Genomic DNA, 69,984 nt, shown 5'->3' with positions numbered 1-69,984 from the left:
TAATGGCTAGCAAGTAATGTTTATCAATCATGGTTAGTGACTACGGACTATGAGTAGCGACTATGGTTAATAACTATCAGATAACAATAAGATGTGATTAATCTAATTTAATTTTCTGAACTATTCTAAATAGTTATAATTAAATTAGAAAATATCATGTCAACACATTATCCATGATAACTTTTATCAACTACTTAGGGGATGCAAATGAAATGTTTAATAATAAGCTTCAATGTAATAAAATTCATACTCTTTTATCTTATAAATGTAATACTCCAAAATTCATTAACATTGTCCAAATCCTTTATAGGAACAACACTACACTTGAATTAAACACTCTATTCATTAGAATCTTTAACAATTTAATCCAATTTAATTATCTCATAAAAGCCATCAATACATATATGCCTTCATAGAACACCAATAACCGAAATAGAAGCATATTAAAAACTCACAAATCCAAGCTCTAAACTATTCCATATTTCAGAAGCATATTAACACTTAGAGATAGTACTAAAAATAATTTTCAAAATAGAAGCATCCAACCAACTAACAAGCATCTTATCAACTATTTTACAATGTAAATATTCAGGATTAGGTTTTTTAGTCTTACCTGAATTAGAGCCTTATTCATCTAATTGAAAGTTGCATCAAGGAGCTGGAAATGAGGACAAACCAATTAGGTGATCTTCAAGGTCACGAGCTCCCACCATGAACAAAATTTGCGACTTTTAGAAGCAATAATTGGTGTGTGTGAGCTTAGGTGATATAGCTTGTAATGCTAGAGGTCAAAACAGTAGAGGATTGGTTTTGATTTGCAATTCGCAAAATTTTCATCTAGGGCTTCTACGCTGACCGGAGAAAGGGAAGGATTAGTTGAAAGTTTAGCCATAAATACACGTGGTTAGTCTTCTAAGGCTTTGATACCATATACATGATCTATTAAAAACATAAATTGAGAGAAAAAATTGTTTTCCTTTATTCATTAACAAAAAATTTACACACCAGTATTTATACAAAACCACAATACAGGTTGACAACCTGTGTCAAAATTAATTACAGCCTTTAATTAATAACAAAAGAAACACAAATTTAATCACTACCAAACATTTGATGTGACTAGTTGTCTGGAAGATAGAGAGAACAAGGAAGTGAGAGCAAGTTGGGAAGATGGCAGCAAATGGTTGAAATGAGACTTTGTTGATTCCTCAATTGTTTTCTTTTCGTACACTTAAAAAAAAAAAAAAAACAGTGCGTCATGAGAAGACCAAAACTTACCATTTTATATCCTTTGCCTTAGTATAACTATATAAAAAGTTTCGCCAAGTTATAATCATGTGCATTATTTGAAAGCCGATTAATTTAATGTAATGTATCGGACATGATGATAGTAGGTTTATGAGTTCCTTGTTGAGTGAAATTAAAAAAAGAATAAAATCACATATTATAAACGCTAATCTAATTGATTTGCCAAAATTTGTTGGGAGTAAAAACTTTCTGTAATGATATATGAGGTGAATTTAATGCAATATATTATATATTAGAAAACATTAAATTAGGTGAGTGGCTTAGTCTAATCTCTCCCTCAATCTAGCTGGGGACTATAAAAGCAGGAAGAGGAGTAGAATGTCAAACGAGATAACCAAAAAGCAACTAAAATAAGGTGAAAATTGAAACGTCCGTGAAACAAGTATAATAAAATATGAAAAAGATAGAGAAAGCAATCAAAAAAGAAAAATCTACAATCTAATAGTTTTCCTTATCTCTTGCTCTTCTTTGCCTTTATTAGTTTTCAAATATTTCTTTTTCTTTCAAAGGAAAAAAAATTAAGTCTTGTCAACCACTCGACACGCAGCCGTTGCCGGTTCCGGCTAAGTTACATCTTCTTCCCCAGTCCCCACAAACAAGTGAGAGCACCTCTTACTCTATTCCTCTTATATTCTTCTTCTTATTTGTTCTTATATTTCCTCCATCTCTATAGCATGTTCAAATCCTGGTGCAACTTCACTTCATGGCCTCCTTGATAAGCAGCCGTGAATAATTTTCATTCCCAATTTCCCAAATTTATGACTTCTCTAAATGTTAGGTTGGGTATGGCAGTGAAAACATAGTTTTTTCGCCGTATTAGACAAGTTGTCAAGCTATAGTCTCTAGGGTTTCTATTTCTTTCTACCTAGTCCTTGCTCTAGGGTTTTCAGTTTCATTATTTTGTTTCGTTTTTTAGATTTTTACTAGCTTTTGTCATCTGGGTTTGTTGATAAATGGAGGATTATAATCAGCTAAATGAAAACACAACTACAAGGGGAAACTTCTTGTATACTTCTCAAGTTCTTGGACCCAATTCGTCAGCATATGGTCGGGCAAATAGTAGTTCTAACGTGAGTAATCAGCAGACCCAGATGCCTATTAGCAGCAGTATTCATCTTCAATCAGGTAATTGTTTTCAATCTGAAGCACACCCGATCGTCAAAACTGAAGCCAGCAGTTCGCAGCTCGGTCCAAAATTTCACTACCCTCCTATGAGGGGCCATCAATCACAAGAAGGAAGTGAGAGCTTCAACGAAGCTGAAGCTATTAAAGCCAAAATAATAGCCCATCCTCAGTACTCCAACCTTTTGGAAGCTTTCATGGATTGCCAAAAGGTACTAATTAACCTCACACTCCTGAAACACACACAAAGGAAGAATTAAAAAAAAAAAGTGCTCCGATATACAAAAGAAGATGAAAGCTATAAGGGCTTTCATTTTTGAAGATTGACTCTCATATTCTCGCTTACCTTTTGCTTCTGGTTAGGTGGGAGCTCCGCCTGAAGTAGTGGCTCGACTATCTGCTGCTAGACAGGAGTTTGAGTCAAGGCAGAGATCATCATCATCATCTTCTCGAGACACTTCCAAAGACCCCGAACTCGATCAGTTTATGGTTTTCTTCTTTGACTTTTGCTTATGTTTCAGTCGAAGTTGTCTATTTGTTATTCTCGCTTTGGGGTTTATATTTCTCGACTCAATATTGCATATGGGATCAATACACAGGAAGCTTATTACGACATGCTGGTGAAATATCGGGAAGAGCTAACAAGGCCAATACAGGAGGCCATGGATTTCATACGCAGAATTGAAACTCAGCTTAATGTGCTCAGCAATGGCTCGGTGCGGATCTTCAACGCGGGTACGCACTTTCTTCTATACACATATGCTTATGATTCTATATATAATATCACGTTGAAAAGAAGAAAATTTTGGGCTTTCCCAAACATGGAAAGAAACAGAATAATCCACATAAACTTCGTGGTTGCCGATATGGATTTTATCTGGCTTTGCTTGTAATAGGCAAGAATCGATTTTTTAGTCGGTTTCAGGCTCCAGCGGGCTTTGAAAATTCTGATAACTTACCTCATCTCTTCTATACTTTGATTAGCGCATTAATTCCCCGTTCCAGAGAACGAACTTTTGACTCAGATTACGCCGTCCAGTATAGTAGGAGACAAAGAAAGAAGACGGCAGACCCTAGAATGATCCACCTACAAATTTATTAAATCCCTAAAGCCCTGACACGAGTTAGCATTCAAATGTTTACTAACCTATTTTATGATAATCAAATTCTACTTAAAATTAAGGACCTTAAGCAAAACTAAAACTCACTTGTTTATACTGTACTAAGATAACCCATGATTAAATCACACATCGGCTTCAGTAGTGGGTTGGCTTTCCGTGGTCTGATTCAGCTGACAAATCACATTCTTATTAGGGTTTTCCTTCCCAAAATCTCGACTGCCTCTTCCTTCTGCTAAATTTGACTCTATGGGTTCGTGGAATATATACATAACCCGAGATGCATAGCATCATCATTTTCGAGAAGTTTTTACAAGCTTTTAAGTACCAAATAAATATGTCTGTTTATTTTGTTCTTAAATAAAGTTGAGGAAAATTTTAGAACATTGGATGCTGTTCAACTCAGTGCTTCCTCAGGTAGCCTGTACGACAATGTCAGAAATATTTATTTACTTTTATCAATTTTTGTGTTATTTGTAAAAATTTATGTCGATTCACCGATCGAGAACTTTATTTTTATCTCTTAATCATAGTAAGAGATTAATCTGGCGAATTATGCATATAACAACAATTATTCCTGTCCATATCTTTCGGTGGCTTGAGGTGGGGTTAGTATTTTGTTCCCAAAGAAATGCTACAAAGCAACTCCCTTTCTTCAAAATGAAACATTCATGCAGTGGCTAGTGAAGAGAGATATAAACTCCATTTTGCAGCTAAAAATTTGAAATTTACAATATTAAATTTTTATGCATTCTTGTGGAATATGGTAAGCCCTTTTTCTCTTGTTCGCTAAAAAAGGCATGTAATCTTTTGGTGCTGAACGCTGGACGTAGATCGATTATGTAATGCGGTTAACTTTATTCTCTGCACATTAATGTTTGTTTTAAGTTCAAATAACTTATGGGAATTTGGCAATTCAGTGAGGATGTTTTGAATTTGTAAACTTTTAGTCTTTTTACAAAATCTAATCGACATCTTGAGCTAATGAACTGGCTTATTTGTGGTAGGATCGGTTTCTTATGTCTATATTTACTGTAAATGAGAATAAATAGGAATTTTACCTGCTGTGTTCTAGTCTCAATAACGTGTTTGACATTGAGTTGAAACTGGATTAGTTTTTAATGTTGTTGATTTAGTGATATGATGACTTCTAATTTTTCATTTAAGAATGGCATGGGTTCTTTAAAGTGGCTTGAATTTGGTATTGGATTTTTCTCAATGGGTAACAGTGCAAGGGGTGCTGAAGATAAATAAGGATCAGGCTCTAGAGTTTATGATAGAGTCATGCCTTTTCATGAGAAAAAATGTCAGTTTTTCTTTTTTTTTTTCTACAAATTTTTCTTCTACTTCTAAAAGTTGATGAAAAAAATTAAATACCATGAGGTAAAATATGTTGTTCTACGTTATTAAAGGTCTTTCTTATCTTTACTTCTCAAGTATATTCTCTTTTATGATCAAGAAGTTTAGTTTAGTTTAGTTTGAATCAATGGATCAAAACTTTGGACTAATATCAAAGCTTAAGCTAAACGGTAAGGTTGAACATTAGTATTAAGAATTTTTAATATCAGGTTTTCAACCACCGATATTTCAACTATGGTTTCGCACTTGTGTGCACTCTGTGCAGCTTCTGATTTGTTGCAAGAAAAATATGCCTTTTTGCAGCAATTGAAGAAGTAACCATATCCAAGCTTATCTACCCCCACATGATTTTAGGAAGTGTTATTGCCTTGTGGTCTGACTTAAGTATGAAAAGATAATGTCTTTAGACAACAGGGAAAGCGTTAATGTCAGTTTACATGGAATTTAGCGATTTGTTGCTGGGTTATTTCTTTCCTGTTATTCTCCTTTTGAAGCTTCATAATTTTGCTTTTGTATGCGATCTTTCTTGTATTTAGTTCTGTGAGATTCAAGAATTGCTTCTAAATTTCATCATAACAAATTGATAGTCATTTCTTTGTTTTAAATGAAGTCTAGTTCAGTGTATATTTATATTCTTATTAATCAGTATTTTTTGGTCGATGGATTCAATTAATGTCTTTTTACAGTTATTAAAGGTTGAAAACTTAGGCTTATTGTTGTCCTACATGGGAAGTACTTTATCTTGGATCTCCTTTACATTTATGAATAACTTGTAAATTATCATAATGCTGTTTTACATAAACACCACAAAATTTGCTATTCAATTGTGTTTCATGTGCACTTCACTGTCATGTTCATATATAATGAAGTATGAATTCTGTTGAATCTAAAACTTTATAGTAACTGTCAAGATGGAAAGTAATTAGAAAACTGATATGAAATATACATTTAATTTCCTGGTCAATTGCTTATGTTATGCACTTTCAATCTGACAAATGAACAGATGAGAAGTGTGAGGGTGTTGGTTCATCAGAGGATGATCAAGACAATAGTGGCGGGGAAACAGAACTTCCAGAAATTGATCCGCGAGCTGAAGACCGAGAACTGAAGAGCCACTTATTAAGGAAGTATAGTGGTTACCTGAGCAGCCTTAAGCAAGAGTTGTCAAAGAAAAAGAAGAAAGGAAAACTACCCAAAGAAGCCAGGCAGAAGTTACTTAGCTGGTGGGAGCTGCACTATAAATGGCCGTATCCTTCGGTATGTGCATTTGTTTTTAGCTTATCAATTCCTATTGCTCACAACCCTTTTTGCCAATTATTAATTGAAGATTTTATCCTGGCCTATCCACTAAAATGTTGCTTTGGCAAACCTACAGGAAACAGAGAAGGTGGCATTGGCTGAATCAACTGGTTTGGACCAAAAGCAGATAAACAACTGGTTCATAAATCAAAGGAAGCGGCACTGGAAACCTTCTGAAGATATGCAATTCATGGTGATGGATGGCCTCCACCCACAGAATGCAGCTCTCTATATGGATGGCCACTACATGGGCGATGGCCCTTACCGTTTAGGACCATAAACAATTTATGAGTTAGATACAACTCGTTATGCTTCCACAAGAAGGCTGGAATCTACATATATATATATATATCTTTATATAGTGTTATTATCAAGTGTAGCATATATAAGTGTTAGTAATGCCACTTGTATTTTAAATGAAAGTTGGGTAATGCTGTAAAACCTAAAATGATACTTTTTTTTCCACAAATGCCATCACTGTGATTTGGTGTAGCTTGTTTATATATGTTATGGTGATTATTCAAGACAGGGAATGCAGTAATTGTCATTGTACAATTTTTACCTTGATTTGGGATGTTTTCATTTGCTTTCTTGGAAAAGAGTTGTGTTAATCCAGATGTTGATCTTGAACGATATCCATTAGCATTCTTAAAGCAAATAATCTTGTTGTGGTGAAAGGAAATCTGAAATTAGAGATGGTTTATCCCTTTTGTTAGCATCAAATTAAGGCGCCATATTCTGAGGAGGGAGAAGCGTTGGCATGGAGCGAGTAATTCAAGCTAAAAATACTTTTGCAGAACGTATGATTCATTAAGGCAGATAAACTTTTCCTATTAAGTAAAATCTTGAAGGTGTTAAAGATTCCATTTTCTGTAATTATTATTTTTGTTGTTATTATTGATTTGTTCGTGGAACTAATTGGCAATAAGTCAATTAAAAGATCTAATCAACAATTAATATGGTGGCTAATCATATTGGTTGTAGGTATTAGTTCGTCATGATTGCAAAGCCGTTTGCCGTTTGCTTCCTACAAAGTGGTCACTTGGGTTGAAATTATAATTGTGTTTGTGTGTGTATATATATATATATATTAGTGTGGTAAAATATAAGTACAGAATGTAATATATTGTAAAATATATTAAATTAATATAATATATATTTTATAATATAATTCATATTATGTATACAGATTGATATATTTATTTAAAAAAAATGATTATGTAATAAAAAAATGTCTTATAATATAAAAAATTAAGTTTTTGATATATGATACTATACACAATTTAACTATTATTGTTGAAACTCCAAATGTCACAAGACATAATCTCATACGTAATTTTGACTTTTGATATATATGTTGTAAGATTTAAGTTGGATTGGTTATTGCTTATAACAAATATACTATTTGATACTAATTTTTTATTATATAGTATTTATATTAAAACTCACTAAAATTTATAAAAAAATATTAAATTTATTGTGATATTTATAATTAAGGTCACTAACTCTCTAATTTTTTAGTCTTGCAATTATATCTTCCTCCTATTTTCTTTTGTCTTTTAATGTGCAAATATATGTCTCCCCAAATATATGAAAAAAAGAAAGATATATTTCCTATAAAATTTTATAGTATTGAACAAGTTATTGGTTATATGATTTATAATCTTTTATGTTAGATTTCGATGAAAATTTTTTAAATATATAATTTTTCATCAAAATCTATCGATGTTTGTTTTTCATATTTATAATTTATACTTTTGATATATGTTTTTTTTTTAATTTTTCATTATCTATCAAATAATCCTAAGTTCATATAGGTGAGATGAATATTGGGATATTATTTGTAATTCTAAATTTCTTCTAACAAACTAAATACTCATGAAAAAATTAAATCTTAAATTTCCAAACAAATGACAACCAAAAACAAAATTCATTATTGTTTCACCCTTCATATTCACTAACCAAAACCCTAAAATGTATTTCTTCTCAATTATTTCCAACGGAACAACAAACTAACAACATTCTCTAAAACCTTAAGCTTTCTTTGTATATCTACTCTCTCTGATGTCTGTTTATGTCTTTAATCTTCATCATTGGATCAATTAGATCTTTACACTGAATTTCACAATAAGATTTCTTTATCTAATATTGGTAGCGCTTATATGGAGTCTCTCGTAAATGATTTTTTCTCTCTAGATGAGAATAATAGTGGAGTTAATGAATTGGTAATTTTCGAGTAAAAAAGGAATTGAAGTCAGAAGACGCCAACTAAGGAAGTGGAGTTGATATGATTGGTGTAAATAGATGGTGTAAAGAGTTATGAATGACCTTTAGATTAGACTTTCAGGTTGTCGATAAGTTATTGAGATTTTGAGGTAGAGTATTTATTCCTCAAGATGAGCATGAAATTGAGGCAAAGAAACATTGGAAAGGCGGAGGAAGATATCCTTAACATAAAACATTCAACAATGTAGATGTTAAAAGATGTCCTCAAACTTAAACATAAAGTCTATAGTTTCAAAACAAAAATAACATAATTATCTGCTTTATATTAACTCATATATGCATACACAATAAAATGACATAAATGCCCTCATGCACATCCTCTAGCTAAGTCACTGCTTCGTAGCTACCATCACTACTTATTACATGTAAAATGAAAAAGAAAATGAGTGAGCAATAATCACTCAAGTTGAAGAAACTATATCCCATATATCTTACCTTTGATTCCTTTCCATTATATATACATATATTCCACTCGAACTTAGTAATATGGAGCACACCTTTGGACTTGATATATTAATTGAAAATAAATGTTATTTTGCCCTAAAAAATTAATAAGTATAGATAAAATTATAATAAAATCAAAATTTTTTTTTTAATAGCTAAGGTGAAGGTAGTAATAAGATTATTTTTTATATTTATATTTTATCACATTCGATAACTAACTAACAAAACAAAATAAATAATGTCAATTATAAAAAATACATTACTAAAATAATCTTTAAATATTGAACTAGACGGCAAACACCCCTAACCTTAACAGTAAAAATGACCTCTAAATACAAGTGCAAAAGGATCTCATGTGAACAGTGAACAAGTTTAGGTTTTTTTCTTTTAATTTTTGAAATTTTTACTAAATTGAGTAATAATTGGTGTCACATTGTTAGTTCAAAATTATATATGTATTCAAGAGAATGCATCAAAGGTTTACACCCGATATTTGATTATTTCCAATAGGCCAAAAGACTTATTTCCACCGAAGTTTTAGTCAGTTTTTAAACTTACACTTGTGAAATTTAAAAAACTCAAATACTTATCCACTATCCAAATTCTATCAAAAATTTATGTTGTATATAAAAGTAAAACTGTCATTTTAATAATATTATAAAAAAATATTTAATTTTATCTCATTTTCCCTCCTCCCAGATTTTGAAAACTAATATTTTTACTCATATCTAAACTTTTCTAGTTTTAAAAAGTCATGCTGCCCCCTACCCAAAATACTTAGGTTTTTTTTTTTTCCTCTCCGGTTGTCACTCCATCTTTGTCGACCTTCTCTTTCTATCCAAACCATTAGTCGGTTTTCTCTTGTCGTCAAAAGACAAAAAGACATCGACGACCAGATAAAGACAAAGTTTTTGTCTTTTCATCTGCAGATGGAGAGAGATGAGGGAAAGAGCATCAAATAAACAAAAGGACCTTAAGAAAATATTAAACAATAATATCCATAAGAGCATTTTTTTTTTCCAACTTAAAATGCTTTTAGAAGAATAACTTATAAAAATTGACAAATATTTTACATCCAATTGTCTATGAAGTGCACAAATACACCCAATATTACAATTGATGCATAAAAAAATCAAACTTGTTCGATTTCTTGAATGAAAGAGTAAAAGTTAAAGACTTGGTATTCTGGGCACATCATGACTAAGATGAAAATGTTCATCGTGAAAAACTAAATTTCCAATTGGACTTGGCTCATCGGGCACATCATGACTAGATAAAAATGTTTATCATGAAAAACAGAGTTTCCAATTGGACTTGGTCCACTAGACACATCATGTGTAGGATGAAAATGTTCATCATGAAAAACAAAGTTTCCTATTGGACTTGGTTCAATGAACACATCATGACTAGGGTGAAAATGTTCATCGTGGAGAATAAGATTTCTTGTTGGACTTAGTCCACTAGACACGTTATGACTAGGATAAAAATGTTTATCGTGAAGAACAAAATTTCCTACTAGACTTGATCCATCAGACACATCATGACTATGATAAATATTTTTGATCAAAAGATGATAATTTTAATTGGTTTTGAGCCACCAGAGAGTTTCCGATGAGGCTAGTGAACTCTTGCTGAATATCCACACACACTATCAAAAAATCATAGAAGTGAATAAGAAAGTGAGTGCTAAAAACAAAGTAATTTTGACCATCTTCATTTTTGTTACCTTGAGTTTTTGAGGAAATAGGTAAAATAGTTCTCTATAATTGATGTACTAAACTTAATTCATATTTAATAGATAATATTCATATAATAACTTTACTTGATTTTTTTCCAATATATTATGGAATTATTAGCTTGTTTGACCCAGCTGTTAATTAAGGGAAGATTCTATATTTTGGTCAAATTTTTTATAATTTCCAGATTATAACAACAAATCAATCTTCCTGTAATACCTTTTCCTATTTGTTGTCTTAATATTTTGATAATTTCAAAATACTAAATCGTTATTCGTAAAAACTATATTTATATAATTAAAAAAGGTGATATAATTTATGTACTTCTTTTTTAATATATAGGATGAAAAACACCCCTATTAGATTTGCTTTCAATTTTGAATTAAAAATTAGGTTTTACCCTTTTCATTCAATTTTGATTTGAAAAGATTGTTTTGCTGCTCCCATCAAACTTTGAATACACGTCCACTTGTTGCCATTTTTTCCCCAAAAATAAAAATTTTTCTTAAAATTTTAAAAATTAATAATTTTTCTTACACTTAATTTTAAAAAATTATCCTTTCCCCTTCAAGATTTAGTTTTTCCCTCCATTTTTCAGCCACTGGAATAGTCTTTACCACTTCTTCAGCCACAATCTCCCTTCCCCCACAATTCCAACACTTTCTCTCACATCTGATATGACGTTGATTTTGTCCCTTTTTATTTTCACTGCCAAGGTTTGACACCTATTCAAAACCCCTTTTTCATTTTTGTTTGGCATCAACTAAGGAAGGATTCTTCCGATTTGAAACGTAGTTACACATTCCTTCGTTCCAATTTTGAACGATGATGACCAAACAATTAACTGATGACAACGAACAAAACCAAATGATCAGATTTCAAACTATGATGGATGAAATCAATGTCAAATCGGGAGTGAGAGAAAGCACTAGAACTATAGGGAAAGAAAGACTAGGTTGAAGGAGCTACAAAGATGGTTTTGATGACTGAAAAAATAGAGAAAAAAACCCTAAAGAGGAAATATAACTTTTTAAAACTCAATTTTAAAGAAAATAATTAGTTTTTAAGGTTTAGAGAGAAATTAGATAAAGTTTTATTTTTTTAAATATTATAGTTAAATAACAATTTTACTCTTAGAATTAATAGATTTTATTAATTTTAATAGTTTATGAGTGAGTATTTAGATTTTTAAAATTTATATGTGAGAGTTTGAAATTTGACTAAACGTTGGGTGGGAATAAGTTATTATTGGAATAGAAGGAAAGAGCATCAGGTTACTTGAGGCCAAATTTTATGCAGAAGGAACGCTTTTTTGGAGAAACCAAGACGTACACAACCTGGATTACTTAAGGCCAAATGATAGCTCCTCTCAGATTTGCAGATAGGTGGCTAGATTATTGGAAGCTTGGAACATTTCTTTGAAAAAATAAATATGACAGTCGTGTGCTGCCCTATAATGAAGTTTGGGCACTTTTTCCAGTTGGATTGTATAGGCCTGATCTGGATGTTACTGTTAATATGGTTACAAGTTTTGCTTTCATCGGCAAACTAATTAAAGATAATAGAAGTAAGTTCATTGGTAATTTTATGGTGTTATTAGAATTTTGCACATTTTTTACAAGAATTTTGGGCTACTTACTATTTACTCAAGTTTGTTCAGGCTTATTGTCTATTGAGTCTTCAGATAACATCTAATTATAAGGATGTGGTTGATACCATTTTTATCAAAAATTCTATTATTGGTTATAATATCAGTTTTATTGCTACCATACGAAACATGTTTTCTTTGAATTGGAATATAAATATTTTTTATTCTATCCAAGAAACAAATTGTGTAGTAGATTGAACTACAAAAAAGAGTCTTATCTCTGCATATGTTTTTTTTATACTTTTTGGGATTTCTCTGAAATTTCAAAAGATTGTAAAATGAAATTTGAAGAGTACTTTAACTCCCCTTTAATTTATTTTCTTTTTTTGTTTTTGACTTTACCCTATATTTAAAAAAAAAAAAAAAAAGAAAAGAAAGAGCATCAAATAAAGAGAGCTTAATGAAAATATTAAACATTAATATTCATAAAAAATTTCTTTCCAACTTAAAATGCTCTTATGTAATTAATTTATAAAAATTGATAAACATTTTACACCCAATGGTTTATGAAGTGGACAATACGCCCAATATTACAATTGATACATGGCAAAAGTGTTGTATTAATTAGTGAAAATGTTATAATCTTTATACAATTGTAAAAATTTTTAGTTGGCATTGTACAAGAGTGAGGTACTTTTTATATCAATTCTTAATATTAGAATCATAATGCATAAATATTACAAAATTACAAAAACTTGTAATACACTAAATTATTTAATGATTATACCACCATAAACTATAGTAAAACATAATTAAAATGGGCAATATATGAGGAGAGGATTTTTTTTTACATATAGAAAGATCGAAATGACAATTCTAATATTGTTCAAAAAGTAATATTGTTCAAAAAGAAACACTAAATAGCCAGAACAATGATTTCAATAACATAACCAAATAATATAACATGTGTTTTGGCAACTTATAATCTAATATAACAATTTCCCATCGTTAAAACAAATTTTGGGAGAAAATCAGTTTATACTTGGATTTGGAGCACTAGGGACTTCGTGATTGAGATGGAAATACTCATAAAAAAAAAAAAGGATTTCCAATTGGGTGTGGAATAGGCGCTTCATGATTATGCTGAAGAACCACACACTTGATCAAAAATCAAAGAAGTGGATAGAAAAGTGAGAGCTAAAAGCAAAGTAATTTTGACCATCTTCATTTCTGCTACCTTGAGTTGATGAGGCAATGGGTAAAATAGTTCTCTATTTATAATTCTCAAAGAGCATAAATCTTACTTTTTTTCCTATTTTCCTATAATAAGAGACCTTTATTTTCTTCGGATTAACATAGTAAATTTAATTAATATTTAATGTATAATATTCCTAAAATAATTGTACTTGATTATTTTTTTGACCCTATTAATTAAGGGTAGATTATGTATTTTGTCAAATTTTACTATAATTTCAAATTAGTAATTCTATAAGCACAAACAATATATATAATTTTATGTATTAACAATTATATGTTATTATATAATTAGGTAGTTTTAAATTAGAATTAAAATAGGCCAAACGACTATTTTTCACCCAAGGTATGCTGTAATGTCAAGTTTCCACACTTTAACTATAGAAACACTAAATACCCAAAAGAAGACCTCTATTTATAGTTAAAGAGTGTTTCCATCGTTAAAGGGTGGAAACTTGACATTATAGTATACCTTGGGTGGAAAATAGTCGTTTGGCCATTAAAATAATATCTAATTATATAATAATATATAATTATTTATATATAAAGTTATGCACATTATCTGTACACACAGTTTGATTGTTTTCAAATAATAACAATAAAACAATCTTTTGATAATACCTCTTTTATTTGTTGCCTTAATATTTTAATAATTCAAAATACTAAATCTTTATTCATAAATACTATATTTTTACAATATTCCTTAAAAAAGAAATATGAATACAGCCCAATATTACGTTTGCTTCCAATTTTGAATTAAAAAGTCCATTTTATCCCTTCCTTTCCATTTTAATTTGAAAATACTGTTTTACCCCTTTCATCAAATTTTGAATATACGTGCATTTCTTGCCCATAAAAATTGTTTTTACTTTCATTACTGCAATATAATTAAATTTCATTTTAAAATTTAAAATTTGATGCAGAATGAAATTTATAAATTAATAGAAGTTTATACCGAATACAATTATTATTTATATCTATTAATTTTTATTAAATATAATAATAATTTATAATCGATAATTTTTCAGATAATCTATCTTAAGGAGACATTTGGTTTGAATAATATCTTATTACTAAAATTAAAATATTACTTTGAATATAAATTCCTTGAAATATGACTAGATATAAATAATTATTATGTCTGATAAAATTTAATAGTTATAAATAACTATTGAGTTTGATTAAAAATAATAAAATAATTAAAATATATAATTTAACTTAAATATCCTTAGATATAATTATTTTAAATATATTTCAAATTATTTGTTATATTGATTAAAAATAAATGTATTTTAATGCTAAAAAATTAGTAAGTAAAAATAAAATTATAATAAAATTAAAATTACCATGATAATATTTTAATACTTAAGATGGAAGTGGTATACCACTTATATTACCAGTTATATTATCGTTAATAATAGAAGATTATTATAATATTTCATTATTAACCAACTAAACAAGATATTATAAATAATAAAAGATTATCAAAGTTATTTTTCTTTACCACAAATCAAACGACCCTTCAAGGTAATCTCCTATTTTTGATAATAAAATATTATCCAAATCAAATCTATCATAAAAAAGTATGAAAAACACTCTTATATTAGGGTTGCTTCGAATTTTGAATTTAAAAGTTGGTTTTGCCCCTTTCATTCAATTTTGATTTGAAACAATATAATAATAATAATAATTTATAGTTAGTAATTTCTTAGGCAATTTATCTTAAAGATAATATTCTATATTTGGTATTAAAATATTACCCAAATCAAATCTACCCTAACAAATATGAAAAACACCCTTATATTACGTTTGCTTCCAATTTTGAATTTAAAAGTCAGTTTTGCCCCTTTCATTCAATTTTGAATTTACATGCACTTATTATGATTTTACCCTAAAAACTTTGAGCAATACTATATGTATCCACTTTTAATATACAATTATGTGTTATTTTATCTTTAATTCAAAATCACTCAATATTATGTGACATATATAAATGTGTATATAGTTATATACCCAAAATAAGTATACATAGTTTTATTGTGAAATTTTTAATCCTTATATTACTGCAGTTAAATGATAGACTTGATAGTCCCCTTTATTACATTTAATTTTTAAATTTGAAAATTCTATGCGAATGAAATTTATAAGTTAATTTAGAAGTTTATACTTGTCATGTAGTTTGAATTTGAATGCATTAGAAGGCAAGATCATCAAATAAACAAAGGAGAGACTAAATACCGAGGACAATTATTTCAATAATATTATTCATATTTAAGAAAGAGAACGTACGCAAATAGTGTAACAAATGTTCTCGCTTTGAATTATTCTACTTAAACTCTTGATCTAGTATCATAATTTTCTATAGTTCAAACAAATTTTAGGAAGAAATCAATTTCCAGATGGATTTGGAGCAGCAAGGATTTCGTGCTTAAGATGGCATTTTACGCGCTGAAAATAAGGATTCTCAATTAGATTTGATGCACAAAACACATCATGATTAGGATGAAAATATTCAAGGTCATTCCAGATTGGATTAGTGTGGATGCCCTAATCTAATAATACATGATTGCTGCTTTGAAAGTTATAACTGAGATAGATACAATTTTTGTGCTATGACTTTGATAAACTATTAGTATAGGTAACTGTATTATTGAAATGTATAATCAGTTTAATATTGATTCTCCATTTATTAAATGGTTTTGATGGCTTGCTAAACACTGATTATGATCTATTAATTAAAAGATGATTAATTATAAATTACTCACGATTTTATTAGCTGCAAGTTTATAAAAGAACTTATGAATCATACACAATAAAATGTTGTTTGCTATGATATAGAAAGTTTAGGTTTAATGTATAAAGAGAGAATGACCTTGGTTTTTTCTGAAAATGGTGAATTAAGCATATTATTGGGTCCAATAAAGAGAAATTAAAGTTTTAAGGGCTAAAGTGAATTTCCCAAAATTTAGGAGTGGAATAAAATATGGTGGATTATGATTATGAGATGTTTCATATAAATTGAGATATATTTTATAACCTCATAACCTTAGCCAATCCATACAATAGAGAGATTCTCTCTCAAATTTTTTCTTCTTTATACATTTTTTCATTCAATCTACTTTGTGGAGCCTGCAAATATAGGTATAGATTTCTTTTTGTATATATTAATTAGAGCAAAACTATATATACTCAATTTTAAGTATTTAATTAAGTATTATTATATTATTAAATATTATTTTATTCTTACTTTAAAATCAAATTATCTGGATACCCAACTGGGTATTAGGTGCACACATTTTTGTTGTATTAATCGGCTGCTTTAATGTGTTTATATGAGATTAAACTGCTTTCAGGAACAATATTCATAATGGTAGGAGAATGAAGTAAAAGCAGTTGAAAGGTCTATATTGGCTCATACGTATTTATTCTTGGATAAGATCAGATATGGAGTTGGGTAGGTCGTCTATGTTTTGTTGATCCTATCGATCAACCCCATTAACTGACAGTTGATTGTCATTTTCTAACAGTGACTTCTATTGTGGTTAAGTCACGAGTGATGATAATGAGATTCACTGAGTCTTTTTTGAATTTTTTCTCCATCTTTGCAGTCAAAATTCTTGCTAAATTTTTATCCATTCTAACCAAATATAGGGATCAACTTGAGCCTGAGTTTGTTAGAGTCTTGCGAGTTTAGATAGGGTAAATTTGAAAATTTTACTTATCTAGTACAAAAATTGTGAGTTCAATCATGTATCTCGAAGTTTACTTATTTGATTAATTCGAACGGAGTCTCTGGTTATTAAAAAGAAAATCTCTTCATTTAACTAATTCAAACGGAGTCTCTAGTTACCAAAAAGAAATTTTTTTCATCTAACTAATTCAAACCAAGTCTCTGATTATGAAAAAGGAAATCTCTAATCTGCTATTATTATGGCAACTAGTTGACAATTAGGATGTTAAAGTGAAAGGGAAACTACTATTCGGATTTGGAATTGACTGTAATCTTTCTAATCTATTTGAATATATTTCTCTTAAATTTGTGTATAAAATGTTTTATATTCATATTTAAGAACCCTAATAGAAGAATGAGTAATGCTATACGTATCCATTTTAGATATATAAATATGTACACATTTATATATGTCATCACAAGATGATATATATAATTATATACATATTTATATATTTAAAATAGATACATATAGTTTTATTATAATAGTAATGCCCCATCTCCATGCAAAATGGATAATAATAAAAGAGTAAGTTATTTGGGTCAAATCTACATTTTAATTTGATCTGATTCATGTTGATTATAATTTGATATAATTTTGATTTGATATGAATCTTTGCATATTCTAAATCTGTATACATAATTTTATTATTATTTTTTCAATTTTATAGGATTGGGATTCAGTAATATTATATATTGTACTATAATATTTATTTAATTCAAAACATAATTCATAATTCATTGATGTGCATTCTTGGAAGGACAGCCACAACACGAACAAGGAAAGATTCATTCACAAACTTGATTCTTTTAAGAATAATTTACAAGGATTAGTACGTGGGATCGATAGATTCAGGACTCTACAAATTAATTTGACTAATCCATTAAACCAAATATATGACAAAGGAGTCCTGAATAAATAGCATAACAATATGTTATTGATTGGCGTCTTCGTTTGCTCAGCAAGAAGCAGCAGATGGGTTGGAAATTAAGGAATCGTAGAAGCGAGGGTTTGATCTAAAACTTAAAGGGCTTGTAGAAGAGCCATCGCCGCCACCGCCGCCGCTGACCTTCTCACAAGAAGGGCACATGGTGAGGGTGGCTGCAGGCAATTGCATGCAAACTGATGCCGAGACAGTTAATGATTTAAGCTCTTGCAGCTCCTTTTGCAACCTCTTGTTCTCTTCTGTTAATGATTCACAACATTTCTTCAGAAACTCGCAATCTACTTCAGTTTGCTTCAACTTTGTCCTGCCAGAAGAATCACAGGGATAAGAAAGAAAATTAATAATCTTGCAGGAGCTAGTTGATGCTTTGTAAAGTAATTAAGTAAACCTGGCTCTCCTGTTCTGGAACCAAACTTCTACTTGCCGTGGCCTTAGATTCAATTTTTCGGCTAAAGCTTGCTTCTGCTTCTGATAAATATTAGAAAAAATGAAATATAATTCATATAGAGTAAAATATAACAATATTTAAAGATCTTTATATATTATGGAGATTCCATACAGGATTAAGAGTGATGTGCTCTTTGAAGCTTTCTTCCAAAGTGGCAAACTGTGCTTTGGTAAGTCTAAGTTTCTTCCTGGGACTGACCTCTTCATCTTCATCGCTAACCCTTGAAATAAAATTTCTTTCTAACTCCACTTCTTCCTCAGCAAAGTCTCTCTCTTCCTTGACGCTAGAGTTGGAAAATGAAGACAATGCACTCAGAGACGAGGTCTGCTGGTGCACACAGGTAGATTCACATACTTTACCCGCAGCATAATTTTTTGCAGCCGAATTCAATATGTCTTGTGATGGGCCTAACGAAAGAGATGGCAACAAATGATCATATTTCAAGAACAGTGTCTTCTTCTTCTTCTTCTTCTGTTGCTGCTGATGGGTTTGTGGCAGCCTGTAAATACCGAGACGGAGGCCTGTGTTGCAAATATCTTCAAATCCCATTGCGTTCAGACATGTCCAGATATTGAAAAATATATGGGAGCAAGCCAAATGCGAGAAATAAGAAGGGACTAGAGGAGAGAGTAAATGAAATTAATGAGTAGAGTAATGAATCTTGTTTATGGAGTTAATGAAAAACTTGACTATGAAAAAAAATAATAAAAAAAAAATCTCATTTCCAGAAGTATACAAAATACATTGTATAGACTCTAGAGTGGATAGCACACGTGGAATCACATGGAAAGTCGTTTGAATATATAAATTCTACTTAAACAAATAAATTATGCAAAATTATTTATACATATAATAATATTTTATTGAATAGTTTTAAAATACAAAAAACATAAGTTATTGCCTTACATAATTTATTTGTATATATAACTTTATCTTTGATCAATTATATGTATGTGTTTATATAAATATATATTTAATAAACGTTCAAGAGATAGTTTCAAAAACAATATAAAAGATTTCAAATATAAATATTTTATGATAATATTTTGAAATTAAAATTTTAATTTATTTAATATAATAATTATGAAATTGACTTCAAATAATGTTTCCTTCGTACCAAAAAGAAACGTACACCTAGTCATGAACCACCATATCTCAACCCAATAAATCCCTTGCTTCACTCAGTAGGACATGGACTCTTGTAATCTTGACTCTTTAACTTTATAAGTATATCTTCAACTTGTTAAAAATTTAATACATCATATTGACCCGATTCTTGGCAGAGGAAACAAAGATGCTAACGCAACACCAACCCTGAGGTTAAAAAAAAGAAAAAAAAAAAAAAAGCTTAATTAGTTGCACCAAATTAATCGGAGTTATATAAATCTGATAAAAATTCAAACTTAAATCTTTATTTTAAAATTTTGGAGATTTTATAAATTTTACTAACTTTTGAAATTGTAATAACAATTTTTAATAAGTAAAACTATTGTATTAGAGTTTTAAACCCCATTAAAAATTTAATAATATAAAGTATATTAAATTTATTTTTATTAATCATATTAAATACGTTAGTAAATCATTATTTGAATATTCAATTAACCAATTTTAATAAATCAAAATTATAATTAATACTGGATTATATGAAAAAAAAATTTTTAAGTCTCACTGAAAACCTCCTGTACTTTTCTAAAACCTCAAAGTATATATAATTTGTGTCATTCATTTTACTTTGGACTGTTCCACAAGCATGGTGTTCTTTACAGAAATGGGTAAGATATTAGTTAAGCGAGAAGAGGACATTACAAATGAAAAGGAAACATCTTCACTACAGATGTTGAACGTATTGTCGGGGTCCTCCATTTCAAGTTGTCCATAATACATTTGGTAAAAAAACAAATGGAATAAAAGTACAGGGAAAGAATTTCAAAAGAGATATAATTGGCAGGGGAAGAAGAATTCACCAGCGTGAATTCTGGTGTTTGCTTGCTTAAGAGAGCTGATGCCGAGATTTGAACTAATCACATAATCTTCATAAATAATCACATCTAATGATGCCCATTTTGTCAAAATATGCGCATGATTACATATCTCACCTATTTCACTGTGTAAACTTGAGATTTTGGAGCCATCATTTTCTCTTGAAAATAAGTGATGGGAAATGACAACCAATGTGGTAACTTTTATCCACCGACGAATCTTCAAACTCATCAATGCATCCATTCTTGTGGGTCATGCCCAAGAATTTTGTAGGCAGATGACATCCAACGGTTAAGATGTTTCAACTAAGTTTTCTTATTGGTTGCTATATATTTTAATTACGATTAATTAGGTAATTACAGCAGAAATATAAGATAGGATTATCCAAGCCTTAATGAGTAAGTTTTAATGAGTAGATAGACATTGACTTAATTTGATACAGTGGAGAATATATTCTCAGTTATCACATATACTGGGTTCAATGCAAGGAGCCAACGATTTAGGAATATTTATTAATTAATTGTGAACAAACTAATTACATGTTTCAGTAGTAATACAAATATTAAACCAAACGACAAAGCAAAGATAAAACGATAGCATAGAAACAAGGTATGTTGATTTTGTAGAACCGAGGCGGATTTTCTTGCTCTGATTTCTATGAAATAATTCTGAAAAGGTCACTCAAATTATCATGTGCTATTGCCATAGATTAGAAGTGATAATTTCGCCCATAAAATTTTTCATAAGTGGACTGATTCTTTGACATAGTAGATTCGAAGATGGAGATAGAATAGAATGACTAAATCCCAGTGTTAGGGATGAGACAATGGGGTGTGTATATATATATATAAAATTTATTTTTTATATTTTTTAAACTCTTATATGTTTAATTATTTTTAAAAAATATTTAATTATTATAAATATATTTTAAGATTTAATAAATATTTTATTATTTTAATACTTTTTAGGTACGGATTGGAGAGGAAAGTGCAAAAAAAAATTTCCACCCATATTAAGATAGTGGCTGACATATTTTTGGCTATAGGTAGGGGCACACAAGAGACAGACGGAGCCCACCAATGATTTGGCGTAAATGGAGCGTTTGATTCTAAAGAGATTATGATTATGGGAGCAAATGATAGAGGAGGTAGGGGAGGGGTGGTGTTGGAGATAAGGTTTCAGCATTGCGATGGCGGCCTTTAAGGCTGGCTGACCACTCATAGTGCGAAATTGTGCTCTTTGTTTGGCTTTTCTGCTTCTCTTTTCTTTACATACCAACCGTCCAAATCAAGGAACTCCCGCTTTTGTTTGCATTTGTTCAGCAACTTGGTAATTGATTGAAATCTAAGTTATCACTTGCTCACTTTATTTATTTATTTTTCATCTTATTATCAATTGGAATCTTTTTTATCTCTTGTGATTTCCACATGCCGGTTTTTTTAAATTTTGTTTTAATTGCACTAAACATCAATATAATAGGGGGTTTGAAAAAAATTGACAATAAACTCAAAAATGATACTTAACAGGATAGGAGAGAATAATAAAATTTTAAAGGTTATATTGATATTTTAAATATTCTAAAATAAAAAATTTTCAAAGTTAAATACCTCCCTTAATCCCCTGAGTTTGTCATTTGGGAGAGTTCAAACTTATCAAATTGATAACATCTCAACTTAAACTCAATACATGAATGAATGACTCAAGTTTGGTTTAACTTTATTTAAAATCTTTAATTTTTAAAATATTAATGAAATACGATGACATATTGAATGAATGGCAAAAAACAATATTTTATTAGTGTAAAAAAATATTTGAAACATTAAAAGGTATTTTGATATTTTACTCGAATCGAGCTACCAACGACTTGATTTGTTTACATTCCTAACAGGTTACTTGTGGATACCCAAAAAAAAGGATGGGTTACAAGTTTTTAGATGTGTAACTATTTAAACTCACACGCATAAATATCCTTTTTTGAGGGTGAATTAGGAATATCCATGACTACCCACAATTTATTTCGTTTATTCTTTTAATTTGGTTTTCATCATTATCTTCTCCCTTAAACTCTATATACTTTTGACTTTTCTTTATTGAAAGGTTAATTCAAATGAGTTAACGTTTCAATTTTTTTTAACATTTTGTTTTGTTTTCCATACATATTTTATATTTATCGGGATCTTAATGGTTGACGAGGTGCCAAAATTCATTCAATCTTAATATGCAATTAAAATGATATTGTTTTTACCATGCTATGCTTCCCTAAGCTTGCTACTCGGATGCTTCTTTTTGTCTCTTCTCTTCTTTTTTCATGAAAATCCCTTTAATGCAATCACTTGTAAGATCTCTTAACTAATTTAATCTAATTTAAGTTCATTAATTTGATTGATTTAAGATCGCTGTTGTTCATATTTTTACTCATTGATGTTCAAATTTGTTGGTTTGTTTGTGAATTCTTCAGTTTGTACAAGGTGTTTTAGGATCGCAGTTAATCAAATGAGTTTATGTGAGTTGTTCGAATTGGTAGTCTTCAATGTACAAAGAAGTTGGTTTGTGCTTGGAAAAACAAATTGATAATTTAGTTATGTGTTTTCCAATTCGGTTGAAATCAGTACAATGGTTTGGTTTAAGTAGGAAATACAGCGATAATTAATTCTAGCATTTTTTTTTTTCCCTTTAGCTTTGTGTTGACATTGAGAATTCTACAATATTTGATTTAGACTCCCCGTAAGTTTAGAGGACAAAGTATGATTTAATTTCAGCTATGCTTTGTCTTATTGATTGCGAGAATTTGCAGATTTCACCCGTATCCGCATGGGTTGAATATGGATTGGTATTTAATGTCCATTCATAATGATATGTTATGGACTGCCCGTATTCATTTTGATCCAGCCCATATCGATTCGGCCTGCCCATTAAACAGGGCTACAGTTAGCTGGTTGCTTTTTATTGATATCTTTTAGCTGTTCCACTTTGCAATTCACATATTCCTCTAATGGCAGACATGACATGAAAGTGCCGTCCCTTGCAGTTTTCCCAGTTGTAGCTCTGGAAAATAATTCACTTCTTTAGCCAATTACATTCTTCTTTCCAAAACTTCCAAGCGGACATAGACCATCATATTTAGCTGAGTGATGTCCTTGGTGATTCCATCTATCCTTGTGACTTACAGATAGATGCCGATATGACGGGTATCCCATCAATTTTAAGCTCATGCACTCCGAGTTATCAAACAATGAGGTCCCATTTGAAGAAGTTTTGGGCTAAAGTTCACTCCCTGAAACTTAATTACATAATTTAGTAACAATAAAATTATGTATACAAATTTTATTGTATACAACTTTGCGTGATTATGTATTATTTTATTTTTAATTTTTAATTGTTTAATTATATAATTATATATCATTATTTATATACCAAATTACATACACCACTATTCATTTAGCAAAGTATCTCAACAGAAGTATCCATATAATAAGGCAAACTAGAAGTGTGCCGCGTGAATGCGTACATACTTAACCCTTTTCAATTGAGTATTGATAACTGCGTTTAAATTTACATGGAACTCTTCATCACTTTTTATTTAGTATAGTTTATTTAATAATATAATTATTTATTATATATGTAGGATTGTTTTTATGAATAATCTAATTGTGGGTTATAATCACATTTTAAAATTATTTAATCTATAATAAAAATACCCAATAAGATTAGCACGGCTCATATACAATAAAATTATGTATACATATTTTTAATATATAATTTAAATATATAGATGATATATTATTATTTAATTGGATATAATATCACTTTATTTAAATAATTTCTATTTATATTACTGGATTATTAAATTTTATGATTGCTAATCAAAACCTAAAATGTTAAGTATATTAAACATTTTAACACAAATAATTAATTTTTTAGATTATTTGTCATATAGTCACAATTGGAGATTATTCATAATAAATAATTAAAAATTGTATCAAACGTGCAAAAAAAAAATAATTATCTCATGATCTACAACTATAATCCCATAACCATAAGTTTTGCTACATTTTCAAATTATTTGGTTGCATCTAAGTCTAGATAAACTGATTTGTCATCTTAAAGTTACATGGCCAACATGATCTTGACTTTAAGGCTCTTTCATATTTTAAAATTAAATGTGATAGCATTTGATTTTCAGTGGTTGATTTGACATCTTGGGCACTAGATAATACAAGCACCATGTTAAAGATAAACAAATCTAGGACACTTGGGCAAGTCCAAATGATATTGGTGTGGAAATTTACACACCAGAGAAGTACACAACATTAAAAAGATTCGAATACAAGAATGTAAGAATACGAAAAACGTGTAAGGTAAATGGAAGACAAATATGGCCGATGGACTATTTTCCACCTAAGTTTAGGTGCTATATCCCAAAGTTACATTCATAAGATTTGAAAAATCTGAAATTCCACCTATTGATCAATCGAAGTTCAAATTTTTATTAAAAACAGGAGTAAAATTGTTATTTTACTAATAATATTAAAAAATATAAAATTTATTATATTTTTCTCTCCTAAATTTTAAAAATTAACATTTTAACTCTTCTAAAGTTTTTCAATTTTCAAAAGTCAAACTTTCCCTCTCCCCCCAAAACCTAAGAATTTTTTTCTTCCCCTTTGGCCGCTTTCTCTAACAATTGGAAAGGATGATGACAAAATCTCTTTATTGGTGAAAAGAGTTGACAAAGAGATCTGGGCTCTAGATCTCTTTGTCTTCAATGAAGAGATTCTAAATCTCTTTGTTGACAAAGAGATCTAGAATCTCTTGCCCAGATCCCCATTGGATCTCTTCATCTCAGAAGAAGAGAACCATTTCAGATTTATTTACGTGCATTGACCAATAGTTTAAGATAGAGAGAAGAGGTCGTCAATGCTAGAGATGATAGCCGAAGAGGTGAAGAAAAAATTTGGAGGGAAAATATAACTTTTCAAAGTTAAAAAACTTTAGGTAGAGATGACATTATTATTTTTTAAAATTTAGAAGAGAAAAAATAATAAATTTTATATTTTTTTAATATTATTAATAAAATGATAATTTTACTTCTATTTCTTATAAAAAATTTTTAATAATAATTACATTATTGATGAGATTTTAGATTTTTTAAATTTTATAAATATGATTTTGATAACGTACCTAAACTTGTGTGGGAAATAGTCATTTGGCTGATAAATAATTATTATTTAGTTTGATCGGAAAGGTCAATAATTTATTATGAGTAATGGAGACAGTGAATTATGATTGGATTTGACTTCATCAATAGTGACTCTCCTTTTATGAGATGTCATTAAAGCAATTAATCAAGTGCATTAAAAATTATACTACAGGAAAAATGAGAGAGCTTATGTTGGAAGCCCTTCTTCTATCGTCAAATTATTGGTGTGGAAATATACACAAAAAAGAAGTATATGAAATTAAGGAGATTTAGGTGTAATGAATATATAAAAAACATGCAAGGTACAAAGAAGGCAAACGGCTTTATGCGGTTAAGTTAGAAAGGTTAACAACGTACATCTTCAGTGTTGCTATTGATTTGAGAAGATGAGATTCAATATACGCATAAAATTGTAAATTTGTAATAATGGATTGCTTAATGTTTGTAGTTATTTCCGAATTATATTTCCCAAATCACTACTTTGTGTTTATAATATCATGTTTCATAATTTATAATAAATGTTGTGATGTTAGCTTCGGATAAGGTGAAAGTATAACATCTCAATTGTAAGCATTAGATTTAAATATCATGATTCTATAACAATAATAAATACTCACATAATAACGATGATGGTTGTAATTATAACGAAAGTGGTTATTGTAACTTGTTTTAAAGTTTTTAGAAAGGGTTTGAATTATCGTTTTTGAGATTTGATTTTACTATTTATGAGGTGAGATAATGTTTGTTTGCTAAAATAAAAGTAAGGTGGATTTGATTTTAGCAAATCTTTTCGGTTGATTATTTTAGCATTTGATTTTTCGAAAATAATGTCTCTCCAATAAAGAGAAAATATCCTGACAAGGTAAGCACTATGATTTGATTCAATTATCATATTGAGGCGATGATGGATGAGGGAGAACCGGGCAAATCGAGAGACAGGGGTGGCCTTTCTCTTGGGATAAGTCACATGACACGTCTCTTATCTTAGCTGATCTGTGAGCCAACTTAATTATGCATTGGATGATCATCGCCAACTTTGTCACGTCTACAGATGCATGTATTGGCACTTCCTCTCCTGTTCCACCAATCCAACTTCCAAAGGCCGGACTTTTATCATCTACGTTCAGTGTTTCCCAACTCTTATTTATTTGGTTTTCTAGGGAAAAGATTGATAAGAGGCTAGTCAAGAGCAATTACAATGATTCCAAGAGCATGCCCTCGTAATTTGGTTCAATCTTTACGCCCTGCTTCTGCTGTTCCAAAGGTTTGACTTTTGATATCTTAATGCTTTATTATATTCCTTTTGAAACTTTGAATTGGAAGACTTAAGGCAGTGAACTGGTCCATTTTTGCATATTCGGCAGTTTGGAACTTACTACCGTTATACATCTGAAGCTGCATCTTCTCTGCAGCAAGTTTACGAACCATCTCCTTACAGGTAACTTCATATTAAACTTACGCTGTACAACATCGCTTGGATGCTCATCGTTGTGCTTCTATATATTATCCTTACGGTTTCAACTTCTGTTTTCCAGTGCCGATGAGTGCGCTGACATGGATTGGGATAATATTGGATTCGGTCTTGTGCCAACTGATTAAATGTACTCAATGAAATGTTCTGATTACTGCAAGTTTGAACAAGGTCAGCTTACTCGCTATGGAAAGATCGAGCTGAGCCCTTCAGCAGGAGTCTTAAATTATGGGCAGGCAAGCTGCTGTTTTATTTATTTATATAAGTTTGAAGCTTATTGCATGCTCAAATACCACTTTTTAACGTTGAGTGATTCAAAATCTTTCCATTATGGGTTGCCAATAACTATCTATAGGGACTGTTTGAAGGTCTGAAAGCATACAAAAAAGAAGATGGACAACTTCTTCTCTTTCGTCCAGATCAGAATGCCATCCGCATGGCCATTGGCGCTAAAAGAATGTGCATGCCTTGTCCCTCCATCGATCAATTCATTGATGCAGTGAAAAAAACTGCTCTTGCCAATAAGCGTTGGGTAATTAACTTCTTCTTTGGTGTAAAGATAGTGAACACTAGAATGGTTGTTTCTTCATTTTGCTTAGAAAACTGTAATTAAGCAGGTTCCACCTCCTGGAAAAGGGTCCTTATACATTAGGCCTTTGCTCATGGGAAGTGGTGCCATATTGGCTTTGGCTCCAGCACCTGAATACACTTTTCTTGTATTTGCCTCTCCCGTGGGCAATTATTTCAGGGTGGGTAATTTTTCTTTTTGAACATTGCTTCAGTTTTGACCTTGAATAGGTGAGTTCAAATAATTCTCGTTCTTTATTCAGGAGGGTTTGGCTCCTTTGAACGTGTATGTGGAGGATGAATTTCATCGCGCCACACCTGGCGGAGCTGGAGGTGTCAAAACCATATCTAATTATGCGCCAGTAAGTTCTTCCTCTCAAACTTTAACGGAATTCATGTTTCTTTGTAAATCTTTCTCTAGGTTTGTTTGTTGTGATATATCATTAATTCTATCATCTGTAGGTTCTGAAAGCACTAAGCAGAGCAAAAATCAGAGGATTTTCTGACGTTTTGTACCTTGACTCTGTGAATAAGAAAAATTTGGAGGAAGTCTCCTCCTGTAACATTTTCATTGTAAAGGTAATTTTCAGAAAAATTATAAAAGTTAATTAGCTGCCTGTAGATCTAAACAAATCCTTCAAATGTACCAGGGCAACGTTATATCAACTCCTGCTACAAATGGGACTATTCTTGAAGGGATTACCCGCAAAAGCATCATTGAAATTGCACAAGATCACGGTTTCCAGGTGACTGTTTTACCGGGCTATATATATAGATTAGAACAAAATTAATTCAGCTTATTCTTTCTGAAAAGTAAATATACTGTGAATACTTCCCAACCCATGTTAGGTTGAGGAAAGAGCAGTTCCAATTGATGAGTTATTTGATGCGGATGAAGTATTTTGCACGGGAACTGCTGTCGGTATTGCTTCTGTCGGCAGCATTACATATCGGGACAAGAGGTAATTAAATATATTTATAGACTTTACTTTTTTCTTCTCATCACAGGGATCAGAAATACATAATATATTAAGAAAAAATAATTTAGCCATAATTATGTATTAACACATACTACTTTCATATATTCAGAATTGAGTACAAAAGGGGTGCTGAATCTGTGTGTGGGGAGCTTCACTCAGCTCTTGTTGGAATTCAGAGGGGCATAATTGAGGATAAGAAGGGTTGGACTGTTGAGATTCATTAAATCCATCTGCTTTGATGTATCTAAAAACATTGTGTAGGTTAATGTTATGGATGAGGCTCCTTCTCCCATTTATCATTTAAATGTTATTAGTGTCGCGTTGAAGGCACAGAATAAATGCATGTGAAAGGCAAGAGAAATGTGTTATGGCTAGGATTGAGTTGAGTGATCTTGTTTCTATCGTACTAAATGATTAAAGAATGAATTGAGCCCCTCTCCTTTATATTGAGAAATAAAAAATGTTAGGTGAAGGAAATCTTCAAAATTATTGATAAGCTTGCCGCGATGTAAATGAGGGCAATGGGCCCCTGCAAAATTTTAGTTAATATCTTAACTGAAGATCTTATCTTCATCTTCATGTTCATCTCCAGACTATGCCATCACCATAATCCATGTCATTATGTTCGTGATTCACATGTATTTATCTTTAATTCAATATCATTTTAATATCAGAGTTAGGTTCTTCATTTGCATCTAAAAGCCTCTCTCAACTGATACATCCCTCTGAACTTGTTCTCAACTGTAAAGTGATGACAATGAAATGAACATATGTGCCATCGCCACGTGTTATAAAAGTGCTGGGAAGAATTTCAGCTCGTTCTGAATTATGATTGCACCAGATAAATAGTATTAAGCCTATTAAATTTTGGAGCAACATCCATTTTAAACTTGACAACTACCCCCACCCATCAGTTTTCTGACGTGCGGATACTTTTGGATATCTTTCGCCACTTCTGGCTTATCCCTTGTATGATTTTAGTTACAGTTATTACTGTGCATTGCATTCTATGGTATCTTTCAATGTCGGCTTCCTATATAGACAAGATTCCTTGCCTTAGTGCTTTTTATATTTGATCATAATGGCGATTTTGATACAATAGTTATTTCCAAAGATTGCATCCTTATTTGCAAATTGCAATTCTCTTTCGTTCTTCCCTTTTCATTTTTAAATTTAAGAGTGAAAATCCTTATTTTCATCCGAAATTTTAGAGTGCAATTCTTTATTGTGGCAGAACCATGATTCAGAGAAATGCATGCTTACGCGATTTATTAACTCAGTCATTGTGTTCTGGATCTTCTTTGTTGAAGGTTGGCTGCCGCATCTTCTTTTTGACATGTATTTTTGTTCTTTCATAATTATTATGGAAACTTTTTTTTTTTGAAAAAGAAAAAAGATTTGCTTTATTCGATGATTTGTTTTGGTGGGTTTGATGGATTTTTGTTCTCTTCCAGTCTGGTAATGCAAACGGCAGCCTTTTCTGGCGTTTCTTCTCGTGGATCTTTAATGAATAAGCCCTTGTATTTTTGTAAAGCCAGAAACTACTTCTCCACTTTCATGATTATTAGGAGTGGATAATAGAAAGAGTGCCCATGATGTAAAAAAACGGTGAAATAATATAAAATAAGAGAATGGATTAGTCTGACAGAAGCCTTCAGGGTCTGTTAGAGTTTGATCATTTAACAGAAGTCTCATTTGATTTTTTTTTATCCAATTGATTGAAGGATACGCCATTACAGTAGGATATAAAACTGATATATATATATATATGTATCATTTTCATGTTTGCAGCTTGGAACTAATTATTGCTACAATTCTGGGGGTGCTTCCTCTCTGCAACAAGAACAAAAGCTATCTGATTACTGGTAACTGCAAAAAGCAGTTCAGTGATATTAATTTTTAGTCTCTTTCCTTTTAGAATTTCTTGTGCTTCTATTTTCAGTCGTTGTTGGATGATCATGCTTGCAGTGATGATGAATATGCTGATTTGGACTGGGACAATCTTGGATTTGGTATCACTCCAGCTGAGCACATGTACATCGCCAAATGTTCTAAAGATCAAAATTTTGAACAAGGACAGCTTGGCCGCTATGGAAACATTGAGTTGAACCCTGCAGCCGGAGTCTTAAATTATGGACAGGCAAGCTACAGCTGAATTCCTCTTTCAGAAATCAATATTTAATGCACTTCATCAGCTTGAATAAAATTCTTAGTGCATGGATAATTTTATTTGGTAAAACATGGAAGTGTTTGTGTATCATTTTCAGGGACTTTATGAAGGAACAAAAGCATACAGGACAGAAGATAGGCGTATTCTTCTATTCCGCCCTGATCAAAACGCCATGCGCATGAGGATGGGAGCTGAAAGAATGTGTATGCCTTCACCTTCCATTGATCAATTCGTCAATGCAGTGAAACAAATTGCTCTTGTAAACAAGCGTTGGGTAATTCTCCTTCTGAAGACAATGACAATCCTCCATACTGAAGTGGGTTTTATTATCATTTTATAAACTAACGCTAAGACTATAAGTAGGTTCCTCCTCCTGGAAAAGGCTCTCTGTACATAAGGCCCTTGCTCGTGGGAAGCGGCCCTATATTGGGTTTGGCTCCGGCACCTGAATACACCTTCCTTGTATATGCTTCCCCTGTTGGCAACTACTTCAAGGCAGGATTTTATTTCATTCGTAACTCGTTTCAATTTTGAGTTTGATTAGGAGGGCTTGAATATTACTATTTGTGGATGCAGACGGGTTCAGCGCCCTTGAATTTGCATATTGAAGAAGATTTTGTCCGTGCTACTCCCGGGGGAACTGGAGATGTGAAAACAATCAGCAATTATGCGCCTGTAAGCAAAATCTCTTCAACTCTGGGGATTAATTTTAGATTTTTGTGTGTAAAATCAAACTTCAATACGTCAATATTCTTTTATATGCCACTGTCACACCGTTACTGCAGGTTCTGAAACCATTAACCAGAGCCAAAAACAGAGGATTTTCAGAAGTTCTTTATCTTGACTCAGTACATAGGAAATATTTGGAGGAAGTCTCCTCTTGTAACATCTTCATTGTCAAGGTATTGTTCAAATCAACTTCTGCCATTAATATTAACATATATGGTGTTTCCTTAACAATTATGATCATTCAGTCGACACATTCTGGAGTAATGAAATATTTATATGATAAAATGATCATTCCACAGTTCATCTTATATTGGCTCATATGCTTTTATTACCATTCCAGGGCAATGTCATTTCGACTCCTGCTACAAATGGAACTATTCTCGAAGGAGTTACTAGAAAAAGTGTCATCGAAATTGCCCGTGATCATGGTTTTCAGGTGCTTCTAACCCCATTTTCTAAATTTTTGTATCGTTAATGTAAATGGTATCATTTTCTTTGATGATTTTTATAAGCAATAATGGATACTGAAAATTTTCCCTAAATGAACAGGTTGAGGAACGTGTAATTCCAGTGGATGAATTGATTGAAGCTGATGAAGTGTTTTGCACTGGAACTGCTGTAGTAGTTGTTCCAGTAGGCAGTATTACATATCAAAATAGAAGGTATTTAGCAGTTCAATAGTATGGTTTCTTTCTCATGCTTTATCTCTAACTTGTTTTGCCACACATGGCTTGAAACTATGCAGAACTGAATTCAAAACGGGGGCTGGCTCTGCGTGTCAGCAACTGTACTGGACTCTTGTGGGAATTCAAACGGGTCTTATCGAGGATAAGAAAGAATGGACTCTTGAGATTCCACTTGAAATAAAATGAATTTATAGAGAACTATAAATTCATTGGTTTCTTGAATAAAAAAGCATTGCCTATGTCTGTGAATGAAAAGATCTTCACTTTACTTTTGGATACACTTGTTAAATTAATGATTCTACCGGAGTTTCTAAGAATTTGATAAGTACCTGGTTTTGCAGAACAACCAAGACAGGAATAGGAATCAATAGCAAACTCCTTTTATTTATTCAATAAGTGTTTATACAATCGCTAGTTTCTTAGCAATTCAATTCAATAAAAGACAGCAGTTGACAATGAAATTCCGGCAACAGAGGAGTCGAACCCTCCCCAGGCCTAAGCCCCCTAATTTCCTGATTACTCTCCTGTTTCTTTTTGCCTCCTCTCTTTCCCTTATGAATAATCCTCCTCTATCCCACTTTGACTGCTTGCTTGGGTGAATTTCCATTGCGACCCTCCTTTGATATACTTTGATGGGTGGCTTATCAATACACCCATCTCAACAGATTGAAAAAAATGAAAATCCGGGTACTTTATTCAACATGTAAAGATATCAACAGAGCATCACAAATTAATCTTTCCGTCAACCTATTTCATTTTCTTTCTACGTCTCTTTAACAAACGATTACCTAACATATCATGCATACTACCGTTATATACGTATTCTTGGATCATGACCATATCATCCATCATCTTTGTTAAACACATGTATCGTTATTAAAAAAAAAAAAAAACTAATCACTTCATCCAGTCATTCTTTTAGATTAGCACAGCACATAGAAGCCAGTCAAAGCCATCGTAACAAGACTGGAAATCTCTCCTGCTTGGATTCCAATGCAAGCAGATTGGAATCCGGAATTGCACTGTCTGAATGCATCATCGGTAGCCGGAATTGCACTCTAAATCAAGGTAAATATCTCTCTCAAAACTTAGATAAGAACAAAGTAAAGAAAATATGAGATACGATTCCTCATCCAATGATAACATGTATTTATAAATCTTTTTTATATAACAGATTGAATACACATGCACAATTGTACATCGTTTTAAATATTCTAATATGATATTTATCTACTTGGTTGACGTAGTTTCAAATGAATAGATATACATTTTTTCTACATAGATCACTGTTTGAATGCATTATCAGTAACTGGAATTGCACTCTAAATGAAGGTAAATATCTCTCTCAAAACTTAGATAAGAACAAAGTAAAGAAAATATGAGATACAATCCCTCATCCAACGATAACATGCATTTATAAATCTTTTTTCTATAATAGATTGAATAAATATGCATAATTGTGCATCGTTTTAAATATTCCAATATGACACTTATCCACTTGGTTGACGTAGTTTCAAATGAATGGATATATATTTTTCATATCAAACTATTTATCAGCTAAAAATTTCATAATACATGTCCAAATCAAGACTTATCCTATGCCACACTCAAATACAACTACAAAAACATGTAAAAAGATTATTTTGCCCTTTTGGGAGGAGAATTCATTATTTTTCTGCATATCCTAAACAAAATGAAATGGCATATAGGTTTTCTTGTCCTTACACACACTACCACAATGGCAAAATTAATAAAAATCACAAGCATCTAATAGAGACAAGCCTAACCCTCACAGCACAAGCAAACATGCGTTTAGAATACTGGTGGGAAGTTTCTCTAACACCAACATAGCTGATTAATATGATATCTACTTCAGTCCTTGACAACATATCTCCTCTAGAGAAGATAACTCAAAACAAACTTGACTATAGCTTTCTAAGATGCTTCATGTGTATATGTTACCCAACCTAAGAGTATATAACAAACACAAATTTGACTTTCACTCTAGCAAGTGCACATCCATTGCTTATGCTCCTCAACACAAAGCTTTTTATATGCTTGCACAAGTCAGGTAAGGTGTACAATGAAACAGATGTCACCAGTATGTGCCTAGTGATGCTCCAATCAACATTGTTTATTTAGAAGAGTTATAAAGGAGTTTCCTCTTATAAATTTGCTGTTTTGTTTCTAAACGGGTAATTTAAAAAATAAGGAGACATTAATTAAATAACTAATAGCTATTAAAATGGTGTAATTGGGCTTTTTAGGTTTATAGGTTTTTTAAGTTTGAATGGCTTTTGGGCTTAAGTGTTACTAAAAAAGTTTTATGACTTTTCTCCTTTAAAAGTTGTAAAGAATTATTTATCAATGGATTGAACTAAATACTTGTGTGCTTTCTTATTAATTGAGTTTGCGCAATATATTGTGGGTTTGGGATGTTGCATCCCTAACATAACCAATAGGATGCAAATAGATATACAAAATCAAATATGATGTTGATTGGAGCATCACTAGACAAAGACTGGTCAAGGGGTTCTTGTAAACTACTAGAGTACACAACTTCAAAACCTTCATCCATGAGGTTAATGTAAACACCATCATTTTCGATACATATCGGACATGAAGAGGGAGCAAGAGAAGGAGGAAAGAAGATGATTGATTAGATCTTATGCTTAAGTCATAAGAGTAATGCTAGGATTGCAAAAGAAGTTGGAGCTTGTCCCATTTGTCTTAGGAAGATGAAGAAAGGGCGAAAGATATTTACAGTTTAAGCAGATGGTTTAAGTAATATTGTTCAATTGCTCTCTATTGGTGAAAATTGTAAATTTAATGGTCCACAAACAGTGTGTATTGCACCATTAAAATTGTTTTGGTAGAAAGTTGTGATTGCAATAGGTTACATGAAAATTATTTGTACATAAGGGTTTGAGTTAAACTCTAATGAAGAAATATTTAATTTTAATGGAAAACAAAAAAATGTTGTCATAAGAAATTAACCAATTATATATTGGTCCAAAGTAAGAATCAGATCTTATTTGGAATTGATCACCTCAATTCTTACCTAGAATTGAGGATAAGAGGGTTCGATTTTAATTTCTTTTTTTAAAAGTCCACTCATAATATATCTTATTCCACCTAGTATGTCCAAACACATTGAAGTTTTCAAGGGATATGGTTACCAATGGAGAAATTATAACTCAGCACATTCTATCCCAGGAATAGATTGTCTAACATCTTTATACAACTCGTATGAGTGAATAATTTGGATACCTTCAAAATAAACTCAAATTTCTTCGAAGAGACTTTGGTTTGAGGATGCATGTGAAAGAATAATCGAAATGAACCAAATGACAACAATAATATTATATACATAACTTTTGTTTACAACTTTATGCACAAATAATAATGTGTCATTATGTGATTAGATATTATTTTATCTTTAATTTTTAACTATTTAAAAACATGATGATAAGTTGTTGTTTGTGTATATAGTACTACTCAAATGACAAAGCAACAACAAGACAGTACAACATTTTGAGGTCCTGCAGCAAATCATTCTATATATTGTATGTATATATAGACCTGATCAATTATGAAACAAGTAGCAAACTTGTAGCGCATTACCCACTTTTGAAGGAAAAATATTGCAATTATTGTGAAGTTTATTCCTCAGCTTTTGTTGGTCTTTTGGTCACCTACCAAAAAGGACATTTCCCTTCAATTTTCCACATTGTTCAATATCTCCAAGTGCATTCTCCTTATTAGTTCTTCTAGAACTCTACTAGTTTAAACCTTGCTACCATCCCTATATGGATTTGACCTTTTTCTCCATTTCAACAATGTTAATAATATTTCATTCATTTCTGTTGAATGCCAGTTTAAGAGGTCCCCGTTTTATGATTGGACGTTTCTTGACTCTCTTTCAGACACAGTATGAAAATTCTATGGTACTTACACATAACATACATGAGAGAAAATTTCGTTGCTGATTAACTTTTTATGATGCTCTCTAGGTTGAATTCCTAAAGGTTGGATAGATTGAATATAATAACAATAACAATAGTAGATATGAAGGCATAACGAATCACACTATACACTGATTCTATTCATGTGTCAAAATCTGTCACACCATTGTTAGGAACATTGGAGAGTTACAGTTCCAAGAAAAACAGTAGCCCTTTATAAATCAATTGATTCTTGACCATGAAAGACAAGAAGAAAAAACCCTACTTTCTGTTCTGGCATTTTCAATTTCTCGAATTTTCTATATAAATGATCAGAGACCTATGTCTTTTTGGCACAAAATCACGCTTATCCTCTTCCATCTTTTATAATTATATATATACACTCCTCTCTCTCTCTCTCTCTCTCTCTTATAATTATTGTTATCAAATAACAAATATCAACAGTGGAGAGTAGTGCTCAAAGTAACAAAGAAGAAGTATGGGGAGAGCTCCTTGCTGTGACAAAGAAAACGTGAAGAAAGGCCCATGGTCACCAGAAGAAGATGCCAAACTGAAGTCCTACATCGAGCAGCATGGGACTGGTGGTAACTGGATCGCTTTGCCACAGAAAATCGGTACTGAAACCTTTTTCTTTATATATATTTTGATCAAATCAATCTTATAATTACTCTATGGTTGCATTTGCATCAGGTCTCAAGAGATGTGGCAAGAGCTGCCGCTTAAGATGGTTAAATTATCTTCGCCCCAATATCAAGCATGGAGGATTCTCAGAAGAAGAAGATAGCATAATCTGTAACCTCTATATCAGTATCGGCAGCAGGTACTAATTTGGTTCTTCAATCACTTATTGGCTATCTTCTTCTATCAATATTAAGATTTTTATCCAATTTATTGATGATTAAAACATTATTTGCAAGAATAGGTGGTCAATTATTGCAGCACAGTTACCAGGGAGGACTGATAATGATATAAAAAACTACTGGAATACTAGGCTGAAGAAGAAGCTTCTTGGTAAGCATCGCAAAGAACAGCAGGCTCGTAAAGGTTGCAACCTTAAGCAAGATCAGATGAAGAGAGGAAATAAAAATTCCATTCCCATGGCTCCTGATAACAATAATAACGAGAGCCCTTACTGGCCAGAGCTGCCTGTGCTGGCACCAATACCGTACTCAAATGAAGAAAACCGCTTTAACGATCACGAAGCTATCAGAAAGTTTCTTATCAAGCTTGGAGGAAGATTTTCTGAAGATGATCAGCATGTACACAATAGGACAAGCTCTCAGTTTCCAGTTGACATGTATCCAAATCCACAATTTTTTGAGCAATCCCTCAGTATGCCCTCTTCTTCTTCAACGGATGGAACTGATTCAGCTGCCAACAAACAATATCTGGCAAACCCTTGGAGAAGATGGTAAACAGAACCGCAGCGCTGCAAGATCAAAACAATTTGCAGGCGGACCTTGGAGAAATGGTAAACAGCAACCCAGAAAGGTTAAACCATGGGGTTCTTTTATGGGGACATTTGATGAACAACATAACTGTATGGCTTCTCGTGAAGACCATTGGATGGGGTGATGAGAGCAATTGGGTTTACTCTTCTGTTGGTCCCAACTATGAAGATATACAACAATGGAGCCACACCAATATGCGACAATGACTTGAGGAATCTCTGGAACAAAGTAATAAATGTAAATGGTTATAGTTTCAATTGTAGCTGAATAGGAAGACTGGTGTTGGAATCTCAGAGGCACTTTAAATTTATTTTTTGACTTATTTCTTTCGTATGTTTAAACTGGTAATAATGACTGGATTCATGTTAAATGGCTTTTGCATTATAGTGCAAATTACTCACTTATTTTTTGAATGACAAAATTTCTTATGAAGATGGTAATTAGGGAGTTGGAATTTCATGTTTATATGTGTTATTAACTTAAGTATAACACTATTGGTAAGAGTAATTACTGGTTATTTTGGTTGATATGTTCGGGAGCTCTCTATGTACACTATCATGTATGGGCATATGATAGAAGTTGCATTATTGGAGATGATACCATGTATATGTTGTTGGCTTGTTGTTCTTGAACACTATCATGATGGGAACCATGATAGACCTTCATGCGGAGATGAGGTTATGTTGTTGGCTTCTTGTTGTGTTGGTCTTTCCATTTTACATGGTTTATAAACTATCATTCTCATTGGGAGGAGAAGCGTAGACTATTTTTGGATCCTTTTACCAAGGCCAATTTATATATTTTTGCTAATATATACATATACTTACCAGAGATGAATACTATATATTATAGGAAAATATTGAAACTTATCTGAGAAAAGAAATGATAATATCTCATTAGTTATCTTTAGTTTAGAAAAATACATAATTTATTTTATTTTAGTTTATAAAAATAAGTTTATTTAATTTATTTATACGTATAGTTTTACTTTTACATTATAAAGGAAAAATACTTAGTACTATTAATTTTAATTTCAAAAAAAAAAACAAAGTATGATAGATCTGTTTTGAATTTGTACAGAGAAATGCAGTCAAGTACTTAACCTATATTAGGTTGAAGTAGTTTAAATTGTTAGTTGCAGAGCTTGATTATATGAAATGAGAAGACCAGCTGTAAAAATCTATGCCTTGTTTAGTTTGAAGTAGTGTTTGGGAAGGTCAAAGAGATCTCCTTTTTAGCTGACTAAAAATAATGATCCAGTTGATTACAGTTGTATAATGATTATAATTAAACTGATGTCTTTGTCTTGAAAATGCAAGCCCTAGAATTGGTTGACATTACTCCTGAAACTGGTATATGTTTTTGTCAAGCTGCCTATTGCAATTTAACTTTGGTCCCTTGTAAAACAAACAAAAACAATAAGTCAATACTCATACTACTTACCACCACATTGTTAATTTCTTCACAGTCTCTATTTCTGGTCATAAAAATTAAAGCATGCAAGAATTATATATATGTTTCTCTTTTGTCAATTATACTATATGGGGTTGAATTTGAATCAAATCGATCTCGAATTGGCCTAAGCTCGAGCTCTGCTTGATTTAAGTATAGATAAGCTTGAGTTTGAGTTCATTATGCTCACCTCAAAGTTGTTCAAGTTTGACTCACTTATAAGGAGTCAAGATCAAGTTCAAACTTAAACTGAGCTTCATTTGGCTAATTGATCAAAACAATATTATTTTAGTTTATTCATATCAAAATTTTTTATGTTTTTGAGCTTGATGAGTTAAATAATCTAAAGCTTGAACTCAAGCTCAAAGTCACAAATATCTAACTTTTAAGCTATTTTCGAGTTTGAATAAACTCAACTCAATCCAACCCTAGTAAGGTACGTGTGAAACTGATCTGGATTGTCTTCCCACTTAATTTGACATGTGAGAGTTCTTCTTCTTCTTTTTCTTCTTTTTCCTTTTGGTAATTGAAGGTCTTTCATTTGTTATGGCTTACTAATTAAACACAAAGAACAAATGTGTTTTCGACTACATTTTCATGAGTAAAGCAGGATGCCCTATACTGGAATATGTCATAAGTTTGAATCAATAAAACTATACGTATCCATTTTAAATATATATTTTATATATATTATCATATAACTGAGTTATTTTAAATTAAAAATAAAATTATAATAAATCACATCATAAAATATATAAGTATATAATAATTTATATATTCAAAATAGATATCAGCAAATATAATGTTTCTATATAGCGCATGATCTTAATTATTGATTTTAAAAACAATTATATTAATATTAATAATGTGAAAAGTAAAGCAAGGAGGAATATCCAGAGGAAGAAGAAGCACAACAGAAGCAACCAAGATTTCAAAAAAGTTGACTTTATTAGCAGCACAATGACGATAATAAAACACCTAAAGCCATCCGTAATTGAGGTAGCTGCGCCTCATCCCTGACAACAACCAAACGACGACTAATTCCTCATTAATTTGTTTGTTATATTAAATGATAATGACACTTAATAAATAACATGATTAAGTCTCTTAATCTTGTCCTACTGGCACCCTTTAATGCAAAATTAATTTAATATTTCCTTGTTTAACTAAAACAAGAAAATAAACTTCGGTAGCTGGCGTGGAACGTGGCATTATTTTACAGAAGATGATGACGAACTGGTGGCTCTTGATATCTTGCATGCAGTTATCACTTAAATAAATTGACACGTTTATACAGAACCTCGGCAGCTCGAGCCAACCAATGATTCTTTCCATTTACTTTTCTCCTAGGTAGCACGAAAACGAAAACGTGAAAACGAAAACGTGAAAACGTGGAAACGTGAAAATGAAAATATGGAAACGTATTTTCTTAAAAAAGTAGGAAACGAAAATATAGGAAAATGTGTAAATATAAAAAATATAGTTTTTTTTTTATAAGTATGAAATTTTTATAAAAAATATAATAACCTATATTTTAATTAAAAAAATACAATAATTGATTTTTACAAATTATAAAATTGTTCGATTAAATTATATAAAATCAAATATTCAATTATTATTAATAAAATAAATTATGAATTATAATTACAAATTATATTCATGATATATATATATTCCAAAAATTAATCAAATTGCATTGATATAATATATATATATATATATATATATATATATATATATATATATTAGGGGGAATAGGGCAAATAATTTAATGTTTTAAAATATATTTTATAATAAATTAGAATTCCAAGGTTGAGGTTGACACAACTGGAAGAAAGCATGCATTGACGGCAAAGGCTAATGGAGTCTAATTCTACTTTGAGCAAAAGACAGGCTAATGTAGAGTATATATAATAATTTAACATATGTTTTATAATAAAATAAAAGTCTTGGGAAACTAACAGATCTTGGAAAGCTAACAAATCTGGAAGACGAAGCAGAATTATAATCTTGGCCCAGAGATGCATTAATTCAAATCTATATAAATTAATTTATATCATAGAAGGGCAAGAAAACTCATACTTTTTTCACAGAGATTTGTTTCTTCCAGCCAGTGTTTCAGAGAAGAAGAAGACGCCCAGGACAGCAAAGAAGAGAAGAAGACACCCAGCAGAAGAAGAAAACGCCCAGTAGATTGACGGCAAAGGAGATTGACAGTAAAGAAGAGAAGACGCTCAAAAAACTATTATACACAGAAAACTATTTTTGTTATTTATTTTCAAAATCTTTTTAGAATCCATTTAAGATGCAGTTTCAGAATCCTGGTATGCATAGGAAATTCTTTAGGTTAAGAAACGTGTTTCCCTTTTATTTAAAATTACCGAAACAGCCCCGAAACGTTTCATATCAGTTTTCGGCCGTTTCGGAAACCGAAACATTTCGGATTCGTGCAAACGCACACTGCTATGCGTTTCCGTGCTTCTTAGCTTTTCTCTTCTGCCGTCATCTTTTCTCAGCCGGAATTAACTAGGGCTAGCGTGTCATCAGTTCTCTCAAATTTTTCAAGTTTTAAGTCAAAAACTCTGAACTGTAAGTTGACCAAATTAAAATCATATCTATCATTTAATGTGTAGGGTTGATATAACTCAGATTGATTTGAAATTATTTAATATTTTTATTCATTTAAATATTTTTAGTATTTTAATTTATATATCAAATTATTTTAATATATTATCAATAAAACACATAAAATAATATGTTATCTAATTTATAAATTGTCTAAAAATTATATATCAAAATTTTAAAAACATATCAATAATTTTAATAACTAGATCACATTTTTAATATATAATAATAAAATAAAATTTTTAATAAAAAATAAGAATAATATAAGTAATTACAACTATATAAAAATACAATTATATATAATCTATAAAAATTTCAACTTTCTTTTGTTAGCCAGGGAATCTCGTCCGTGTTGGTTGAACAAATAAACCTTAGAACAAAATGTCAGACCTATAACCACTGTATCAGGTAAGTCAGGATTTCACAAGCGTAATAAAGACTTGAATCCAAGTCTTCTCCTTATAAATTTTAATGTTTTACTAGTTTTGTTAACACTTAGGGTTAAAATTTCAATTATGGTTGATAATTTTCCTTTAACATTTATTTAATTTATTCTTAACAAATTCTACTAAAATAATATTTTTTTAAACATTTTGATCAATTCAGGTTTCTTATGTCAACCCTAAAAAAACCTAATTTAGTTTCAAGTCATGTCATGTTAATTTGAGTTAAATTTTGTGTAAGAAAAACTCAACTCTAATTTTTTTTTTTTTTTCATATTATATCAAGTTAAAGGCTCGTGTTGAAAATTATCAACTCTAAAATTCACTGCACATTTTATTTCACATAACCAGAATAAAATTAATACTTGTTGTAAATTGTTTTACTTATAAGAAGGACAAGAAGCATATAATAACCGTTAATCCATACCACTTTTTTAATTTACAACACTAAAATGTCATTAAAAATAAAATAAAATGCGTGAGAATTAAGAAGGATTTGATAGAGCTGGAAACGTTAGGTCTCCTAATACAAGCCCATGCGTCTAGTGGGCTAGATTATTAAGGTTTGGGCTTTCAGGTTCTTTTTTAAAATAGGGCAGATAGTTTTCGGGCTGGAGCCCAATCTACATGTCCATCAACCTGATAAACCCTAGAGATGGCAGGCTCAGTGATGCCGTCAATGGCGCTCCCGCCGTCCACTATATGGTATTCCACTCCGAAGTTTCAGGTACGCACTCTTGCTGTCTTCATATTGAACTAAAGGCTTAATGAGTTAATTTCACACTAGGTTCTCTCCCATCAGCCCTTTTAATTTTTTTATTTTCCGATCCATCTAGAAGTCGTTGATATGATGATCTATTTTGAATTTTACGAATGTAGACTTAATTTTGGGATTCATCATGTGAATTGTAAGGATATTTGTTAAGAGCTGGTTTTTTTTTTTTTCTATCTTTTTACTTACAGATTAAACTGTGTAAATATCAGAATTCTCAAATCCAATGGGGTTCACTGTGCTGTGCCCATCATCACCATCCCAAACTCCAGGGGAAAGTAATGATGACACAAATGGGTGAACCAAATAAGGTGAGCTTGCAAATGGGTATTATTAAGGAGAGGTTATGGAAAGTGGTTCCTGAGTCGGTGAAAGATTTTCCATGGAAGAAGGCCGAGACTGTAGTTTTAAAGAAAATGGTTCTTCTTGGACACAAGGCATTGAAGTGGTCACTTGTTGCATTGTTCATTTTTAACCTTTTACCAGATGCTTTATTTTCCATTTCCCAAAACCAAGAATTGGTGATGCCATTGGGTCTGGCTGTTGGCTGTTTTCTGTCTGACTTCTTGAGGGATACGTTACAGGAATTGTTTAGCAGATCAGAGGTATAATCAGTGTTTTAATATTTGTATGTTTATATATGCTGCAGGTTTGTAAATTTCTTTTTGCTGCTCACAGGGAGTAGGTTTGCAGCAGCATCTTTTGAGCATCGGTTTCTTCTTTGCTCTTGTAAAGTTTATGTCTGCATATTTTTCACTTCCAACGAGAGTATTTCTATTGCATGTTGCCAACGGTGGTTTAATGCAAGTTTTGTGGCAGTGGAGAAATTTAGTGGAAAAAAATGATGATGGCAATGGAGTGAATTCCATCTCTAACCAAGATGCCTAATTGGCCACAAATGCTGAATATAGATTCGGTTAGATTTTTGCTGCTGTACATTGATCATATTTCATCAAACTTTGCTGTGATTCTGAGAAGTTGAAATCTAGAAGTTTGAGTTTCTGCTTTGTACTTTGATAACATACTATATCTATGTCTCTGCTGCTTCTTCCCAAGTGCAGGGTGACTATTTTCTTTTTATTTCTATAAGAACCTCCATCTTCTTTCACTGTGCCATATGTAAGCGTTGATGAAGGCATTGACAGAGAAGGGAACTAATAGATCTTCCGCAAGTCAGTCAGGGGTGTTCAAAATTATTTGAAAACTGAATTGAATGACAAACCGATCCAAAAAAGGCATGGTTACCCGGGGTGCATGATTACCCAGTTTTTTACACCCCTGACGGCAGTTATTAGTCATCATTCTGTTAATATGAACTTAGCAGTCTGTATATGTAAGTTTTGGAAAAAGGCATTTGGCACTTTCATGCTTGAATTGGTAATTTTCAAGTCATTTTAAGTAGTTATTATGCATGATATAAACCTTACGCTTATTAGGAAGACTTAGGCTAATTAGAACTACAGTTCACAGAGTTAATTTACTTAAATTACAAGTTCATTCTCCGATCTGTTATCAAATGAAAACTTAGTAACATCTCTGGAGCTTGTTCAGAGCTTGCGTCAAAATCATTGTCCCTTCTATTCATCTATTCTAGTTCAGAGTTCAACTACATAGTATAAAAGAGTTTCCTCTTACCATTTCCTTACACACACTTACAGGAAAATCTGGATATACAAATAAATATAAATATAAAAGGCAATGAAGAAAAAGAACCTATTTGCACCTGGTGCTACCGTCCGTACATGGCCTTAACACATTCTGCGATAGTAATTCTTCAAAACACTAGTACAAACAAGGACCATCACCAGATTTTTTGGTTTGAAGGGTCTGGTTTAAAGTCCCATTAGGTTTCGTATTTTGAAATTAATGTAGTTTCATGTTCCATGAGCTCCACTTTTAGAATATCGATGAACAAACCAATATCCATCTACGAGGCTATTTCATTCACTGCAAAATAAAAACCATAAGACAGCCAGTAATTTTCTATTTTGATTCCAGACAGCTTTAGTGTATTTTGAAAAAGGTAAATCAAACCTGGCTGCGGCACTGCCTCTGAATCTGGAATGCTTTCCCTGGCCTCGGTACAATTTGTATGTACATCTTTACAGGAGTTCTCATTATGATTCTTATGTGCAGCTTTACACAATTTCCGACTTAACTGGAACTTGGGATAGGCAGATTGCAGTTGTTCGTAAATTTCTTCCATCCTCCCATCCTGCTGATCTCGTCGATCCATGTCCATAAAAACCTATAATGACTAAAGTCATTAAACTTGGCACACAAAAAGAAAGAGAAAGAGAGGGATAAGCATTGCTAATGCAAACCTGAGCAGCAAGCTGCTTAAAAGTTGGAGAAAAACGCTGACTACAATAAGCATTAAATAGAAGAGTTCCAATAATCAGTGGAATAGTGAAACCAGATGCAACCGGTGACCGTTTCAGCCCAAAGACTCCAAGAGCTATAATTTGGGTCAAAACAAGTGAAAAAATTGTTGCTTTGTGAGCAATACGCCAATACTGCCCCCCACTTTCATAATTTTTTATATAGACGTTGATAATCTGAAAGATAAATATTAAGAATAATAAACAAACATAAATCTTTAGAGAGAGAAAAAAAAAAGAGTATGACAACAATCGATAGCAACACGTCATTTGTTCTAGACAGTCCCAACATTTTACTCCCAGACCAGAGAAAGTGACATAAAAGTGAATGGGGTACTTGCACCTTAAAATGTATTTCTAACAAAAAATCTTAAAGCTGTTCACATCATTGAATTACTCTAGGAAGTTGGGCTCAATTAGCTCTTTATGCTTCAGGAAGTACCATGAATTTGCTAAAGTTTCAATCATTAACTGAATTTTGTAGACTAAAGAAGGAACTTTTAGGTGACCACTGAGAAGTTTAAAAAGTAGAAAACATTATTAAGCATCACTTCAGCATCAAGTGGCACTTCATATTATCAACATTTTGGCATTTGTTTATACTTAAGCATATTGGAGTTCATTCATATTTCATTCCTGGAAAAAGACAAAATTAAGAGTATCAGCACATCTCTCCTAAAAGAATACCAAAACTTTATGACTAATGACCTAGAGACAGCCAGCTAAATAACTAATATTTAACAACTCAAAATCATGTTTTCTAACAGACGCATCTAACAAGTTTGGTATGTCCAAAGCCACCAAGCCCAACTCCATACAGCCACAGGAGAATATTCAAATATGGAAATTTAGTGACTTGAAGGGTAAATGCATAAACACTCTGAAGGGACAAAATGATTAAATCTTTAAAGACTCCTAGGAGACTATTCTTGCACACAAAGAACAGTTCATACAGGAAGAAGCAAAGCATTGATCAGAAATACAGACCTGGTTTCGATATATGAAGTAAGCAAGTACAAAGTATATCAGTAACAAGGGCAATATTAGGGGTGCCAATATTGAACAGACAAAGCCAATGAGTCCAAACAGAAGCACTCTTGGAACTTCTGTATGATAAGGGAAGGACAAAGTGCAATCAGGTGGATCTTCTTTCATTTGGAGTATAAATTTTTTCAAAATGTTGCACAGAAGAAGAAAAGGTTGCATAATTTCCACTGATAAACTCGCCCACCCTGAAGTTAAAACGTAAGTCATGAAGAAGGTAGCCTGCAGATATTCATGCACCAATGTTATAATTTGAATTAATTTTGAAATGTTACAGCTATGTGGGAAAAAATGAAGGAAATAGAAGTTTCCTTTCTTGTGAAGATTTAAAATTTAAGAATGGGCTCAAAATCTCTCAATAACTTCATGAAGCCTTGTTACAAAGGTTGATTATGAGTAACCCAAAACAAGAACTAAGCTCACTCAAGATTATGCAGTAATGTAGCATAATTAGAATGTATTGAATATAAATCCAAATATTCAAGTAAAAACCATGGCAACAGCACCTGGTTTGGCACAGCTTCAGCAAGATGTCTGGGTACGTCCTTTACACTTGAAAAAACACTCAATTGAGCAATAATGGACCCTGATAAGATGTTGACAAAGAAAACATTCCAAATTGTGAAGTACAACACTTTGATGCATGTACTCTTTTTCCTCCCACTATGAGAGACAGCGCCCTCAAAGGTTGAGAATAGCATCATTGTTGGTGGAACAGCATACATAAACAGAATCAATATGACACTTGGCAGATAACCAGTTACCACCTGTGACACATATTTCCTGCATATAAGCACAAGGTAAGTTCAGAAGCTCTGTGTCTTACATCATATCCTCTCAGCTAAACTATCTCATGTTTTTCTCTAGAAAGTATGACAAGTTGGGAAAAGGAGAGCAAAGAATCCATGATATTCAATAAGGCTTCTCATTTCAATAAGTGTAATGTCTTCCATGCCTATCGTTTTCATAAATAAAATAACAAGTCATTTAGAGAACAAAGGAAAACCCAAAAGTCTATAAGGTTCTGGCAGCAGAGTCAGCAGCACCATGTAAATACTAATAATAGAAATTACAGAGAAGGATAATACATGTAAAAGAGGTAATATGCTGTATGTACTGATAACTGAAACAAAGCAAAACCAGACACGAAACTTAATTTGACTTAAATTAGCAAAACAGTCCCTACTCAAATAGAAGACTCATGTTCTTATATCCACATATACTACACATGACACGAGGTCCAGAATTCTAGATATGAACATAGTGCCTCTAACACAAAATTCTCCACAGCAAAAATCTTAGTCTAATATTACATCACTAGGTGGCGTTATGTGCTTCACTTATGCCATCCATCCACAGCGCTGAAATGGAAACTAGCATATTCATGCCACATTCATATTAAGCAATTAAGCTAATACTTGGAGTTGGATAGTAACATCAATATTATTTTTCTTATAAAGTTTTCTTTCACCATTCATTAGATTGAGCTGAAACTCTAGGTCAAGTTCTTAAGTGCAGCATGTTTAATTTTGATAGTTTAAGTCAAGTTCTTAAAAACAGCATGTTTAACTTTGACACTTCCTACCATGTGCAACACCAGCAGATAAGACAAAACCAAAGTACATGTTACAGGATGGCCAATAAATACACATAACACTAATACATACATTGTTTCAAACTTTTACTTACTTTTTAAAAAGTCCCCGCAGAAATGGAAGTGCATGCGATAGCTGCTCAAGTTGAGTCAAACCTTGTACAAATGTCACGGGAATAAGAAACACAAACATAAACACAATAGCAGCCAGAAGTATTGCTATTTTGCGAATCCAAAGTTGTTTATACGGTATGCATAGGTTTGACCAATAAACATCACGTGGTTCAGGAGCTATTTTTGTCACCCATAACATGGGATTTGCTGATTGAAGAACCTCTGAAGCAACAATGGCGTCATAGCGAGTTTTAAAGAAAACAAAGGCAGTCGGATACTCCTGTTGGCAGACCAAATTAAGTTACACTACAAAGTTGTCGTCTTCACTAAGCCTGCTATCTCTCAGAAATATATCTCCAGATAGAAAATAAACCACAGAAAACACAAAAAAATAATAAAACCAAAAGAATGATTATAGCTGTGAAAAAGCATCAACAGTATCCTTTATAGATATAAGTATCTGCTACACTAATAGGTCAAACAAACAAACTGAATTATAGAAATTATGTAACTGTCCTGACATGCAGAAATTCATATTTATATTTCATGGTACATACACCACATTTTAGATTAATCTATGAACTACAGAACCTCCTAACCTCTGACTCGGAGAGGACACTAAGATCTATTGATATGATTTGTAACAAATAGCCAACAGGTAAATTAGAAAGATCATAATGTTAACCTGTACAAATATAAACAGACCTGTTTGACAACTAGTCTAATATCTAGCGTTAAATGCTACCAAACAAAAAGCATCACAATGGTGCCCAATCTTGTTAATTAATGGTAAAAATAGTTGTTCACTGAACCTGCAGGGGAAAAAACCAATTTGAAAAATGGTTAAGTACAAGAACAATGTGTTTCTGTCTTTCTGAACCATGAAGTTGTATTGTTACTTATATAATTCTTGATCATCTCAGGAAAAGTATAAATTTTAATTCATAAACTGAAGAAACAACAATATGACCCCTCCCACCCCCAAAAAAAAAAATTTTGAGGAGACAACACTTCAAGAAAGGTATAATGTTAGATTACAAATATCATTGTCCGGCAATTTTATAAGATTAAACTTTTGGATTATAGTTATTTACCACTATCAGATCCGACATGAATGAGAGTTATTCTGTTTGAGAGAGCATGCTAGAATTAAAATATTAGTGTTAGGCCTTTTCCAGCTTAAGCTTTTAGAATTATGGTCATTCAATATTTTAAAATATACAACATTGATGACAATACAGCATGAGTATTTAAACCAATCATACCCGATTTCTTACCTTCTCGGCAGCTGAATCCATAACATCAGATCTGACATTCCCCTTCTGACGCTCTGTTTCATTAGAAAGAATCGTCAAAGGATTTGAAGCTAAAACACAAAGATGACATCGGAATGAATTCCAGTTAGAGTTGTGCTCGGCAGGAACACGCTTAAACACCTTGCAAATCTTTTCTGCATCATTCTGAGCATTGTCAGGGAACAAAATTAGAACATGTCACAAACTCCTGGAAAAATAATTCTCTTCTGTAATTTATAAGAAAACACTTAAACAGTGGGAATCAATCCTTTATCCAAAATATCCTGCAACCATTGTTTAAGTATAGTCTTACTTCACTCAAGGGAGATGCGCACCATTAGTTTTTGAACTGTACCAATCCGATACACCGTTTGATGTGACAAGTAGCTAGATGCATAATAATTCATAAAGTATTCCTTCACTGAGTCACTGTATGATTGTTTTGGAGACCAGGGAATAGCACGAACAAGAACTGTAAAGTAACTTGGATTCACAATAGATCGGGTAATGTGTGCCAACCTCATTTTAGTGATGCTTTTGTATTCCTGAGGGAAGTAGGGATGGTTATAAATTGGTTGAAACATATATTTAATAGGTAGGTAATAGTTAGAAAAACTGTAAGTTCACACAAAGAGATAATACAATCGCTGGTTCTACATTCTTACAAAGTAAAGGAGGAAACAAGCTGAGCAGGATATGATATATAATGCAAGACAATGGACCCAAAGCCTGAAAAAGAAAAACAACCAATGAGTAATCACTATTCCTCTTATGAAGTTCACAACAAAATCACAATGGTCTATTAGCATACATAGAGTAGCAAGGTTTGACATATTTTTCCTACAATTAATATCATTTGTTTTCTCCACACTTTCCTATATCACATGAATAATTTTAAAAAAAAAAAAGAGAGAGAGAGAGGCAGAGACAGAGACAGAGAGAAAGAGAGAAATTCTACAGAATTCCATTGTGAAAACAGAGGAGAACTAGGTCCATATATTCATTTTGAATAGTTCGTGTGTATGCATCATTATGTCAGTAGCTAGAGAATCATTCAATATAAGAATTAAATTACAAATGTTTCTGTAAAGTAGTTTGATAAAAGAAAATATAAATCATACCATTTTGAACCTTCTTTTACATTTGCAATTGTGAATACCTCCAGTGATTCTGAAGGAATTTTCTTATGGATCATGTCTTTCCCATGATAATTCACTGGAAGCACTAGAAAAATGCAAATCACGGCAGCTATGCAGAAGACTCGGATACTGGTGAGAGGAAAAATAGCAGTAGCAATTAGAAAACCACAATGGACAACAGTTGAAACTGACTCTAAAAGCATAAAAACAAGTCTGTGAGTCAACATCAAACAAACCTTAAATAAGATTTTATAGCAGTTCAAAAGTTTGTATTTGCAACAGGAAACTTCTAGGCCAGAAATGCAAAATGTAAGCAGAACTAAAAAATTCACTGAGAAGCTAAATCAGTGGCACACACGTGTACATCACAACCAATGATAGATATAGTACAGAAAAGCAACACGATAATTACATTGCCTTGTCAGCTAAATTAGTAAAAAGAAGACATATCATAAACAAAATCACTCTATAATCACTGAAAATTCAAAAAAAAATTTCAGTGGTTTAGAATTTTTACAGGAGTAACCCACCTGAAAACAAGCATTCTGATAAAAACAACAGCATCCATGCCACCAAGCTCCAATAATTCTTCTTCAGTTGTTTCCCAAGCCTTCAATATCCAACTAGGGGAGGGTACAAATCTCTCCAAGCTGAAATGACCTTTATGTTTGGCAAGCTTCTTACCAAAGTACACACTAACATTGCTTGGTTGTTTCCTCAAGACAGAGTACAGCAAAAACAGCGATACAGATATGGCTATATTAATTCCAGCAGAAGTTAAAAGAGCAGAAAGATTCATCTTTTTCCCCTTCTATCTGAAGCCTTTACAAATCTATGTAATCAAAATATCAGTATAACGTCTTGGCTGCTAAGTTTGTATCTAAGTTTGTTATAACAAAACTCTTCTACGGAATTGAACGTCTTCTAAACTGCAATAAAAACATCATTCTATAAAATATCGGAAATACAACATGCAATTCCTTCCTATAACGTCATGACTTCTAAACTGCTAAGTTTAGAAATCTAAGTAATCAAAACATCAGTATAACGTCATGACTGCTAAGTTTGTATCTAATTTTGTTCTAACAAAACTCTTCTCCGCAATTGAACGTCTTCTAAACTGCAATAAAAACATCATCCTCTAAAATCTCGGAAGTAAAACATGCAATTCGTTCCTATTCAAATGCAGCAAACAACTCTTTTATTATTTACAAATAATTTATTCTTGCCTTGAATTCACCGACTGAATTATAAGCATAAAAACGAAAACTAATCAACTCAATGCAGCATTAAATCAACAGTATAAACCAAGAAACGGAGAAAAAAAACACATAAATGATGGTTTAACAAAACTAAATTCAATTAAAAGCGTAAGAATGCACAAAAGAATCAAGATCAATAACGAACCTGTAAAGTCTTCAGAGCCACCACTAACAATCCAAATTCAGAGACATACAAGTCGAAGGCTTCATCAGAACCAAACAACTCTTTGCTTCTACTTCACATGAACAAATGGCGTTGATTCGAAACGAGATGAATTTAAATGAAAACCTAAACAAAAATTAGAGATTATCTGGGAATAACTTTAAAGTAAGGTATAATATTCGTTAATCGTTATTATAAAGCAACACGCAAATCGTTTTCCAACGGAAGATACGGAGGGAGACACAGAGAACGCCACGCTGTTTGTTCATATATTTGATTTCAGATTTGCTGGACAACGAAAGAACTTTCTAGGCAAGTCAGATTCTGGCGGACGGAACAGCCTACCTATTTTTTTTAAAAACAAGAAACTGTCATTCAACTTTAGTACACTCATTAGATTTGTTTACGTCTGAGTGCGTAATTTTTCCGCGTTTTTAACTCTTGCCCAGGCGGGGTTAGGCGAGTGAGTTGTGACACGTGTTGCCAATTTAAATTTTATTATTTTTCCAAAAAGGTGATCTCCGTTATTGTCGACTCAATCAGCCTTCTTCTCCCTTCCCTTCCCTTCCACCACACATCAATTTTGCCAAAGTCATTACTTCAAAGCTTACTGCATCATTGTTTCAACAAATACCTAATGTTAGATGTCAATGTGTCCAACCAGGTCACATACAACCTGTGTCAATATAATACAAAAAAAGAAAAGAGTCGTATCATATTCATAGGTATAGCTGTTGGACGGTGTTCAAAGCCATAAAATAAGGCATACAGACTAATTCGATATATTACTAAAAAATATTAAAAAATTATAATTTAATAAATCAACCTAATAGGAATCCATGTACACGACCCGATAGTCATGGAGCGTGCACTAAACCTTGTGGTTTCAACCCAACCAGGCACAAAAGGCTCCCAGAGGTGAGTTTTGGAAAGGCTGACACGTGGGCCTGATAAGCGCCGACACCTGTACCTCTACTTTTCATTATTGTAGCGTTCTCTCTCCACCATTATCATGCTCAAAAGTCAACGTTTTTTTTCTTTATACATGATTACTCATTATTTCTTTTTTATCATACTTGAAAATTCCTCTAAGTATTGAATTTGTGAGTTCACAGATTTATTTACTTGATTTTTATTTTTTAAGGATATTTTTCAATTGTGATAATGTGAATGAATATATTAGTAAAATAAACATATTTTGAATTAAATTAAATTATGTATTACCAATTAAAAGCAATTAATAATTTAATGGAGCAACCCGTTTTCCCACGAGACAGAGACAGCTGCCTGCAGGGTGAATCCAAAGGAATCTCTACTGGGCACTCAAAGTGCTGAATGGACCAATACTGGCCCATTAGCTATACGTCACAATTTTGTCTTCCGGTGTATCAAATTTAACTCTACTAACTCCTAGAATGTCTAGATAGTACTAATATTCTGATTTTGTTAAATATTTTTAAAAAAAAAATAAATTCATTTTTATTCAAAAACAAATTGATTAATTCATTCATATGTCTCTTAAATTATATAAAAATTTGGTAATTTTTTGAAAAGTATAGAAATTATTAAAAATCATGTAATAAAGATTATTCAAAGAGTTTGAATTCTATACAAATTTATATTCTACTTTTGTTGTACGTTTTGAAGAAGAAATTAAAATCATTTTTATTTAAAAAAAAAATTAGAGATGGTTTAATATGTATTGTTTATTATATCAAAATTTATTTTATTTATAAATATAAAAATTATTAAAAATTGTGTAATTCCAATGAAGAGCGTAAATTTTGGATAGACTTGATAGCCTAATTTTGTTGAACATTTTAAAGCTAAAGTTGAACTCCATTTTATTCGAAACTTTTCTAAAAATCGTGTATATGCTTATTTGAATGCATCAAAATTTTATGAATTTATAGTGAACACAAAATTTATTAAAAATTGTAACACAACAATTATTCGTCATAACCCTCTCTATCTTTTTTCATCGTAATATCATTGAGTACCAAATAAAATGTCACAAGAAAAGCCAAATCCAAAGAGAGAGTTGAAAACGTCTATGGAAATTTATGACGATTTTGGATTGTTTCACACTAGAAAACCACTAGGGACAATACAAGGGTGCCGACAAGATGGTTTGGGTGCGTCGGAGTGAATCACAAAGAAAAACAATTGTCGAAAAATAAGAATACATTTTTTGAGATGTAACTATTATATTTTGAACTTTTTTAGGAGCAGTTGTTAACCCTAAAATATGAAAACCTTAGAGGGTAAGGACGAAAAAATAATTTTTTAAAATTAAGTTAGAAAGAAATAATTAACTTTCAAAATAAAAGTACAAAAAAGAAAATAAATTTTTCTTTTTTTATAAAAAAATCAATAAATAACATTTTTACCCTTAACACTAACTGTAAAATTTAACAGACAGATAATATTTAAATTGTCAAAATTTAACATATAAGAGTTAAAAAATGCACTAAGCTTTATATGAGAATAAGTCTTTTGACCTTGTTAACACTAGGATGTTTCACTAATGTCAAATGCTTTGATGTTTAACTAATGTCAAAATGAAACACCTTCTAGAAACTAACCCTATTCTATAAAAATGAAACCTTAGGCGAAAATCATGGGAAAATATATTTGTCAAAATGCTGGATTAATTTAATTCGAATTACACAAAAAGGAGGTAATGGAATTATTATAAATATTTAATGACAAAATATAACCTATAGAGCTGCTTCCGTGAGCACCATTTTAATTCAGAAGAGACCGTGTAAAGATGTTAGTGGAATGACTTCAGGTGGAAAATTTGGCAATTCGGGTTGTATGAACTCTTTGTAGCAGCCTTCTCAAATTTCCTAGCTGCAGCTACATCTTCTTCTAAGCCGTTCTGGGCAAAGTAACGTACCCACCAAGAAGAGCTCCTCAATTTTGCCTTCACAGAGAGAAAACTCAGCGGGTAATATACAGAGGAAATACAATTTTTTAAAAAATATATATTTGATAATATACATTTTGCGACCGACAGCAAGGTGATTATAATTCTAAATTCAAGAATATCATATTTCATACAAGGATAATCAACAAGCATGTGCATCCAGTTGGTGTAAAGGAAAATGAAGATACAATTGAGATAATTTACCATCCCACATTCGACTGCTTGATGTATATAGGATTTTAAATGTTTGTGAAAAAGTAGCAGAAAATTTGCATGGTATATGACCCATTCAGTAACAATATGGACATGCCTTCTTCAATGCTAACAAGATGCCAAGTAAACCAAGAGCAGCACACTTAACCACAAACATTTCAAAATACATTGTATAAACCAAGCAGCTGGGACAAGATTCTGCTCTGGAGTGAGTAATCAAGATGCCTTTCTTGTTAAGATATGTCTTGCATTGGTCTTTTACACAAGATAGAACAATACATGACAAAAGAAATTCTACAAATTGATGATTCTCAAAGACATTTATTGTGAGTGAACAATCCTGCATTCTTTTATCCAGATATCTGGAAAAAGGAATTCAATGACAATATTCAAAGACATTTGCAAGCACTGTTAAGTCAATTTTAAGGTGCTATTAAACTGCATTCGCTTAGAAATGCAACCTTGTTGAAGCACCACCAGTTAAATGCTTGAATAATATTTAATCCACAAACCAGATCAATATATACAGTCCAAAAATTAATCCAAACAACTTTTGGCTGTTTTAACACCCAATGTCAGTTCAACAAATCATAAAATCAAGCAGTAACCATGAAAATGTTCTGACCCCAAAATTAATAGCCGCTTACCGTCTTCCCAAATTTGGACACCTCTGCGACCTTAGATCTCTGCCGACCTGGATAACCTACGCTTGCAACAATCAAAATGTTTTTGCAACATCAAAACATAGCATGATAAATTTCTTGAGCAGATTAAGTTACTTACAAGTTGGATAGAATTTATTCAAGAAATTAGCTGAAGATGGCATCTATAGCACTCGAATACTTAGAATGAACACATAGAGACACACTCAAGTGAAGAGAAGACAAGCATAGTCTTAAAATTAAGATATACAAGTACTAATTGCAATTTGAAATTATGTATGCTAAATAATTAGGTGCACACATATGGTATACCAAATTTCCTATTTTTCAACTATGTGTTACGATAGAAAATCATATTCCAACACAACTTCTGATATGAACATACCTAATTCATTTGAGTCATTTTCCATTATCTGACAGAAAGCAGCCATAAATGATCATAGTCAAGGATTGTGATAAGAAATAAAGCACAAAGCAACAAAGTTCAAAGTTCCAAACTTGATTACATATGTTACAATCTGGTGACTCCACATATACAAAGTTAAATTCATTTGTTTATGTTATAGATATCCTGGCAAGTGAATCAGCTAGATGTTCATTGTCATTCAACCTATGGAAAACAGCTGCTAGTGATCATAACAAAAAAAAACACAGACGTGATAGATAGCAAAAGAGTAAGTATTCCTTAACACCACACAAAAAGCAACAATTTCTACACTTAATCAACCACTTCATAAAAAAAATTATACTTTATAATACAATTTTTAGCTCCTTTACCTGTAAATATGATAATACCCTCAGCAGAGACCCTTGCCAGATCTGGAAGCGTATTGTTAAGGTATCTCAGAGACAAGTAATCCAATGCATCTGAGACAATTGCAACAGAAAAGGATTTTGGCCTGTATGGAAGAGAAAACTTGACATCAGCCACACGTACAAGGCCTTTACGCACTAGTCCTCTGCAGATGCCATCAGCATCCTCTATATCATATGGTTCCACACCCCAGGCTTCAGTTTCCTCATCTTTTAACAATCTAGAAACCACTGAACATGTATCAGGACCAACATGCAGAACTCTGTGCATGCTATCACCATACGCTTTCTTCAAAATTGGAATTGCTTGCTGAACCTCTATTGTGCATGAGTAATCACCTGCACATGATGTACATGAATAACATAGTGATACAAGTGGTGGACAACCCCTACAATCAACATTCAATAATCAGATCAATTTCAAACATATATACCAAAATCTGAAAGTCTAACACATGAAAAACACAAGAACCAATTTACCTTCAACCTTATTTACATGTTCTTTAATCCTGCCACTATTGCCTATCACAAAGCATATCAAAGTTCAGTCAATGCTATCAAACAAATATATAATATGAGATCTGCAAAGTCTATCACAATATATAAAACTTAAAATTATAATTAGCTGAATAATATATTTTGCCTCTATTTGTAAGATGTAAGCTATACAAATACTCCTCATTGCACTCATAATTTTATCAGATTTCAGATGTATCAGGCAATTGCCATGCATTTTATCAAGCTTTAGCCATCTCATGCAATTGCCTGCATGAACAAATGGCCAAATAAACTGGATACTGCTATATAAATAAAATATTGGCAACTCAATGCAAACCTGACCCACTGTACAAATAAACCATAATTATCATTGCGCCCTGAAAATTATCCATTAATTAATAGAAATCAGACTCAACCGAATTAATGTGTGAAATTCTAATGATAAATAAAACATTGAAAATGTAAAGTAGAAACAAAAAGTACCACTATAATTAGTCCGATTAATGAACATGGAGAAGAACGCGATTTAGAAGAAGCCAGTACACCACCAGTTCCACTGTCTCCGTATCGTCGAGTTGAATTCGTCACCCTTCGTGACATGATTGCCAATCAATTCAAGAAAAGAATGCACCTAAAAAAGTCCTGTGCTAATAGAATGAAGCGACCGCATTTTTGCAACTTGAGAGGGAGATACTTGGCTGTTAATGGACTTTTAACTTTTGAGTTGCGATCGGGAGACCGCGCCTTCACTGCATTGGACCATGTGTCTCAACGACTGAGGCGGGATCAGATGATAGCGGTGAGTTTTAGTTCCTGGTATTTAATTTGAAGTACTACTGGAATCAAACGGTGGAGGATTGAGATACAGTTCATCAACAGTTTGTCAACATGTGGGTTCAATGGACTTTTTCGGTGGATTGGGCTTGGACTACAAGTTTAGCAAAGGCCAACTCCAGATGGTCGTTTCCGTATTCATTAGACATCCAGTAGTTGTAGTTGCGGAGGTTTGACCTGAAGTAAACTTGAACGAGGAGACTGTGTCTTATAGGAAAGGCTTAAGGCAGTGTGCAGAAAAATTCATTGAGGGCCAAAACTATAAATGAAAATCCCTAAGCATGCCGTAGGCGTTTGGAGTTAGGTTTTTTAATTAAATTATAATCGGTTGACAGCAATCGTCGAAATCAGAGGGAATTCGAATTCCAGAGGAGATGGGAGGGGAAGATCGATACCGGGCTAAGGATAACCCATGGCAGTCCCCAAAGCAGCCTCATCAAGGGAAAGATGACGTCAAACTCTGGGGAATGTGACTGTTCGATCTAATTGGCGCCACTGTCACCTTCTTCGCGGTAATTTTTATTCTATCTTATTATTTGTCATTTCGATTCGGTTGGTTTTGTCTTTTCCTTTTTTGTTAACTTTGACATGAAACAAATGTTAAGACTTCTATAAACTTGTAATTATTTTTAAGTTATGTAGGCATTTTCCCTCATTGACTTAAGATTTTGTATTAGGTTTATTTCTGGCAATCAATTAACCTTTGTTGGGACCTATCCTGCTAGACACATTCATTTGATGTTTGCAACAATTTGACAGGTTGTTCAGCTGGGGAGGACCGTCGATTGGTTATAGTCTCATGTAGGTATGTGTTCTTTTCATTTAGTGTAGAATTCAAAGCCTCTTTGTTCGCTGTGACTAGAATTATATAGGACAATGGTCATGTTTTGGAATATAAATTCTTTTTAGTTAATCTTGAGGGTTATTTTATTTTTTTCTGTTTCTGGAAATTAATAGCTGTAGTCTAATTCTGAGGAAAATACACAGAGGCAAAGTATGGTATCCCTTTTTTAGGTTGCAATTTGCATGCTGTATATTTTGTCACTATCTCTACAATTTGATGAAATTGAAATGACAGTCTCTGTGTTATGTCGTTTGGGTTTTTCCTATGTAAGTGATATTTTCATATAATTTGTCAGACAAGTATTTTATCTCTCAAGTATATCAGATGTTATATATATTGTTACCTTTCTCATATATGATTGACTTGCCAGGCTGAGCCTGAGTATGTTTTAATTCCTCCATAGAAGTTAACCAGGTCGCAGTCATCATGGAAAGGAGCAACAGGCAGTTCTTTCCGGTCATCTTTTCAGGATGAAACTTGGAGAAGGTATAATCGTCAAATGAGAGAGGAATATGAAGAAGAAATGGAGAGAGTGGTGAGTTTTATTGGTCCACTTGCCCAGTCAGCAGTGTGCTCCTAGCAAAACCAATTCTATATGGTCATCATTACATAATTGTTTATAGTATGGCCCTTCTGCTCTTCTCAGGAGCGAATAAGGCGTATGCAAAGTGTGTTCAACCGAGAGAAAAACATGAGAGCTGGAGAGAAAATGACTCAGGTGCTTATCATCAGCACTTCCAGCGGGATGATTGGTACTGGAAGACAGATACTGTTACAGACCTGGAATGGTTTGTTGAGTTCAAGTCCAGAAGCTGGTGGGGCAGATGTACTCAACCCAGAAAATCAACCCAGAAAATCAACCCATTCCACCTAAAGCAAATATGTATTTCCAGAATAGAGCAGCTTTCCAGAAATAGTTACTTATGAAAGATGTACTATACTCAATGGAATCAAACCAGCAACCGTAGCAAAAACATTTTGTATTGATCAATTTGTTTGCAATGAATACAACTATGCACCAAAAGTGTTTGTTACCATGTACATCAATTTCTCCAGCACAAAACCAAAAGCAAAATACAAAATCAAACCCCTGAACCCTCCAGCTTTCGAGAGGCTGGTCTCTCCCCATTACCCATCCTTCCTTAATTACTTGTCTGTCCTTTCTTTTCTTTCTCCAGGTCAATAACATGATGTTCTCCCTTCTCACTGCTGCTCTCCAATTCCTGTGTCACCACATCAGCTTTGGGTGTCCTTTTGTGGTCCCCCACTTCTGATGCATGTTTGCTGCTTCTACTCCCTGCTGTAGATGGCTTGCTAAATCTTTCTTGGCTTGTTGACTTCCATGTGTCTCTCTTGTCTCGCTGCCAAGTGTCCTTTTGATTCTTAGCTTTTCTCCTCGCATAAACTTTGGTCCTAACAGATACATCCTACAGAAGTCAGAGGACTAGTTACAGACAACCTCGTAGAGACAGTGGAAGTTATTCATTATCACATCACTTCTCCATTTTGGGTCTTGACTGGTAATGCTATTGTATAAAACCTAAGGAAAAAAGGTTGGGTCTCTGCTAGAATGATTCATTTTGGAAAGAATGTGCTATACTGCTGGTTCAGTTTGCATAACTTATTAGATAAGCAAGATCTATTGAAATCTGTAACCCCAGTAAGTTAACTAATCCTTTCTTTCCATTCTGGAAAATTCTGAGAAAAATTATTTTTAACTCTTGGATAATCCTGAACTTACTGAAGAGTTGAGAATATATCAATATCCAAATAGTGTAAATGGCTTTGTATATTTTGATTGTGATTGTCATGATTTTTTTTTTCATCTTTCAACTGCTCTTTAATACCCCTTACCCATTCCTTTCTAGTTGGTAGGAGGATCGAGTTCTTCCCTTTTTTGCTCCTGTAAAATGGATAATTATCTGAAAATTTCTCCCAATTTAACTGGCTAGAGAGAATAAACATAAATCAATTAATAAATGATCTAGACAGTTTTAATTCTGTTCAGATTCTTGTGTAAATTTGATTTTCATGCGGAGTGTAGTTCACCTGCATTATGTAAAGAAAGCATGATTTGAAGTTTGTGACACATTTTACAAGGCCAGACTTTTTTCTTTTACTCCTTGAGACAATTTTTTGTAAATCTAATTGAAAGAGATATTTTTGGAAATTAAAGTAGAATGGAAGAAATATTGGTTTATGTTCTACATGTGAATTATGTGAAACCACAAACTTTCCATGAAGCCAAAATATTCGCATTTAACTTCAGAGTTGTACCTAAGTTGATTACGGTTACCCTTGTATCTATTTATCTTTCCTGTCGATAGTATACACAACCCTGCTAGCCTACAAAGTTGTTTTTTATCATTTGTTTGTTTTGATGGTTCTTGGTAATTGTATTCATCTCACATGTTTTAATTGAACAGGTCTAGAAAAACTCCTTGTACAGAAGCTTGAGTTAAAGGTAGGCACTGTATTAAGACTCATTCCATGTTACTGTTAGGGAACTCTTGTTTGATCCAATGTTTTGGTTTGATACCTGATTATGTTTATCTAGTGTTCTCTTAGGTCAGGGCATTTTTTCTGGTACATTTTTATCAGAGATCAATAATTTCATACTTATTTTCAAATTTTTTAAAATCAAAGTCACAGTGGTCAGATCCAACTAGCTGTTTCTGCTTGAGGCAAATTGGCACGTCTTTATTTAAAAAAAAAAAAAGTGTCCATATATTCACCATCTGTTTTTTCCTGGTAATTTTATAATTTCTTTCTGGACCTTGAGGTCCCATATTATATCTTGTCAAGTTTTTGTGACTGATGAAACATAGTTATGGTATCTGTTTAGGGTTTGATAGTACTAGCTTTTCTGCATCTGTAAGATTATTTAAGCCAAAAGTGAAGTGAACTTTAACTGTTACTAGAAATTCAAATATTCAAGGGATTGGTTAACATTCATTACCATTTTTCTCCCGGGTCATGTTATTGATTTGTTAAAAGGAATTCTTGGTGATCTTTATGTACTGACATAAGAACTTCATAACCCCAAGGGTTGGGCTTAGTGGTGAAAGCCCTTGGTTAAAATTCCGTTGGGCCAGACCTAGTTGGGACATCTTGTTTGTGGGGTCCGGAGTAACTCACAGTTTAGAGTTCAGTGAATATGCAGAGAAACCCTAGAGATGTCTGGGTATCGAGTACTGTTTTTTTCCTTTGTATGTCTTTCTTTCATGTTTTGCTGATATAGCACTAAGATTCCTCTATCATTGCAGACAGCTTTCAGGGTTAAAGCAAAAGAATTTCACCCAGATCACAACCAGGATAATAAAGGTAAGATTTGATCTATCATCATGGAAAATCTTGTAATATGGTGCTATTTAAATGGAGTAAATATATAAGTCTATAGCTTGAGTTTTGTTGCAGAGGCTGCCGAGGTAAAATTTAAGGAGGTAATGGTGTCCTATGAAGCTATAAAGCAACAAAGGTAGGACATGAAGTGAAGTGGCAAATGTTCCACTGTTTTCAAAACAAAGCTCCAATATGTTTAACAGTATCATTCAACTTTCCTCCTGACTGTATTTAGTTGTTGACAGAAGTCATGGGTCCTCCGCGATTTAATATTCCAGGAAGGATCCGAGTATGAAATTTAGTGTTGATGTTCTGCCATTGTTGGATCTCCAACAGAGACATTGGTATAATTTGTTAACCCTAAACTTATCCTTGAATTAAATCATCTCTGTAGATACCATGGTTACAAATTATTTCCTTTTTCACTTGTTTGAATATCTGTTAGTTTTTGTTTTTGTCTTAGACAATCTTTACCTACCGATGGTATATATGGATATTTATATTGCAAAAATGTTTATGCAAATTTTCGGAATTGACTGTTTCAGCACTGTTTTGCCAGAAAAAAAAAAGAATAAACGAGCTCCCAAATGAATCTTCTCCATCTCCATGACTAGTGGCGTCAGAAACTAGTGGACAAATTCAAGCCCCACAAATCAAATCTGCCCACATTTGAAAAACCTCAAACCGCAAAGATTATAGACGTGTACATTTTGAGCATATTCCACTCTGTTGAAATGAAATTAAAAATTAAAATTGCTGTCTTTGGTTAGCTGGATGACATATGGTAGATACAGCAAATCCAGACCCCAGCCGAAAGAAATTTGCCCCCCAAATGCCCATGCTCATGCCCATCAATTCACAACTCTCAAAAACCTTTTTTATTTTTTAACGAAAAACTTTACTTGATCTGTCCCTTCAAAGCCGAATTAATCACAACAGACTGATAAAACCAGGTAGTGTATAACTGTGAAAATAACTTCAGTTACAGTACTTCCAACAATTAAGCACCTTCAACATGAGCAGTGCCTCACGGTTCGGAATACTATTTGTCCTGTTTGTAGAGGTTTAAAATAAGTATTAAAATTTGTTACGAATCCATATCCTCGTGAGATCCAGCTGCATCCCAACCATAATTTCGGTGAGCCAACTTCGAAATGGCCCACCCACCCCACCTCTCGAAAATGGGAAAATACGAGCCCATTTGCTTCATCATACAGATAACGTGTCGGAAAGCAACTTTCACTTAATAATCTTGAACTTTCTAAGTACTTGAAACAGTTCAGTAAATTTCAGGATAATGTTACCTTCTATGCATCAAGCAATACTGTCAAAAGTGATTGTGTAGGGAGACAATTGAAATAAAGTAACCATTTAAGATACATCACCTTTGTCTTTACCTATTATTCAATCTTCAAATAATCTCTGTATGGTTAATCTATTGCTTTAAGAATTATTTTGCTTTGGGTTGTTCAAAATCATTTAGACCATCACCACCTTTAGATATAAAAAACCAATCACTGTCACCTTTTAAGAATCTGGAAAATCACAACTTTTAACTAGTAACTTATTCCTCTTTCTGCCATTGCTCAAAAAATCAACAATTAAATCAACATACTCACATTAATTTACTGTAAAAGAAGCTATTGTCCTATGCAACAAATAAAATTCCTGTTTGATGTTTGAACGACAATTTTTCTTACAAAAGAATTGACCCAAAAACAAAAGAATCAGACACAAGAACAGAACAGCAGAGGGAACCTTACATATTACTGAACAGCAACACCAGTATCTAATGCGTCTCTCCTTTGCAATTCTTCTGTTCATATTAACACAATTATCTTTCTTATTGGGTGGTGGATGCAGAGCAAGGAAGGAAGAACTCTCAACCGCTACAATCTCCTCTCAGATGTTCTCTTCTGGTGATACTCACATTTCGTGTCCACCCATTACAATCCATGATGACATTATCCATATCCTAACTAACTTCCCAATCAATCAACCTGCTCACCAATTAAGTCTAGACCAACCAGCAGGAATGATATCCCCTGAAATAGCAAGAAGTAGAAATGGATCCCCTGAGCTGACAAAAGGCTTCTAGCTGAAGCTGTTAATAGAAGGAAAGCTAAAGTCAACTCCTTCATGTATATCCTATTATGCTTCTTTTTCCTTTTAGAAGCTTTTTGTTCCTGTTGTTTAATTTCCAACTTCACTTTATCAAGGTCAGGTGCTGATGCCCCCTTGTGATGTTTTGGCTCTTTCTCTACCAAAGAAACAAGATCACCCTCAGAGGAACGGCCTGATTTCTTTGTAACAACCCATTCATATGCACTTCCAAGCTGGAATAGGCCAGAGATCATGGCGTTGAACTTGGTGACCGACATTGTGTTCTCAAAAAGAAGGTAAGGAACAATGAATGGAAAGGATTTTGGAGCAGGAAGAATATTGAGAAATGACATGGTGGCAGGAATATAACACACAACCCAAGCCGGGAGCTCAGCCTCTGGGACAAACATTGTCATCGGAAGAATTATGCAGAAGAGGGTGAACGAATAGAAGGGTAGAATCAGTTTCCTAAGGAGAAAGAAAAGAAAGATCATATTGAATTTTTTCCATATGCTAATCTGCAAAAAGCAAATCACAGAACAATACCAGTCAGTAACAAGAATCAACAAAAAGTTGAACGATTAAGTTTGGAGAAAATACTATGAAAAGTAACAACTATCTCCAAAATGCATATACCTTGGATTTGATAATATCAGGCAAACATAAACGAAACAACTGCATGGGTCCAGAATGCCACCGGTGCTGTTGTTTCCTATAAGCTTCATAAGATTCTGGCAGTTCACACTGGCACTGTGACACGTTAAAAAATAGAACAGACAATACCATTAATACAAAAAGATTTACCAAGAGTCTATAGTATACGTTACTAACACATATTGAGATAGAAGTATACCTCAACATCATTGAGGAAAATGAATTTCCACCCTTGAAGATGAGCACGGACAGCAATGTCCATGTCCTCGACAGTAGTCCTCTCCATCCATCCACCAGAATCCTCCAAAGCCTTAATTCTCCAAACTCCCGCAGTCCCATTGAACCCAAAGAAATTTATAAACACACCATTTACTTGCTGCTCTACCTCAAAATGAAATGCCAAATTTATATTCTGCAGCCTAGTTAACAGGTTCTCATCTTTATTCACAAAAGACCATCTTGCTTGAACCAACCCAAGATCCTCATTATCCTGTATTATCATACCAACTCAAGCGTTAAAATATTCACTAACAACTATAAGGGTCCAATTCATATAAGTAAACTCATTTAAACAAAAACAAGAAATAGTCACCTTAAAATGAGGGACAGTTCTTTTGAGAAAATCAGGGGAGGGTTGAAAGTCAGCATCGAAAATGGCAACAAATTCATAGTCTTTGACATAGCTACAATTCATAGCAGACTTAAGATTACCAGCTTTGTACCCGTCTCTAAGTATTCTATGCCTGTACACAATGTGAGCACCCTCTTGTTGCCACTTAAGCACCTCCTCTTTAATCAAAGTTTGTGCAGTTGGGTCATCGGAATCATCAAGCACTTGAATCAAAATCTTTGATTTTGGCCATTCTAAATTACACACAGCCGCAATTGATTGTTGATACACCTAAACCACAACATTTGTATTAAGTTTTAAACACTAACGCATAACTTAAACAAAAGCACAAAGTTTTCAATATATAAATGTTTACCTCTTTTTCATTACACATAGGGATCTGAATCAACACCATTGGAAAGTAACCTTTCTCGCCAGTTTCAAGATCTGAGGTGTCATCTTGTTTGGCAATAGGTTTAATTTTCTTAAACCTAATCCAGAAACAACCCAGACATAGAATAAGTCTATCCAAGCTCTGGATAAGAAACAGAACAATGCACGCATTGGCCAAAAACTGAAGAGGAGGAGCCAGGTACTCCACGCGAATCAAAACCCACCGAGAATACAGTAAATCAAACAATCCCTTGATACCTAATGGGCTACTAAATATGTATTCAAGCTGAAGTTTTGGAGCACCAAAATGCCAGCCCTTAAAATAAGCCGAAATTTCAAAAACCAACAAAACCACTGAGAGCCAAAGGAACAATTTTATACAGGAATAAAACCTGCTCTTGAAGGCTCGGTTCTCTTTCTCTCTGCCCGTCTCAGTGTTGGCATCGGTGCGGCCGGAGGCGACACGGCGACGAATGACGGAGCCGAGAGAGAAGAATGCAGGGGCAATGGAGGTTAAACAACCGGCGGCCTTGTGAGCTTTTAAAAGGAGAACCCAAGTGAGCTGCTTGGCGTTTTTGTTACGGGATTTGTTGTTATCTTTTGAGATTAAGAAATCATCTTCAGACGGAGCTTCAAGTTCCACCATTGACCAGTTTGGATTCTCCATCTTGACCACAACAGGAGTGCCTCGATGAGACTCTTTCTTCCACCAAGCCATCTCTTTCCGGGGGTTCGTTATTTTGCTGTTATTTCCTGGATTTTTATGAAAAGAAAAAACGATGAAAAGCCTAGAGGTTGGATCTCATTGTTGCTGTTGATGGTGGTGCTAAATGGATGAGGAGAAGAGAAGAGATGAGAGTATATGTTCCTCTAGAGAGTTTGAGACAAAGAGTAAATAAATTTATAAAGAAATGAACAGCTCTCTCTCTCACTTCAATTACAGCTAGGTTGGAAGGAGCAGAGAAAGCAACATGGCCATGGGGCTCTTCCAAATGCAATAGAAATAGAATAAAAATGTATAGATTGGTAACAGCTCAACACGTCTTTCTTTTTTATCTGTCTTTTGCGCAATTATAGTAGGCCAAATCACTGTTTCCCGCCATACGTTTAGTGACATAACAATTCCCACCTATTAATTTTAAAATCTAAACTTTCATCCTCTTATTAAAATCCACTGAAAAAATTAAAGATAAAAATATTATTTAGTTTAAAATATTTAAAAACTAAAAATTTACAATATTTCTCTTTTTAAATTTAAAAATCTAATAATATTCTTCTATCTAAAGTTTAAAAAGTAATCATTACCTTTTAGATTTCATTTATTTCCCTCCAATGATCGATTTCCAACCAATCTGCTATACCGGCACACCCTCTAGTCTCTCAGACAAAGATAAGTCATCGACCAACTAAAGATCAATCAACAATTCGAAGGTAGAAGCTTATGCATAGCACAAATCAATCATACAGATACACACACATGTGTGTGGGTGATCTGCGCATTGATTGATTTACACAAATTGATTGATGCACACATCTATATAACACATAAATCTATGTGTTGCACAAGGTTCTATCAATAAATTATTAGTCGATGATTCATCTTTATCTAGGACACTAGAGGGTGGGTCAGTATAGAAGGTTGGCAATAAATCAATTGTCGAAGGAAAAAAGATAAAATCCTAAGAGGTAAATAGTCACATTTCAAACGTTAGATAAAGAAAAATTATTAGATTTTTAAATTTAAGAAAAAAAGGGATAAATTTTTAATTTTTTATTATTTTTAATTAATTACCTAGTTATAAAGTTTAATAAAATAATAAATTTTTAAAAGTTAGATATAAGACTTTGTCCTTTCACTAAACCTTGGGTGGAAAATACTGCACTGGCCGTTATATTGTTAATTTGAAGCAACGCAGCATATTCTGTATTATTATCATCAATTACCTTCCAACATTTTGTATTTTTTACCAAAATGAACGAATACTCGCCGATTATATAAAATAAATAATTACCAATTTTTAGGTTTTAGCCTTACTCTGCTCTGGTCTTTTTTGTCTTTTTACTAGCAATACGTGTCAAAATGCAGTTTAATTGGAACCTCCAATCTGTCCTTTTCGTTTCATTCACCCATTCACCACAAGAGCGTGCTGCGCGCAATTTGAAGTTGAACTCCTTTCTCGTACAATTACCTTTCTGCCCTTTCATTTTTAACAAATTTAAATAAAATGCTCGCTTACATTTTATATTTCTACCGTATTTTGTACATATTTGTCACAGTCACATAATAAACTATACAAATTCCACGTCAATATATTTGTCACAGTCAACTCGCACGTCTATGATATTTTTTGTATACATGGAAGAAACCCCTCATCAAATAATTATAAGGCCAAATTTTTATTTCACACGTAAATTATGGTGAAAAGATTTGTTCACTCTCTAAATTTGAAAAATCCATTTATCCGCCCATCTTCTGTTTTCAAAGCGAATTATGTTTGATTTTAGTATAGATTATTATTTTATCCTTATTAGTATTATAACAATACCTTTACTATTATTTATGACAAATATCAATAATAAAATTATAATATAAAGATTTAATTAATCAGTTTATCTTCTTATAATGTTCAATTTAACATTTTATTTTTTAATAATTATAATTATGTCATTTTATTCTTTATGAAATGTTTTGTCTTTTTGTCATCTTAATTACTAACGATACATTTTCGTTATCTTTAGCCATTGATTACCTTTCTTTCATAAAAATTTTATTTTTACGTTTTTAATTTAACTTAACTCACTCATTTTTACTCTTAATCCCTCTTTTCGCTATTTTATTTACTCTGTGTCACCTTTTAGACTTATCACATCACACCTCTCAAACCTTCAAAACTCTCTCTTACCCATCAATATCAATTCATTCATCCAATCTTTTTCATTCTTCTTCAACAAAAAAAGGCAAATCTATAATTTCATTTATGAGTGGGAGGCATTCGTGCTTAGTTTGAATTTGCATCATTTAAAGGGAGTTAAACCAACTAAAGCATGGATCAAGATCTTTGATCGTAAAGGGTGATCAACAATTATGGATATTGTGTGCATGACATTCAAAAAGATTTTATAGACATGGTGCATTAAAGTGATATATGTGAAGAAGAGAGAGAAAGGGCTTGGATTTTTAGTAATGAGATCAATTTTATTAAGAAATTGATTGAATAAAAAGGATGGGTATTTGTTTTTGTTGCAATTGGTTCAACAAAGGACTTTGATGGCAAGGCATTCAAACAAAAAGAATAGGGCTACTTCACTATGATTGTTAATATATGAATTAAAAGTAATGTAATGGATGTGAATTACCAAAAACGACTTGATATTATATGAATTTTGACCAAACTAGCATGATATGATAAGAACAAAATGGAAAGTAAAAAAATTGTTCTATTTACAAACGTGACAGCTATATATAAAAGCTAGAAGCATTCCAGCTTATTTTAATTTAAAGAGGAACAATTCCAACATAAAAAAAAGGGAAAAGGACTATTTCTCACCCAAATTTTTGTCCAATCTCAAACTCATATCTACGAAAGATGAAAAATTCAAACTTTCACCTATGGTCAAACTGTTGTCTAACTTTTAAGTTAAAAACAGAGGTAAAATTGTTATTTTATCTATAAACTTTAAAACTTTGAAATTTTTATCGTTCTTCTCTCTAGGTTTTAAAAACTAACATCTCAATTCATCCTTAAAGTTTGAAAAATTTAATTTCATCCCTAGGATTTGCTTCCTTTTCCACTGACCACCGACGACCGATGCTTTCCATCGATCTCTCATCTCCGGCTACAAAGGATGATAAAGGATAATATTTCGTTGTCTAAATCTGGGCAACAAAGTATTGTCTAAATCTAGAAGAACAAACGAACGAAGACACTTCGTCATCCTTCGTCATTAGTTTAAACGATGCAAG

The 69,984-nt window shown here is 32.4% G+C and overlaps 8 protein-coding genes, 1 long non-coding RNA gene and 1 pseudogene across 17 annotated transcripts; 6 read left to right on the top strand and 4 right to left on the bottom strand.

Annotated features, from left to right (window-relative positions):
* The first annotated feature begins 1,696 nt into the window (after positions 1-1,696).
* LOC123228964 (homeobox protein knotted-1-like 2) lies at positions 1,697-6,761 on the top strand. Of its 2 annotated transcripts, XM_044654496.1 has the most exons (6): positions 1,703-1,907; positions 2,280-2,642; positions 2,794-2,919; positions 3,030-3,165; positions 5,911-6,164; positions 6,283-6,761. In XM_044654496.1, exons 2-6 carry the CDS (start codon positions 2,400-2,402, stop codon positions 6,484-6,486), a joined length of 963 nt encoding a protein of 320 aa, XP_044510431.1. In that variant the 5' UTR covers positions 1,703-1,907; positions 2,280-2,399; the 3' UTR covers positions 6,487-6,761. The 2 variants fall into 2 exon arrangements, with proteins under 2 accessions (XP_044510430.1, XP_044510431.1); XM_044654495.1 differs by having other exon boundaries at positions 1,697-2,642.
* Positions 6,762-18,018: 11,257 nt separating this feature from the next.
* Positions 18,019-19,335, bottom strand: LOC123228909 (homeobox-leucine zipper protein HAT22-like). The gene is made up of 3 exons (XM_044654402.1): positions 18,751-19,335; positions 18,580-18,659; positions 18,019-18,495 (listed from the first exon to the last, which is right to left on the bottom strand). The coding sequence occupies exons 1-3, from the start codon at positions 19,186-19,188 to the stop codon at positions 18,204-18,206; spliced, it is 810 nt and encodes a 269-aa protein (XP_044510337.1). The 5' UTR covers positions 19,189-19,335; the 3' UTR covers positions 18,019-18,203.
* A 7,602-nt stretch (positions 19,336-26,937) lies between these two features.
* LOC123228908 (branched-chain-amino-acid aminotransferase 2, chloroplastic-like) lies at positions 26,938-29,211 on the top strand. 2 transcript variants are annotated; one of them, XM_044654400.1, is made up of 10 exons: positions 26,938-27,083; positions 27,184-27,257; positions 27,355-27,526; positions 27,646-27,822; positions 27,908-28,039; positions 28,121-28,219; positions 28,320-28,436; positions 28,508-28,603; positions 28,707-28,819; positions 28,947-29,211. In XM_044654400.1, the coding sequence occupies exons 3-10, from the start codon at positions 27,419-27,421 to the stop codon at positions 29,059-29,061; spliced, it is 957 nt and encodes a 318-aa protein (XP_044510335.1). In that variant the 5' UTR covers positions 26,938-27,083; positions 27,184-27,257; positions 27,355-27,418; the 3' UTR covers positions 29,062-29,211. The 2 variants fall into 2 exon arrangements, with proteins under 2 accessions (XP_044510335.1, XP_044510336.1); XM_044654401.1 differs by having other exon boundaries at positions 26,939-27,083; positions 27,659-27,822.
* A 410-nt stretch (positions 29,212-29,621) lies between these two features.
* On the top strand, positions 29,622-32,711 carry LOC123229222 (branched-chain-amino-acid aminotransferase 2, chloroplastic-like). Its single transcript, XM_044654879.1, has 11 exons — positions 29,622-29,806; positions 30,072-30,147; positions 30,629-30,702; positions 30,806-30,977; positions 31,105-31,281; positions 31,371-31,502; positions 31,584-31,682; positions 31,793-31,909; positions 32,077-32,172; positions 32,286-32,398; positions 32,482-32,711. The coding sequence occupies exons 2-11, from the start codon at positions 30,076-30,078 to the stop codon at positions 32,606-32,608; spliced, it is 1,179 nt and encodes a 392-aa protein (XP_044510814.1). The 5' UTR covers positions 29,622-29,806; positions 30,072-30,075; the 3' UTR covers positions 32,609-32,711.
* A 4,118-nt stretch (positions 32,712-36,829) lies between these two features.
* LOC123229634 lies at positions 36,830-38,044 on the top strand (annotated as a pseudogene).
* A 4,888-nt stretch (positions 38,045-42,932) lies between these two features.
* Positions 42,933-44,246, top strand: LOC123229200. 2 transcript variants are annotated; one of them, XM_044654847.1, is made up of 3 exons: positions 42,933-43,085; positions 43,322-43,735; positions 43,809-44,246. In XM_044654847.1, exons 1-3 carry the CDS (start codon positions 43,014-43,016, stop codon positions 44,016-44,018), a joined length of 696 nt encoding a protein of 231 aa, XP_044510782.1. In that variant the 5' UTR covers positions 42,933-43,013; the 3' UTR covers positions 44,019-44,246. The 2 variants fall into 2 exon arrangements, with proteins under 2 accessions (XP_044510782.1, XP_044510783.1); XM_044654848.1 differs by having other exon boundaries at positions 42,958-43,085; positions 43,343-43,735.
* Positions 44,247-44,741: 495 nt separating this feature from the next.
* Positions 44,742-52,531, bottom strand: LOC123229199 (CSC1-like protein RXW8). Of its 4 annotated transcripts, none has more exons than XM_044654845.1 (12): positions 52,105-52,531; positions 51,228-51,529; positions 50,680-50,826; positions 50,224-50,287; positions 49,894-50,103; positions 49,529-49,723; positions 48,245-48,543; positions 47,062-47,338; positions 46,499-46,777; positions 45,455-45,688; positions 45,165-45,378; positions 44,742-45,077 (listed from the first exon to the last, which is right to left on the bottom strand). In XM_044654845.1, the coding sequence occupies exons 2-12, from the start codon at positions 51,494-51,496 to the stop codon at positions 45,058-45,060; spliced, it is 2,208 nt and encodes a 735-aa protein (XP_044510780.1). In that variant the 5' UTR covers positions 51,497-51,529; positions 52,105-52,531; the 3' UTR covers positions 44,742-45,057. The 4 variants fall into 4 exon arrangements, with proteins under 4 accessions (XP_044510780.1, XP_044510779.1, XP_044510776.1 ...); XM_044654844.1 differs by having other exon boundaries at positions 51,228-51,817; positions 52,105-52,530; XM_044654841.1 differs by having other exon boundaries at positions 51,228-51,626; positions 52,105-52,530.
* Positions 52,532-54,732: 2,201 nt separating this feature from the next.
* On the bottom strand, positions 54,733-58,601 carry LOC123229048 (probable pectin methylesterase CGR3). Of its 3 annotated transcripts, XM_044654615.1 has the most exons (6): positions 57,724-58,601; positions 57,578-57,617; positions 57,223-57,264; positions 56,707-57,081; positions 55,915-55,970; positions 54,733-55,051 (listed from the first exon to the last, which is right to left on the bottom strand). In XM_044654615.1, the coding sequence occupies exons 1-6, from the start codon at positions 57,838-57,840 to the stop codon at positions 54,899-54,901; spliced, it is 783 nt and encodes a 260-aa protein (XP_044510550.1). In that variant the 5' UTR covers positions 57,841-58,601; the 3' UTR covers positions 54,733-54,898. The 3 variants fall into 3 exon arrangements, with proteins under 3 accessions (XP_044510550.1, XP_044510551.1, XP_044510552.1); XM_044654616.1 differs by lacking the exon at positions 57,223-57,264; XM_044654617.1 differs by lacking the exon at positions 57,578-57,617.
* A 2,789-nt stretch (positions 58,602-61,390) lies between these two features.
* LOC123229049 lies at positions 61,391-62,695 on the top strand. The gene is made up of 2 exons (XR_006504789.1): positions 61,391-62,242; positions 62,336-62,695. It is a non-coding gene; the product is annotated as an uncharacterized LOC123229049 (long non-coding RNA).
* Positions 62,696-63,861: 1,166 nt separating this feature from the next.
* On the bottom strand, positions 63,862-66,994 carry LOC123229047 (probable xyloglucan glycosyltransferase 12). The gene is made up of 5 exons (XM_044654613.1): positions 66,004-66,994; positions 65,610-65,918; positions 65,217-65,507; positions 65,000-65,113; positions 63,862-64,881 (listed from the first exon to the last, which is right to left on the bottom strand). Exons 1-5 carry the CDS (start codon positions 66,736-66,738, stop codon positions 64,252-64,254), a joined length of 2,079 nt encoding a protein of 692 aa, XP_044510548.1. The 5' UTR covers positions 66,739-66,994; the 3' UTR covers positions 63,862-64,251.
* Positions 66,995-69,984: the final 2,990 nt, after the last annotated feature.

Source organism: Mangifera indica, chromosome 11 (genome assembly GCF_011075055.1).
Source record: "Mangifera indica cultivar Alphonso chromosome 11, CATAS_Mindica_2.1, whole genome shotgun sequence".
In the NCBI taxonomy this organism is placed as follows: Eukaryota; Viridiplantae; Streptophyta; class Magnoliopsida; order Sapindales; family Anacardiaceae; genus Mangifera; species Mangifera indica.
The sequence above is the reverse complement of the archived record's forward strand: the minus strand, read 5'-3'. Positions and strand labels throughout refer to the sequence as shown.

Coding starts and splice junctions, on each gene's coding strand:
- LOC123228964 (XM_044654495.1), top strand. CDS start 2,262: ATGGAGGATTATAATCAGCTAAATGAAAACACAACTACAAGGGGAAAC. Junction 2,920..3,029: donor CCGAACTCGATCAGTTTATG/GTTTTCTTCTTT, acceptor ATCAATACACAG/GAAGCTTATTACGACATGCT. Junction 3,166..5,910: donor GGTGCGGATCTTCAACGCGG/GTACGCACTTTC, acceptor ACAAATGAACAG/ATGAGAAGTGTGAGGGTGTT.
- LOC123228909 (XM_044654402.1), bottom strand. CDS start 19,188: ATGGGATTTGAAGATATTTGCAACACAGGCCTCCGTCTCGGTATTTAC. Junction 18,660..18,750: donor AGCACATCACTCTTAATCCT/GTATGGAATCTC, acceptor AATATTTATCAG/AAGCAGAAGCAAGCTTTAGC. Junction 18,496..18,579: donor TTCCAGAACAGGAGAGCCAG/GTTTACTTAATT, acceptor TTCTTCTGGCAG/GACAAAGTTGAAGCAAACTG.
- LOC123228908 (XM_044654400.1), top strand. CDS start 27,419: ATGTACTCAATGAAATGTTCTGATTACTGCAAGTTTGAACAAGGTCAG. Junction 28,437..28,507: donor GTAACATTTTCATTGTAAAG/GTAATTTTCAGA, acceptor CAAATGTACCAG/GGCAACGTTATATCAACTCC. Junction 28,820..28,946: donor ATTACATATCGGGACAAGAG/GTAATTAAATAT, acceptor TCATATATTCAG/AATTGAGTACAAAAGGGGTG.
- LOC123229222 (XM_044654879.1), top strand. CDS start 30,076: ATGATTCAGAGAAATGCATGCTTACGCGATTTATTAACTCAGTCATTG. Junction 31,910..32,076: donor GTAACATCTTCATTGTCAAG/GTATTGTTCAAA, acceptor TTACCATTCCAG/GGCAATGTCATTTCGACTCC. Junction 32,173..32,285: donor CCCGTGATCATGGTTTTCAG/GTGCTTCTAACC, acceptor CTAAATGAACAG/GTTGAGGAACGTGTAATTCC.
- LOC123229200 (XM_044654847.1), top strand. CDS start 43,014: ATGGCAGGCTCAGTGATGCCGTCAATGGCGCTCCCGCCGTCCACTATA. Junction 43,086..43,321: donor ATTCCACTCCGAAGTTTCAG/GTACGCACTCTT, acceptor TTTTACTTACAG/ATTAAACTGTGTAAATATCA. Junction 43,736..43,808: donor AATTGTTTAGCAGATCAGAG/GTATAATCAGTG, acceptor TGCTGCTCACAG/GGAGTAGGTTTGCAGCAGCA.
- LOC123229199 (XM_044654845.1), bottom strand. CDS start 51,496: ATGAATCTTTCTGCTCTTTTAACTTCTGCTGGAATTAATATAGCCATA. Junction 49,724..49,893: donor GTACAGTTCAAAAACTAATG/GTGCGCATCTCC, acceptor GACAATGCTCAG/AATGATGCAGAAAAGATTTG. Junction 47,339..48,244: donor CTGCGGGGACTTTTTAAAAA/GTAAGTAAAAGT, acceptor GCTTATATGCAG/GAAATATGTGTCACAGGTGG.
- LOC123229048 (XM_044654615.1), bottom strand. CDS start 57,840: ATGTCACGAAGGGTGACGAATTCAACTCGACGATACGGAGACAGTGGA. Junction 57,618..57,723: donor TAATCGGACTAATTATAGTG/GTACTTTTTGTT, acceptor GATAATTTTCAG/GGCGCAATGATAATTATGGT. Junction 57,265..57,577: donor TTATTTGTACAGTGGGTCAG/GTTTGCATTGAG, acceptor GCTTTGTGATAG/GCAATAGTGGCAGGATTAAA.
- LOC123229047 (XM_044654613.1), bottom strand. CDS start 66,738: ATGGCTTGGTGGAAGAAAGAGTCTCATCGAGGCACTCCTGTTGTGGTC. Junction 65,919..66,003: donor CTATGTGTAATGAAAAAGAG/GTAAACATTTAT, acceptor GTTGTGGTTTAG/GTGTATCAACAATCAATTGC. Junction 65,508..65,609: donor GAACTGTCCCTCATTTTAAG/GTGACTATTTCT, acceptor ATGATAATACAG/GATAATGAGGATCTTGGGTT.